At 37.4% G+C, this 72,089-nt stretch overlaps 2 protein-coding genes and 1 long non-coding RNA gene across 4 annotated transcripts; 1 reads left to right on the top strand and 2 right to left on the bottom strand.

The window, feature by feature from the left end:
* Nucleotides 1–38,602: 38,602 nt before the first annotated feature.
* On the bottom strand, nucleotides 38,603–38,953 carry LOC122316268. Its single transcript, XM_043132800.1, has one exon. The coding sequence runs from the start codon at nucleotides 38,951–38,953 to the stop codon at nucleotides 38,603–38,605; it is 351 nt and encodes a 116-aa protein (XP_042988734.1).
* Nucleotides 38,954–42,870: 3,917 nt separating this feature from the next.
* LOC122316981 (ribosome-recycling factor, chloroplastic) lies at nucleotides 42,871–51,284 on the top strand. The gene is made up of 11 exons (XM_043133855.1): nucleotides 42,871–43,129; nucleotides 43,320–43,473; nucleotides 43,837–43,906; nucleotides 44,030–44,125; nucleotides 44,903–45,000; nucleotides 45,311–45,422; nucleotides 47,628–47,669; nucleotides 48,269–48,325; nucleotides 48,450–48,500; nucleotides 49,843–49,899; nucleotides 51,097–51,284. Exons 1-11 carry the CDS (start codon nucleotides 43,042–43,044, stop codon nucleotides 51,112–51,114), a joined length of 843 nt encoding a protein of 280 aa, XP_042989789.1. The 5' UTR covers nucleotides 42,871–43,041; the 3' UTR covers nucleotides 51,115–51,284.
* Nucleotides 51,278–53,819, bottom strand: LOC122316982. Of its 2 annotated transcripts, XR_006244342.1 has the most exons (3): nucleotides 53,400–53,774; nucleotides 53,141–53,212; nucleotides 51,278–51,602 (listed from the first exon to the last, which is right to left on the bottom strand). It is a non-coding gene; the product is annotated as an uncharacterized LOC122316982 (long non-coding RNA). The 2 variants fall into 2 exon arrangements; XR_006244341.1 differs by lacking the exon at nucleotides 53,141–53,212 and having other exon boundaries at nucleotides 53,400–53,819.
* Between the last annotated feature and the right edge of the window lie 18,270 nt (nucleotides 53,820–72,089).

Genomic DNA, 72,089 nt, shown 5'->3' with positions numbered 1-72,089 from the left:
TTGCATAAACTCCGTCATCTGCCGAATTGCTTCGGCTATGGAGTCATCCCTGGAGGTATTGTCCCGTGGCTCCTGAGTATTTTTCCTTGGTCTCCCTGGCCTCCCCATATTCCTGTCACAACACCACTCTTGACCCTCCTTTAAGAAAACAAATAAAACCATCATAAAACCAACAAAAACAAAAACAGCACTACACAACAAGAAACAAAAGAAACCAGCATGCCAAAACATAACTAAATAAAATAAAAACAAGCAAACAAGCCCAAACAAATAAAACAAATAAAACAACCATACTTAACATAATTTTCAAAACACAACTTTAAAAACATTCTGGTACTACCTACGGGACATGTGGTTTTACCCAGAGCCAAATCGCTCTGATACCACCTTTGACGCCCCCAAATCCCCACGCCCGAACACGGGGAAATCGAGACGTCCGGATGGTGACAACCCGGGTCACCACCCTATCGACGGGTGCCAAGTGTGTGCAAAGGCAACAAATGTGCACGAAAGAACACGCAGCGGATAACGAAAGTCATAACTAAGTACCAGAATTTTTCTTAACGTAATACAAGCTGTTTAAAACGTACATAGATAAAATATCACAAAACACAAATACAGTTCTAAACAAATATAAAACATAGCATCAGCAACCCGGCGGAGCCGCATCCTCGGGCTCAGCCTCCTCCTCTTCGTCCTCTAACTCTGCACCAAAAGCTACGGAACCAAAAATGGTACCGCAGGTAAGTAAAACCCAAATGCTACCAGATAAAAACACATAAAACTCAAACAAGATGCATGAAACATGCCCAATGCACAAAGCCCATAAAACCCAAGTTTTCCACACACGCCCAAAAACTCATTTGGCCCAAAAACACACAACCTTTCCAACTAACACGCCAAAAGTCACATTTGGCCCAATATCTCGCCAAAAGTCTATTTGGCCCAATACCACGCCAAAAGTCCCATTTGGCCTCTCAAACCATTATCCAATTTTAACCGCGTGCACCATGACCTCCCCTAGGGATCATCCGCACACCCTGGCTCCAGTGCCACACCGCAGAGTACCACCGCGCGTGTGACACCTAACAAGCGATGCCCAGTTCCGCGCCCCGCGCGTGCATAGCCAAGCATCCTCTAGCCCTCACCAGCGAAAGGCCACGGAGTCAGTGCGTAGGGCGATGCCCGGTTCCGCGCCCGGCGCGTTCGTAGCCAAGCAACCCCTAGCCCCTGCTCCCGTCGTCTAGCGACAACTCAGGGGACATCACTCAGTTTATTCCGCTCCTGAGTGACCAGAGGAGCTCCACCGGGATAATACCCCATCCCGGCTTGGGGTCGTGATACACACGCACCCGTAAAACCACTCACGCCAAAACACAGGCTTTTCACACAATTCCACAAACACACGTGCATGCACCATGCAATGCCATAACAATGCAAAATAAAATAATCAAACAACATAAATCAATTAAACAGACAACTCCGTCCTCCATCCATCCGACCCCCGAAACTCCTCGGACTCAGTCCGGAATCAACAGCCAACAACAATAAATAAATAGTATGAGCGATATATATTTAAATCTGAAAATAGGGTTTGGAAAATACTTACAGCGCTATATGGAAATTTTAGAAAACAAGCGGCGTTGCAAACGGCGGAAAAACAGCAACGTCACAGTGAAAATTCACTGTGGCCGTGGGTTTGAAAAACCCACTTTTGAACGGGGACAAACTAGGACACGAGATTGATAAGGTATGGTCTAGGGATGGTTGTGAAGCTATTGGAAGTGATGAACGGCCGTGGGTGGCGGCGGAATCGCCGGAAAATGGCCGAAAAACCCAAATCGGAAACTAAGCTCGTAGGAGCTGTTCCGGTGGTCGTTGGAGGCCGGAAATGGGTGGGTTAGGACGGCAAGGAGTCGGTGATGAAGTGGTGGCCGGAGGTGGAGCGACGACGGCGGATCGGAGCAAAATCCGTGCGCCCTTCTTGGAGCTTTTCCGGCCAAACGGCCGGCCGGTTGGGGGTGGGCTTTGGAGGGGTGGTGCGCCGGAGGGAGGGGAAGAAAATGGGACTGATGGGGGGCCGAGTGGTGGCCGGATGGCGGTGGGCCGGTAGAGAGAAGGTGTTCGGCGTGAGGGAGAGGGAGGAGAGAGAGAGAGCTCGGGGGGGACCGATCGGGGAGAGAGAAGAGAGAAAAAAGAAAAAGAAAAAAAAGAAAAAGAAAGGAAAAAGAAAAGAAGAAGGAAAAAGAAAGAGGAAAAAGAAAAAGAAAGGAAAAAAAAGAAAAGAGATGTAGGGAAAAGAGGAGATCTAATCCTCATCCGGAAAACAAAACTAAACCGCCAAAAAGAGATTAAAAACCACAAAACAACTAAAAGAAATAAAACACAACATCAAATAAATTAAAAACTAAATTTAAAATGCAAATAAATTAAAATAAATAACTAATATATTAATTAAAATAAAAACAACCATTTAAGCGAAAATACACTTAAAAGCGGGTCATCACAAAACAACTGATAAAAGTTGGTCAGAAATATGATTGGAAACCAACGATATTGTTCCATCAGCACAACAGAAGCCATTTGGTTCATAATGAAATCTTTTTGTTCCACAATATCTATAGGATGACAAAAATGGTAAATAATTTGCCTCAATTGGTACCATCTGTAATATTTGCCTAAAATGAACGGATTGTTGTTCTTTTTTTCCTATAAGATAAAAGAAGATCAAACAACTGAAACACTATAAGAAAAGATTAACAAGTTTTACACTTTCTTAGGGTGAAGTATCCAATATAGAGTTACGAATGGATTGAAGAAGTTATGAAGTTTTACTTTACCCCAAGCAAATTCTTACTTCCTTTTAGAATTGGATTGGTCCTCATGAAGATAATTAAACTATTGAAGATATTTTTTAGTATCTATTGAATAAAAATAGGAATAAAATGTCAAAATAGCTCAATTAAGAATGTACTAATATATAGCTTAATTAAGAATTAAGAAATAATTCTTAATTAAGAATGTATTAAACATATAGCTATACATGGATATATATATGGAAATTATATAGTATATAAACAATATTACAGGCATTTATATAGAAAGAAGAAGAAAAAAAATTAAGTTGGAACAAATCCCTAGAGAATATATTAAATAAACTAATATAAGATTAAATTATTTGAAAATAAAACTTTAGATTCACATATAAAAAATATAGAATTATTATAATCACCACTTACATGTTCATATACTTTTATGAACAAAAGATGATAACATATCATTGATATAAATTAATTAGTAAGTTTAAAATTAACTGGGTTTTTTGAAATGACTTTCTTTTAATAACTGGGTTTTTTTAATTGTAAATACCTGTATTAATATTTGTTTAATAATATTACAAAATATCAATTCTCAGCAACTTTAGTAATTTGTTGTTGGTAAAAAATTTATAACAAAAATACGATACATATTTATTTTATCGATTTCTTATTATTAGAATGATCACAAATATATTGAAAGAACTAAAATAATGACAATCATAACATATAATAACATTGTTACCAAACAAATCGAATAAGAATTTTTCATATGAAAAAGAAGAAAACGTACTAGAAAGTAGAGAACAAATAAAGGAATAGTGGAATTACAAAAAATTATCAACAAGCGAAGTGAGAAAAAGTGAAACAACAACAGCAGCACCTGATAAATGAGAAATGGCTAAACCTATATGCTATTAATTAGGCCTTTGTGCTGCCAGGCCAGTGCTCTGAGCACAATCCCCTTTTAATCTAGTGCATGAATCCTGCCCAAGAAGAAGTCCCTAAATAGAAGATTTTCAGGTATGAAGTTGCATGGGGCAAAAGAGAGGAATGTCTTCAGCTTGTGCAAGTTGCATGGCAACAAGATAATTCTAAGGGATCAAAGATTACAAATACTCAAAAAGGCTTGGAAGTGTGCAGAGACAAGCTCAAGTTCTGGAGCAAGGAGGCTTTTAGGAATCAGAAGAGGCGCTTTAACCAAAAAAGAGAAAGACTAAGACAGCTCCAAGACTCTAATCTAGGCCAATATAGTAGTCAGATTAAATCCATTCAAAGAGAAGTAGATTTGCTCCTTGAAGAGAAAGAGCTGAAGTGGAGACAAAGAGCTAAACAAAGGTGGCTTAAGGATGGTGATAGAAACACCAAATTCTTCAACAAGTGTACTACTCATAGAAAACAAGTGAACTCTATCAAGAAGGTTGCTAGTGACGAAGGTGTCTTAGCCTCTAGTCAAGAAGATGTTGCCAGAACCTTCCAATCCTTTTACCAAAACCTGTTTATCACCTCAAATCCAAGGAATATACAAGCTGCATTACAGTCCTTCTAGCCTTTAGTCAGTGAAGAGATGAGTGCCTTACTATCTGGTGGTTTCCCTAAAGAAGAAGTGGTTACAACCATCAAAGACACGAATTCTCTGGGATCTCCTGGTCCAGATGGTTTCCCAGCAGTATTCTATCACCAACATTGGGCCATAATTAGTAAGGAGGTAATAGAAACAGCTCTTGAAGCACTCAATAGTAGAAAGGGACTTAGTGATCTCAATCAAACCTTTATATCTCTAATTCCCAAGAAGAAATTCCCCCAGTCTGTTACAGACTATAGACCCGTCAGCCTATGCAATGTATTATACAAGATCATTTCCAAAGCAATTGCAAATAGGTTCAAACTCATCCTGCCCAACCTTATTTCCCCAACTCAAAGTGCTTTTGTTCCAGGGAGATTAATTTCAGATAATGTGATTTTTGCATATGAACTGTTGCACTCTATGCAAACTAGATTAAAAGGGAAACTTAATGGTTTTATGACCTTAAAACTAGACATGAGTAAGGCCTATGACCGTGTGGAGTGGGACTTCTTGCAAAAAGTAATGATACAGATGGGTTTTGCTGCTACATGGGTAGATTTGATGATGGAGTGTGTTTCTACTGTTAGCTACTCACTACTAATCAATGGCATCCCTCAAGAGCCTTTCTCACCTTCTAGAGTTATCAGGCAGGGAGATCCTCTCTCTCCCTACCTCTTCATTATTTGTTCTAAATTCTTGAGTCATAGCGTTAACCAAGCTGAACTGCAGGGCCTAATTTTTGAAATCCCAGTTACTCGAGGGGGCCTACATGTGACTCGCCTATTATTTGCAAATGACAGTCTGGTTTTTTGCAAATCAAACCCAACAGAATGGAATAGATTATAGCAAGTCCTCAGCAATTATGAACAAGTTACTGGCCAAAGACTTAATCTTGACAAAACCTCTATCCTTTTTAGTAGCAATACCAAGCTAGAGGTTCAACAAACCATCCTCCAACAAGCAAGGATTAAAGCCTCTAGCCCTTTTGATAACTACTTGTGGTTACCATCCTATGTGGGAAGACAAAATCTTAAAGCTTTCAGTTCAGTGTTGGACAAAGTTAAGACTAAAATGGCAAGTTGGAAGACTAATGTATTATCTCAAGCTGGGAAAGAGACCTTGTTGAAATTTGTTCTGCAATCAATTTCCACTTATAGCATGGACATATTTAAACTTCCCAAGTCAATTCTCAAGAGTCTCAACTAGTTACTGCAGTCCTTTTGGCGGGGTCAGAAAGACAACTGATCTAAGATACATTGGCTAAGTTGGCAGGCACTTTCAAAACCCAATGATAAAGGAGGCTTAGGCTTTAGAGACTTTGAATTCTTTAATCTAGCATTATTGGCTAAACAAGGGTGGAGGATCATCCAAAATCCTTCCTCTCTTGCTGCTCAGATACTCAAGGCCAAATATTTTCTGAGCTCAAACTTCCTCTCAGTCAAACCAAGAGCTAATGACTCATTTTTATGGAGGAGCTTCCTCTCAGCAAGGCTAATACTCTTGGAGGGACTATTATGGAGAGTAGGAGATGGACAAAAAATTCAAATATGGCAGGACAAGTGGCTTTCATGCCCTTTCACTTATAGAGTGCAATCTCCTATCAACACCCTAGCTGCTGAGGCAACTGTCTCTGACCTTATCAATCGAGATACTATGCAGTGGGATCTACCCCTCATTCAAGCCATTTTTTTAGAATCTGAGGCTAGCTTAATCAGCAAGATGACACTTAGCCCCTATAGGAGTCAAGATGTTCTGACATGGAGATGCTCAGGCAATAGAATATTCTTAGTGAGAAGTGCCTATCACCTACAAGGCATCATAAAGGAAGACAAAAAGGGACAATCCTTAAGACAACACTACACTTCAAGCTTCTGGAACAAAATCTAGGTTATCCAGGCTCCCCAAGCCACTAAGTCCTTCCTATGGAGAGCAGCAAAGGAATCCCTTGCTACTAATTTGAATTTGCACAAGAGAAAGGTGGTGGAGTCCCCACTATGTCCAATTTGTTTCAGGAACCCTGAATCAGTTTCTCATGCCCTCTGGACTTGTGTAGCAGCCCAAGATGTATGGTCATGGAGCTCAAGAATGATACAGAAATTGGATATACTAAATGGTTCATTTAAAGGGATCTTAATGCCCTTTTGGAACCAACTGTCCCCCCTGGAACTCACAGAAATAGCAGTCACTGCAAAGGCAATATGGCATAGAAGGAATACTTGGATTTTTTAAAAGCATTTTCACTCCGCTTCTCAAGCGTCAAAGCAGGTCCATACAGAGTTGACAGTCATTGGCCTATGGTTAGAGAATGGAGAAAAACAGGCTAAGACCTAGGTGACACCTAGTACTCAATGGTCTACTCCTCCATCAACCTTTTTCAAAGCTAATTGGGATGTAGCCATTGATAAAGGCAACTCAAGAGTAGGTATTGGTGTGATTATCAGAGATTTGGATGGAACTGTTATAGCTTCTTTATGCTCCTCTATTCCATGGACTCCTAATCCAAAGCTAGGGGAAGCAGTAGCAGTACTAAGAGCAACTATTTTGTGTGCTAAACTGGGACTACACCACATCATATTAGAAGGAGATTCTCTTGTCGTGGTTTAGGCTGTTCAACACAAAGATGAAAATTGGAGCTCCACTGATATGGTGATTAGAGACATCAAATCTTTATTATCAAAGGTCCAGGACTGGTCTATCCAACATATCCCTAGGGAATTCAATGTAATTGCCCATGCTTTAGCAAAATATGCTCTGACTTGCTCAGATGATTGTATACTTCTAGAGGACTACCCTCCATGTATCCAGCATTTACTCTAATCGGATGCAATTGATCCTTTAAAAAAAAAAAAAAAACAATAGCAGCACCAGTTCTATTACAAAAAACACATTAAAGGAAGACAAGATAATAATTATATACTGACATTTGTAAAATAAGACCATATTAACATATTAAAAATAATAAGAGATGCAACAATTAAATTTAATATTTACATAATTCAAAATTGAAGAAAATAAAAAGCTGCAACTAATGAGAGGAACAAACCATATTACATTACAAGATGTAGATTTACCTTAAATAATGTTATTAATATCATATTTGTTATTGTACCATTAAATTTATCCAAGAATGAAAGCAATATTTACATTTTGAAATGATATATCTGAAGAAATCATTAAAAAGAGGGAAATAATATATAACTAACTCAAGATAGAAGGAAATAAAATGATGTAGAACATTATAATTTAATTTTTGAAGATTTTGTTTCTATCAGAACTTTATGAACATTTAGTATTTATTTAGAACTAAAGAAGAGAAGAATATATTGAAATTGATAAATTTGAATTCATTTTTAGCATTATTTATTTATCACACCTAAAGACCAAAGGAAGATATTTTGTTTTATCATAAATGATAATAATTTTTCATGAAGTGTGATGATTACATAGCACAAAGAAATCCAAGAAAATAAATTAATTTATTTCTTAAAAGAAGAAATTATTATTGTTAATTTTAATAATTATAATTCGATGCATATGTTGTGTATTTGTTACAGAACTTCAGGAGCCTTGGTAATTTTTGAAAATATTTTTACAACATGATTATAATTATATTTTTTCCACCATTTAATAGAAACTTAGCAGGCCAAGAACATAATTGTTTTTTAGAAATTGATGAGGTTTAATAACATATTCTCATTCCATGATCCAATTTAATTTTGTTTTAAGGAAGAAAAGAAGAAGTGGTGGACAATGTGATAGAGAAGCTGTATAATCATTTTGTAGTGTAAAAATTTGGAGACTTTCTTAGAGAGGAATGGGAAGAATGAGAGATTCAGATCCAAACTGATCCCACCATAGCATAAACCATCTTGGGACTGTTTTAATTTCTTGTAATTTGTCAAAATGAAGAAATCAGGAATGACGCAAATTTTTATTTTGTCTTGAAAGTGTTTTTGTCCATGCCTACTGGTAATCATAATAATCAAAATATGGTGGATCATATGGTTGAGAAAATCTTCTGGTCAAATAAGGGCTTTTTCCCCACTGTTTTAAAGTAAGAACTTGTTTAATAATAACTTTATGAAAAACAAGAATTGGAGATGCAGGTGGGGAATGTTAAGATTAAAGAGAACAAGGAATTTCAGAAATAATAATGGAATCTGTATGTACCAAAATAAATTCATAAAAATTTTGGATTTTTGTAATGTTTTGTGGAATATAATGTCAATCTGGTAGTAAAAAGGCATCAAGTAATTTTTGAAGATCAGTAAGGTGCTGCAATTCTGATTCAATAAGAAAGATTGAGTGTCAATAAGTTTTGAGAATAATAGGAGTTGTAAAAGGTTGAGATAATAGTGGAGGATTGATAATCTGGGAAGAAGTAGAAGAAGAAGTAGAAATAGTTTTTGAATATGTGGTTAATTTTGGAGAAGACAATGGTGAGAATGGATTATAAGATGGCTCTAAACATCAAGTTTCTATTTCCCTTAATTGGTATTCGAGGCCTACTCCACCGGATATGCAATTCAAAGAAATGGAACATATAGTAAGATCTACTTTTTTAGCAGATGTATTATATGAATGGAACATAAATGGATTATCTGAATATAAAATATTAAATCATTTCCAAGAAATAATTATGGTAGCTAATGTTTATAAATCTAGCAGAAAAACAAATCATCAAGTAGCACATATTCTGGTTACAAGATTCACTAGCCAATTAAAGGGCTGGTGGATCATTATTTTTCACTAGAACAAAGAATAAGAATATTAAACCAGTATAAACATGATGAAAATATGCAAGAAATTAAAACAGAAGATGATCAACCTATAGAAGATGTTGTTAATACTTTAATATTTATACTAACCAAACACTTTGTTAGTGATCCTATTCAATTTAAAGAAAGGACTAGTGATTTATTAATTAATTTAAGATGTTTTCAATTATCTGATTTTAGATAGTATAAAAATGTATTTCTAACTAAAGTTATGATCATAAATAATTGTCAACAACCATACTGGAAGGAAAAATTCATAACCGGACTTCCATATTATTTCACCCAAAAGGTACGCGAATCATTAGTAAAATCGAATGATACTATTGATTTTATTAATCTCACACATGGTGACATAATAACTACTATTAATAGAATTGGTCTAATTATGTGTAATGATCTAAGATTAAAAAAGCAAATGGATAAAAAAAAGAAATTTGCTAAGAAAGAGTTAGGTACCTTTTGTGAACAGTTTGGTTATACTCCATTATTAGCACCATCTAGAAGACAGAAAAGGTAAAAAGAAATTTTAAAAATTACTCAGATAGAAAATGAAAATATAAAAGACCTTATAAACATACGAAAGATAAGCAAACATATAATAAACCAATATATAATAAACCTAAAAAAACCAAAAAATATAAATGAAAAGGAAAAACAAATTGTTTGTTATAAATGTGGAAAAGTTGGACATTATTCATCAAATTGTAAAGTTAAAAAACAAATTAATGAATTAGATTTACCTAACACAGTTAAAGAAAAATTATTAAATATTTTTATAATACATTCAAGTGAAGAAGAAGAAATATATCAATTAAAAGAATCAAACCCCTCAGAACAAACAGTGAATCAGAAGAAAATGAGGCACACGTTTGTAACTGTTTAGATAAAAATAATTGTATTTGTAAAACCATTAATGTATTATCAAAACATGAAAATATTATATGAAAACTAATAGATAAAATTAGTAATCCACAAGAAAGAAAAGAATATTTAGAAAAATTAAAAGAAACTTTTACTAATCAATCCACTTTAGCACTTACCCCAACACCTTCATCATATAATTTTTCAGAAATAGTAAATAGATTTAAAACAGAAACACAAAAAAATACTTTAAAAGATTTACAACAAGAAATTAATGAAATAAAGAAAGAAATTAGAAATCTTAAAACCTCTAATACTAGATTAGAGGTTTCAAATGAACAATTAATACAAGAAATCATTTTATTAAAAATTAATAATAAAACTAGTTCTCTTAAAAAAGAACAAGGAGAAAGCTTAGCAATAGTTATTAAAGAAGGGCCAAATAATTTTATTAATATTCTTAATAAAATAAATTTTCAAAAATGGTATGTTGAAGTAACCATCTCTATTAACAAAAAATTTTGCTTTTACAGCAATTGCTTTATTAAATAAATGAGTAGATTTAAACTGTATATAAAAAGGGATAATACCGTCTAAACATTTTGAAAAAAATAAAGGAAACATTATCTCCAGCTAATGGAGCAAAATTAAACATAAATTATAAATCATCAAATGCACATATTTGTAATAATAGAATTTACTTTAAAACAACATTTATTCTAGTAAAAAAATATCAATACTAGAGTAATATTAGGAAATTTTTTCATTGCCTTACTCTATCATTTCTCTGTAACAGATGAAGGAATTTTTATAAAAATATTAGATAAAGAAGTTCAATTTAAGTTTGTATTTCCCCTAGTTTCAAAAGAAGTTTCATTAGTTAAAGAAATTAATCTTTTAACTAAGAATAAGATTAAAAGAAAAGAAAGACATAAATTTTTTAAAACAAGAACTAAAATACAAAAGAAGTGAAGAACAATTAAAAGATCCATTATTAATTCAAAAAATTAATAGTTTTAAAATTATAACTAAAAAGAAAGTAGGGGTGCTACCTAACTTAAAATTATACGGTGCGAAGTAGAACCCCCCGCCCGCCGCCCCCGCATGGGACGGATGGGGAAATTTTTTCCCATCCCCCGCCCTCAGTGTGCGGGGGCTGGGTACCCTGCCCTGCATGACGGGGTATGGATTGGGGGGCAATCCGTCCGCCTCCCTATACCCCGTTATGGGCCTTGAAGCAATTTCTAGGCCAAAAATAGCCCAAAAACCTCAGCAATGGGTCAAAAATGGCCCACAAGCTTATATTTTTTGTCCAAAAAAAGCTTGTAGGCCATTTTCAGCCCATAATATTATAAGTAAAAAAACAAATTTAAAAACCAGATTTAAAAAAAAAAAAAAAGTGTTATGAATGGTAATTGATTTTATGGCTAATAAAAGTTATTAGTCTAAGAGTCTAATATCTAATAAACTAATAATAATAACTAGGCTATTACAAAATTGAAAGTCTAAATAATTACAAAATTACAAACATAAAAATGTCCAATGGACATTGTATCAACATTACAAATCATTGAATACAAAATATGAACAAATAATTAAAAATTGAATATTCTAAAGAGGCTTGTCAGATGTGGCTTGTCTTTAACTGTGAGTCTGTGACACTTGGGGCGGCCCAGGCTTGAGCACATTTTTATATTGCATAGGTGCTAGACGTCTCATGTGTTACTACAAAAATTAATATTAAAATTAATAACGATGAAATCGAAATGAATATAAATAAATTAAAATAATAAAATAAAAAACAATTACCAGGTGGTCCAAATCCAGACTGATCACCACCCTCATCGGTCTCCTTAAATTCTAAAATATCTGGAACATGAATATCCTTTCCTTTCGTCCAACTGTGTGTGCATACCAATGCCTCTACAGTTGTAGGAGATAATGAACTACGGAAAGGATCCAATATACGATCTCCGATACTAAAGGTTGACTCTGAGGCAACGGTGCTAATAGGGATAGCCAAAATACAGCGGGCAATCTCAGAAATGATGGGGTATTTCTTTGTGGCATTCTTCCACCATCCTAATATATCGAAATTATCATTATCATCTTTGACCATATCCGCTGACAAATAGTTGTCTAACTTAGAAACCACCTCCGTAGATTGATGGACTAGTATGGGATTCTGTGCGAGAGTCTTAGTCCACAGCATTCTGCGCTTCTTTGTAGGAGGCCCGGTCACGGTATCTGTAGAAGGCGTTGGGGTAGGTGTATGTGTTTTCGATGTAGTATCACCCTTAATTACATTAAACTCATCATACAATTTTTCCAGGGTATCTCGGGCCAATTCACCAATAAGTTCAGTCCATACCTGATCGTGAACAAGTCCCAACCCATATAACAAGCTTGAAACTGTCAGACGGGGATCAAGAATAACAGCCACATATAACAAAATATTCATTCTAGTCAAATCTCCCTAATACTTGTCATATTTTAGCATCATGGTCACTGTCATCCCCCTCATCCTTTCATTGGAACCCCTATGTATATCTTCTAATTCTTCTTTTACCCTACACATTTGTTGACAAAACCTATGGGATGTAGGGTACAAAGAACCAGATATATTCAATTTGAAATTGTAAAATAATCTGAGAAAATCAACGAAAGTAGAAACTACCACCCCATCATCATCATTAGGCTTTTGTAATCCCCCGTGCTCATCAAAGTATTTGACATATTGAATGTCTTCATCATCCAATAATTGAAAGGCTGCCTTATATTCTTGGGCCGCCTTCAACATCAAGAAGGTTGAGTTTCATCTGGTAGGAACATCAGCACAAAGATCATTCTTTGATGTTATGTCCGCAGCCTTTGCAGCAATTTTGAATTTCTCCAATCTAAAAGGAGAAGACCTCACAAATTTCACAGTCATTCTAACTCGTGCAACCGAGTTATCAACATCTTTCAACCCCTCAGTCACAATTAAATTCAAAATATGTGCACATCTAACATGAAAATATTCACCACCCAAGAATGTCTTATTTGCATCTTTAAGATAATTCTTTAAATATCCCAAGGTGACATCATTAGACGACGCATTATCAATTGACACAGACAAAACCTTTTTCAACCCCCACTCCTTTATTGCAGCCTCCAAAGCCTTCTCAATCGTCTCACCCTTATGATCAGTTATTTGACAAAATTTAATAATCTTTTTGTACAAAACACAATCAGAATCAACAAAATGCACAGTCAATGGCATGTAATTCATATTTTGGATATAAGTCTAAGTATCGGTAGTGAGGCAAACTACCAAACCCACCAATTGGCCCCTCAAAACATCTTTATCACGGAAGTACATCTTCTTAATATCCTTTGCCACAGTGTGACAAGAAGGAAGTACAAATCTCGATTCTAACTCTTGGACAAATTCTTGGAACCCTTTACCCTCCACAAACTGAAAAGGCAGCTTGTCCATGACAATTATACGAGCTAACTTCCTTCTACACTCATCGGGATTATACTTGATATACCCCTTCAATGTTGGCCCCCCAGCCCTACTACTCTCATCCGCCATTTTAAAATCTAGTCTACATTAACCCTTCTTTATTAAGAATTTTAAAATTAGACTCTTCTTGCATTGTTCCTCTAAATGGACCTTCAGCTGGGATGTACCATATTTCCTATAGTGACATCCATACATTTTTTCACAGTGATTATATTTAGCTTGTGGATTGTTGGGGTCATCACCCTCTAATTTGGTAAAGTGTTGCCAAACTATGGATACAGGTTTTTTGTCCTGTGTGGGCTTCGAGGCAGGGCAAGGTGTACTCGTTATAGGGGTAGGATTAGGGTTAGGTTCTGGGATAGAAGTATTGGCTGGGGTATGCGAGCTATCACTGAAATCCAACACAATCATAAAAAACTGCATACAAATAGTAGACCCACACATCTTTTTAATTTTTTTTTTTTAGGGGTTTTATTGATTGAAACCCCAAAAGCCCTTTAGGGGTTTCAATCAATGAAACCACTCAATTAACATGCATGCATAAAATTATTAAAAATCATATATAATGTCATTCAAGTATTTAATATCATGTATAAAAGAGTATAAAATATAAAATAATAAATAAATAAATTAGGGTTGATAGTAACCATTTCATCTTAGGGGTTTCAATCAATGAAACCCAAAAAAAAAAATAATTGGGTTTCGGATTGGAACCCTAACTTAATTTGGGGTTCCAATCCGAACCCTAAATCACAACAAGAAAACACATGCACAATGATCACGAATCCACAGCACACAAGTCACAAATATTCCCATTCTCCATCTCCGATTCAACCCATCCTTCCTCAAATCTCTGATCAAAACTAAAAAATAAATAAAAAAAATAAAAAACAATGGAGAAAAAGAATTGTGTGTTCTTACCGTGTACTGTGCGGCATACCGTGTGGCGTGGCGGCGTGCGAGAGAGAGGAGAGAACGAGAGGCTGCTAGACTGCGAGAGAGAGGAGAGACTGCGAGACTGTGAGGGTGTGATTGAGAGAGAGAGAGAGAGAGAGAGAGAGAGAGAGAGAGAGAGAGAGAGCTTTCGAGAAGCTGCCGAAGGGATTCAAGGGAAGGGGGTGACGCGGAGTGGGGGGGTTAACCCCTAGGTTAGTCACTTAATGAAACGGCGCCGTTTTGTAATGGACAAAACAGTACCATTTCATTAAGTGACTTAATCAGTGAGTACTATTTTATAGATGAAACGGTGCCGTTTTGTACATAACGGGGAAAGCGGGGGAAAACCGGAGCGGGGTCGATGCCCTTTCGTCCCCCGCCTCCGCTAGGGGCGTCCGATATGGATGGGGTCCCCTGTCCCCCGCCCTTGTAGTACGGATGCCCTGCCCCGCATATGTGGGGATGGGGTGAATGGGGCAGAGCAGCAGGGTCTGAGCAACGGGATCTGGGGCCCCGCTGCCCACCCCTAAAAGAAAGTATGCTTTAATTTACCTGATGCATTTTGGAATAGAAAATAACACATAGTTGAATTACCCTATGAAAAATATTTTTCTAAAAAGAATATTTCTACTAAAGGCAGACCAATACAAATGAATAATGAATGATTAGAATTTTGTAAAAAATGGATTAATGATTTATTATTAAAATGATTAATTAGAAAAAGTAAATCACCATGGAGTTGTGCTGCTTTCTATGTTCAGAAACAAGCAGAATTAGAAAGAGGTGTTCCTAAACTAGTCATAAATTATAAACCATTAAATAAAGTATTACAATGGATAAGGTACCCTATTCTCAATAAAAAAGATTTATTATCTTGACTTTATAATAATACTATATTTTCAAAATTTGACATAAAAAGTAGATTTTGACAAATTCAAATTGTTGAAAAAGATAGATATAAAACTGTATTTACAGTCCCATTTGAACATTATGAATGAAATGTTATGCCATTTGGATTAAAAAATGCTCCTAGTGAATTTCAAAATATTATGAATGAAATATTTACCTCATTTACTCACTTTTCAATAGTTTATATAGATGATGTATTAATATTTTCTTCATCCATTGAACAACATTGAAAATTTTAAATACTTTTGTTCAAATTATTAAACAAAATGGATTAGTTGTCTCAGCTACAAAAATAAAATTATTTCAGAACAAAATTAGATTTCTTGGATATGATATCTACCAAGGAACTATTACCTCAATTAGTAGAGCAATAGAATTTGCTAATAAATTTTCTGATGATATAAAAGATAAGCGACAATTACAAAGATTTTTAGGAAATTTTAATTATGTTACAGATTTTTATCAATTTCTTAGGCTACTATGCAAGCCGTTATTTAAAAGATTAAAAAAGAATCTACCACTATGGACAGAAAAACATATAAATATTATAAAATAGATAAAAGCTCATGTTAAGAAACTACCATGCTTAGGACTTCCATCTCCTTATACTTTTAAAATTGTTAAAACAGATGCTTCTGATCTCGGTTATGGAGGAATTATGAAAACAAAAATTATCAAATAACTTAGAACAAATTATTAAATTTCATTCAGGATGTTGGAATCTTGCTCAAAAGAATTAAAAAAGAAATTTTTTCTATTATGTTATGTATTTCCAAATTTTAAGACGATTTATTGAACTAAAAGTTTTTACTTAGGATAGATTGTAAATTAGCCAATGAAGTTTTGATTAAAGATGTAAAAAACCTGGCTGCTAAGCAAATATTACCAGATGACAAGTTATTTTAAGTATTTTTTATTTTGATATTGAATATATTAAATGAGAATCTAATTTTCTTTCTGATTTTCTATCTCGAGAATTCTTACAGAAAAAATTACATCATCCTTAAAGTCTAAAATAAAGTCCAAATCTTCTTATACCAGACCATTATCTCCTTCTCCATCTTGTCCTCCTGTCACTCCAAAAAGTTACTTAGAAAATAAATATATAACATCATAATTTAAAACTTACAAACTATGGTATGAAGTTTCGAATATTTTAATAATATCATTATTAAACTAAGAAGCCGCACCTCTCCGTCTATCTCATCTCTCTCTCTCTATGTGTGTGGGTCCGTTTGTTTCTTTCAAATTTTCCGTCCGAATCGTTACAAATTTGAGCATATTTATTTGATTGCCATCATATGGTTATGAATTCCTTTCTCAATCCTCACAAATTTGAACAGATTCTGTTTATTTTTCTGCAAATCCGATTGGTAATTTTTCTAATGGTCTGAGGAAATTTGTTTATTTTCTTTAAATCTACATGAGTTAAAATTTGTTTTCAGATTTGATTTCATCTTGTCTAAATGGGTATGATTTATTTAGTGAGTTTATACAAATTTGAAGGGATTTTGTTTGGATCTGTGTTGGTTTCGTCTATGTGGGTATGAATTTTTTGCTGAAGTTGAAGAAATTCAAACACAATGTGTTGGTGTGAATTTTGTGTCATGCATATACACATGATGTACTTAATTATTCTGCAACAATGAAGACATCCTGCAATCACCGAGAGGCAAAAAAACATACCCAGCAGATGCGGAGATTTAGAAGGAAAATCAAATAGAAGCTGACCGAAAGCTTTGTGTGGAAAAATGAGTAGAAACTGAAGAGAGAAAGAAGATGAAGCAAATGGTTTGTTGGAAGTTTGAATGGAGTAAGTATAAAAGAGAGAACCATAGAAATGTAGAAACATCCAAAAGTTGGCATGAGAAAGAAGCAGTAGAAAACAAAATGGAAATATGTCATAAACCCAAGGGTAAGAAAGAAAAAAACAATTGGTCCGAGAAAGAAGCAGGAGAAAACAAAATAAAAATGTCATAAAAGCGTGCTAAGTTATAAAATATATAAATAATAAAATCTATATTTTTTGATCCGTTTAAATTTTTAGATATGTGATGATTTTACAATATATATAAATATATATATATTATTAATTCATGGATGATAGAACGACAACAAACTATTTCTGCTCATGACCTAGTGGTTCCTTCCCCATTAAGCCTAGAAAGGAAAAATTCTTCGCCTAGAAAGGGCAAAAAAAAAAAAAAAAAAAGTGCGGTTTTCTTTTTCCTCTTTTCGTTTTGTTTTGTTTTGTCCTAAATGGCTGACAAAAGAATCCTAAACAGAATCCAGAGAATCCATACGTATCAAAGCAGGACCCATATTCTGGTAGACATTTGGATTCTATCATGACGTTGAAAATCTATAGGATGTTTGTCTTCTTGCAATTCTTAAATCGTTTCATTTGTAATCACATATAAAAATTTTGTCTGTATATTTCCTTTGTACGTATATGGTATGTGAGTGTTATTTTACTTAAGCTCATTTTTTCTTGGAACTTCGTAGTTCGTACTACAAAATAAAAAACGTCGGTGTCGGCATAAAAATTTGTATGCTAAGCTCTTGATTATAACTTGATCCACCATGTCGGATCAATGATTCACATCTCGATCGGCGAGCCTACAATCTTTAATCTGTCATGCATGAATGTGAATGAACGATCTATTATGGTGATAAACATCTCGATCGCGTGGCTGATAAGTGTTGGAGATTAATCCTTTCTCTCTGATATTTAGCCAAAGTGCATGCGTAAGGATGAAACAATCCACCAGCATGAAGTTAAAGAACGAATGATGAATTGTTAGAGTTAGAAGGACATCAATGATTCGATTTGTTTGTGTCAGGTCCAAATGGAGATTTGAACTTCTATGAGCTTTGTCAGTTCATGATCATGTGGCTTTTTATCTGCTGCTGTATGTTATCATGACATCCTCGTCCAATCTCAGTTCAACATCTAGTTCGGATAGATATGAGCCACAATCAAGATAACCATCATCTGCAGCAACAACGACAGTATGAATAGAATTTTGACTGTTTTCAAACATGCAGTATTTTGATTGTATTTTAGATTAACTACAACTGCTGTAAACATATATATATATATATATATATACACGCAGCATTACTTCTCTCCTTGAATTAAGGTTGAGATAACACTTTTCATCCATATTATTTTCTGAGCTGTTTTATTATATCAAGGGCCCGTTGGGGACCTATGATGCCTCTTTTGTTCCTGATTGCTTCCTTTATTTGCTGATTTCTCACTTCGCCAATATGACACTGGCAACCAACCTTCACCATTTATTAACCACCAAGCTCACCCATGAGATTTATAATTACCTTTTTTGACGAGGTTAAGTTGTTCCCTACCTTAAGGGGCAACAGTTATTCGACGGGACTACTCCCTTTCCACGTACCCCCGACACTCTTGCAATCTGGTTCTTCTACTTTGGGATCCACCATTGTTCCAAAGTTCCAAACTCTGATTCACCCTTTGTGTCAAGGCCCAAAATTTTATTTATTTATTTATTATTATTTCTATATATGTGTGTGTGTGTACCGAGATAAAGAAATAAATAACTCGATTAATAGATTCCATTCTCGAGGTGCTTGCTCGAGCTTGGAGCATGGTTGTGGCTTTGCTTGCCGAGGGTTGAGCAGCCTTACTAATTTCATTGCTTGCCTGGAGGCGAACATTCTCACTCTTTTCTAGCGTTATCTCTTTCTTTGTAAATAAGACATAAGGGATCACATAAGGTGGTCATCCAACAACTGTGGAAATACCTCCATCATTCCTAGGGGTAAATCTTGCTTAAATACCCTTCTTTAATAGACAAATCCTCCATAGGAAAATTTGAGTACTCAGGTGGAGGGGCAGTTATTGCTGAGGTAGGAGCAACAGATAGATGATATAATTCCACTACTGAAAGGTTGGATGAAAAGCAGGAGTTTTCCCACACATCTCGCCATTGACCATTTAGTATATCCTACCTAGGACGTGTAGCCACTCAAGAATAAACTCTCATATTTCACTGTAAGAAAACTGTTTATATGCAATTATTTATTTTCAGCAAAATGACTATTTACATCTAAAATGAGTCTATTTTAATTATAATTAATCCTTTTCATTATAAAAAATTAGTCACAAATATTCATTTTTCTTATAGTGCCTCAATTTGGTAGCTGTATATGGCTATCAACAAGAATACTAAAATTTTGCCTTTTCTTGCCAAAGTATGCTCGCCTAGCACTCTCAATCTAATAACCCATTCTTATTCTTACTTACTTTCCTTTAATGTACTCTTTCTTTTCACTCATCGAAAGTAACTTTTGGTGTAACACCTCGCCTAATTAACCATTAGAATTAGTCTTTAAACATCCTTAGATTAAGCTTATAACTTAGGCTTTAAATATTTATTATTATTATATTATTATTATTTTGTTTATTTATTTTATTAAGAATATTAGATTTATTTAGACCATGACACTTAGTGTCATTAATTATTAAGCGTGAAAGATTTGTGGAGCAAGCCCATTAGCAATCCTAGTGAGGCTCTTAGAACTTTAGAATGTGAATGGGCCAAGATTAGAAGCCTTAAATTAAGTCTCTTAAGAAATGCAAGTCTTGGTAAGTTAAAGGGTTGGCCCAAGTTGAGGAAGACATAAGGCCTTTCGGACCCAACTTGGTGTAGGCTTGACCCATGACCCAATTGTGTCATGGGTTTTATAGGCTTAAAAGGTTCATAAGTGTGAGTGGAGGTTCTCAAAATCTAGAAGCAAAGGTCTCCCATCAACTCACACCCAAAGTCCATAAAACCTCCACTCATACTTATGGCCCTTTTAAGCCCAACAAGGCCCAAAGCCATATTTTGGTTCTCTTCACTCTTCAATTTGAAGCCCAAAACACCATACTATGGATTTCCTCAAGCCTATATCATATCCTAAGTGATTTTTTGAACCCAAATTAAGTTTGAAAATTTTGATTAGGACCATTAATCAACTTACCCATGATTAGTAATATTTAAATCTTGTTTTGGAGCTTAATTTTCTTTCTTAATTTTTTAGCCTTTTATTTTGAAATTTTTTTGTTTCATTATTCAATTACATCATTCTTAGATCATATTAGAACAATAGATAAACCTCTTGTGGCGCTCCCAACATGCAGGAATCATGAATACCGAGATGATGATAACACGGGTTATGTACCTCAAAATGACAAGTGCTAAGTGTGTGTGTGTGTGTGTGTGTATGCAAAAAGTGAACAGAAAAAAGCAGCAAATAATTAAAGGATAGTCAACTAAGTACCAGAATTTTAAATACAATTCACCAAAATAAAAGCATTTTTAAAAGTTATATAGTTATCTAGTAAAATTATAATAAAAACCAAAATACATAATCAAAAGTGAGAAACAAATCCCAAGACATGAAAAGCGACCCCAAGTCACTCCACTGGCAGAGATGAAATCTCAAACTCGACATCCTCATCTGTATCAAAATCTACGATTTCTTAAAACAAAACCACAGGAAAAAATACCACGTGAGATTATGAGTCTTAGTAAGTAATCGACCAAACAACCCAACAGATAAAAACACATTTAAACACCAACATGAATACATGCACAGGCTGAAACATGCATGACAAAATCCATCACTTTCTTCATAAATGACTATTTTTTCAACGCATGCCAAAAATTCCATTTGGCTCAAAACAAGCTCATTAAAGAAACAACTGCCATTTTCCTAGAAACTTTCCAAAGTACAAACTACCATTTTTCCAAAAAATGGTTCACATATTCATTTATCAAATCTGCCATTTTTCTAGAAAATAAGCCATTATCCAAATTATCCCGTATGCACCATGATCTCCCTTAGGAACCATCCGCACACTCTGACTCCCGTCGTCACATCACGGGTAACTATCCTGCGTGTGACTTCGAAAAGAGCGATACCTAGCTTCGTACCCAATGCATTTGTAACCAGGCATCTTCTAGCCCTCGCTAGTGGAGGGGCTACGAGTCGACGCAAAAGTGTTACCATCTCGTCCAATCCCGTTGTCGCCCAACGACAACTCAAGAGACGTCACTCAGTTGTATCCACTCCCAAGTGACTAGAGGAGCTCCACCTAGATAATGCCTCATCTCGGTTTGGGTTCGTGCTACGCACGCACCAAAAAATCATTTTCAACATAAAACCCCAATTTTCATTCATGTGATATGCGAATGCATGCAACAATGTAATGAATGCCATGACATAATACTCAACAGATAAAGAATACCCAATCACAGCCCAACTCCACAATATATACCCATCCTCCAATCCGACCCAAAAACCAAACTCCTCGGGCCCAAGGCCCGGCACAACCAAACAGACTGCAGCAAAATATGTTAGGATAAAAATGTATTTAAATCTCATTAAATTCTTTGAAAAATTACTTACAATGGTGAAAAGGCAAAATTCTAGAAGATCGAAGCGCATAAGCACTAGATTAATGCCAAAAGTGAACCTGAAATAAAATCATCAACAAGCACGATTTTTTGGACTGAAAATGAGACTTGAAAAAAAGAAATTTGAAGTGAAATTTTGTGGAAGAAAAGGGTTGATTTACAAAATAAAACTAGAAGATAAAGGCTAGACAATGGGGTTCACAGCAGAGAAAATAACCAAGAAAAAATATCATATCAAAGCCCACAGTTTGGGATTAAAACAGGGAGGTTTGAGGCCAAAAACAGAGTAAGGTTCATGGGTTTGGGGGAGAAAATAGGGCACAGGTAAGGCAAAAAAACAACTAAAAATGAAAGGGTTTCACAACATAAATTTGAAATGCTAATGGATGATAGAAAGAGAGAAGGAGACGGGCATGGAGCACACAGACAGACTGCAAATGAAGAGAAAAATAGAAGAAAAAATAAATGCAAGGAGAAAGAGAAAAGCACAGTTTTAGAACAAAGGAGAAATTGGAAACAAAGGGGATTAAAATGGGATGTACTAGACAAAAAGAAATGGAGGAGCTGTGGCACAACACCAATTAGCAGATAACAAAAAGAAGAAAAAGAAATGGGAAGAAGTAGCAGCATGCAGCACAACAGAGGAGAAAAAGAAGAAACTGGAAGAAAGAAGAAGAAGAAGAAGAGTAGCAGCATTCTAAATGCAGAAGAACAAAGAGATGAAACCAAAAGAAGAAGGAAAAAAAAACTGGAAATGAGAAGAAGCGGCAGTGCATGGGCAGAGAAGAAGAAAGGAAGAAGAAGGAAAAGAAACAAAGTCATAATCACTGGCCAAAAAGGGCACCGTTCAAGATGAAGGGGGCTAAAATCCAACAAGTGGGTTGGGCTTCAAGAAGTTGAATGGGCTGGGCCCAAAACAGAAATTAAAATACACTAAACAAGTCCAATCCAAAAAATAAAGGCCCAATAAAATAAAAATGGTACAATAAAATAGATAAAAGACAAATAAAAACATTACAGCTAAATATTAATAAAAATAAACAATAAACTAAATTAAAATAGAGAGCAATTTAAATAATAAACAATAATTAATATCAAGAAAAACACATTAAAATAAATTTCACAATTTAGAAATCATGAAATGAAACAACGCTAATCGTATCAATTTTTTTTTTTTAAAAAGAACCAATACTAATAATAAATAAAATAATTATTATTTAAAACACATGAAACTACGGGATATCACACCTCCACATATGTCATTAAGAGAAATGACATATCAAATCCCAAACTACACTAATGGGCACATGTGTGCCCTTTGTGTGCAATGGACTTTTTTCCTTAAGTCCAATCTTTTTGTGCCTTTTTCTCAAGGGTAATATGGTCTTTCAACACCTCATAAGATCCACTTGGACCCATGTAATGCCAGTCCTTGTGGTGGGACTTTTAGAAAATGATTTTATGAAAAAAGACGGGAATTACCGTTCGTTTTGAAATTTATTTTCCTTCCATGCCAGGATACGAAAGACTCCATGCTTTTGAATAAAAAATATTTCTTAATTTAAAAGATTACAACGGAAAACATGAAGTTTTATAATTAAAATCTCTCATGCAAAATGTTTTGCCTAGACTTCCGTGCTCTTCTTTTTGGGCTGTATCCGTCCTGATGCATCATGCTCATCTTGTCCCTAGGAGGGCATATATAAAAACTAAAATGAATCGATGACTCATAAACATTACTTCATACAGTTAAAATATAAAAACATAGATATTCAGTCATGCATTCATCATTCCATGTATATCATACATAGACATTCATTTCATTTTAAAAAGTTGCGAGGTGTGGTTTTTCTTTAAAAAAATTTCTTCTCATAAAACAGTTCCTCACACCTCGCTGCCTTCATTTCTTAAAGAGTTTTATCATGCATACACCCTTTCTTAACATGTATATATTCTTTCTTATCGCTTTCATTAGTCGTTGCACACTGTTACACCCCGTGTGTGAAGTCTTTTGGACCTTGATTCCACCCATGACCACAGGTTATGAATCCATTCCGTCAGGGTGCAACACTAGGTGCACTACTAGTGCTACTTACCTGTTATTACAATCTGTCCAGTCCAGTCCTTTGGTACCTTTATCCATTCATTCATGTGACTGTTATGTATTTTCATACATTAAAGCATTCAATCCTTTCATTCATTTCAGTCCTTTCTAGTTCTTTCATTCCTTCAGTCCACTCATTCGTAAAAGTTAGTTAAAAAATATGAGCTTAAACATCATTTTTCATGGCATCCTTTAAAATATCAGTTCATACATCCTTTAAAACATCAGTTTGTAGGGACATTTAAAACTCTTTATTCGCGTCACTTAAAGCATAAGGCCTAAGTCTCACATTTCATTTCATGAAAATACATCTAGTACTTACTATGTATAACATCCATTCATATGCATACACTTACATACTTGGAATGTGTAAAAAATGGCTACCAAGGAGGGCTGTTTCATACTTATACTTGAAAACTTATACTTAACGTTTTTTTGTAAAATGTAGTCTGTGTCGTTTTGTAAAGCATCGTAAAGGAAAAGCATTTTATTTCATTTTCATTTATTTGGAAAATTCTAGAAGAGTATGAACATAATACTTACCTAGACTCCATGTATACTCATTTCATGCAGTTCATTCATGTGTGTGTCGGATGACAACCTACATGCATACACATAACCTTAACGTCATTCTCTATCTAGTACATAAGAATCTATATTAGAAATAGAACTACACTTCATTGGAACAATCTCCATCCATCCTTGTGTTCTTACGTGTTATTTACTATGCTAAAACTTTTGGGATTTATTTACCATCACTACCTCCATCTTCTATGTCTTCCTCATCACGTTTCCTCTTTCTGGGACCCAATCTAGCGTTCTACTTTGAGATTTTATCTTTTAAAGTGAACCTTCGTGATTCACCTTAGAGTTAAGACACTAATACTTTCATCTTACTCTCCTATAACCCTATTTGATGCATGACTCAGACTAGTTAAGTCACGTATTTCGATCCTAGACAACATACCCATTATTACCTTCATGCATCCTAGCCCATACTAAATCCATATTCTCATCCATACATGCCACATGACTTTAAGCCAACTCTAAGACTTAAACATCGTGTAGCTATGCTTAGGACAGATTATCCATTATATATGATAAATCCGTCCGGTACATGTGTCTCACCAGATACACATGTACCTTACCCTTTATCACCTAAGATCAACTTATAGTCTGACGAACGTTCGCTTGTATAAACAAGCTCCATACTTTGATACCAATTACCAACTTCTGCTCAAACCCGGTCAGTAGGACCTTCCTACTTCCCGGCCCTTTACAAGTTCATCCCAACAATTGACATGATAGGGCTTCATTCACAACATCTATATCACATCATGTAGCTCGAGATTACTCCCAAGTTATATCGTGACACCCGTCACTATGACAAGGTCACATCACAACTACTTCGAGGCACCGTTTCATAGTTCTTGACACTATACCGTACACTCTATGCTCCTCAACTACGACATCCAAACCTTTGTGACACGTCGTTATGTGTATCACGACACTGCATAGAATACACTTCACGTGAACTCTCCTCTATCCACACTAGGCCACATGTCACTACGACGCATGCCACATGGTGCTTTGCCGCATTACATGGTGTGTACTCCCTTCACAACACTACACCGCATCACAACTATGGCACACACCTCATACCCATACTTCACAGCATAGTCCACAACACTACGCAGCACACTACATAATTATGCCCAACACTTCACTACACAGCGAATTCTACAATACTAACAGCACAGTTCATAACCTATCAACTAAAATTTATCATGAATAACGAGGGATAGAGAATTATACCATCGATGGGATAACTCGTATGTTGCTTGTTTCCCATCATGGTCAAAGGCTTCAGAAGAGTCGTACAGGCGGTTAAACTGCCTACAGTGGTGATTGGCCACTTATAGTGGTTGTCCACTGTGCATGGTGGCTGTTTGAGCATGTGGGTTGGTGGAATTGGAAGGGGTGGCCATGGGAAGGCTCATGGTGGTCTCGGAATGGTGGTGAGGGGTGGAGCACTGTGGTATCTCACTATGAACAGTGCACCATGATGTTGAGGGAGGCTATAGGATTTCGTTGGGAGCTAGGGAGAGGAAGAGGGAGGCTAGTGGTGGTGCTTGGTGGGGCCAGTGAAGGAAATCGTGGGTTTCATGTGTGTGTGCGTGAGGTGGTGCAACGGAGAGGGAGAGAGTTGGGGGAAAAGGAGACCATGGAGGTGGAGCCGGTGAGGTTGTGGTGCCGGTGGAGGTACTTGGAGGCCCAGTTGGGCACGTACGGCAATTTAAGTTCGGAGAGCTGCGTGGAACTCACCAGTGGGAGAAGGGACTCGCTAGCGAGGAAGGGAGCTGCCGGTGGTGGAGGTGAGGTTGGGCGACGCATGGCCGCGCCGGCTGGGCTGAAGAAGCACGGTGGAAAGAAGAGAAAGCTTTCCATTGGAGAGAGAGAGAGAGAGAGAGAGAGAGAGAGAGAGAGAGAGAGAGAGAGAGAGAGAAGAAGAAGAAGAAGAAGAAGAAGAAGAAGAAGAAGAAGAAGAAAGGAAAAGTGAAGGGAAAAAGCTAGGGCTTGAGTATTTAATTCAGGCCATTCACCTTGGGATCTACAAATTACTCTAATGGTGAGTTTAAATACTGATTTGAAAATGTTTAAGCATTTATTTAATTTAAAACACTAAAAGGAATTAAGATAGAATATTATTTTATCAACTAAAGTTCATAAAATAGTATTCCTTCATCATTAATTAAAATGATAAAGTCTTGTTAATTATTTAAAGAGAATAAATCCATTTAAATTAATTTAGAGTTTTCAACATAATTTAAATCTTGTAATATTTTTTAAATGACTAAAATCATTTAAATTAAATATTTTTTCACAATTATAATATTTTTGGAGCTCTTCAAAAATATTATAATTGTCTTATTTAAAATTAAGTTTAGTCCAATGATATTGAAAATATCACATATAATTATTTCCAGGACATTTAAAATATTCATAAGCTTTAAAATACTAGACTTGCTTTAAAAATCTGCTTGGTATCTTTTAAAAAATACGCCATTGAGGTTCGACACGTAGAACGAGGTTCATAACTATAAAAGAATGAAGTAGTGGGTTGTTATAACCCATACCAAGCCTTGGATGAATTTGGTTTAAAAAACCAAACCAAAACCTCAAACGGATTTCACCCTAAGTACTAGTTGGATGGAAACCAAATGAGTTGAGTTTCAACCTCCCTTCTGCCCATGGCTGAGCCACCACCCCACGCCATCTCCATCACCACCCAATCCCCAAGAGGCCCTCATGGTCATCATGAGCATTTGACCACTTCCCTTCACTCCTTTCATTTGAGTTGTCACTTCATGATCACTTAGCAGCCAACCATGAACCCTTCCCTCACTTGAAAAGCCTTTCAAGAATAGCTCACGACTTGCACAAAATAGCCATGAAGAAAGAACAAGAGGAGGAGTTAAAGCCATGATCAAAACTGCCCAAGAAACCACCCATGAACCCAGTCAGCTTCATGCTTGTTTTTCTTCTCTTCCTTCTGCACCACAACCTAATAAGCTCCCTTAGGATCAATGTAAAGTTATGGTGATTTTAGGGTACTATTCACCCTGCACAAGTGACACAAGATGATGGAAGGTAAGTTGAAGTTTCAGCTCCTCACACCACCGCCCACATCACCCAATCCCCAAGTGCTTAGGCTAGCATCTCCTCCCCCTTTGCAGCCTATAAAAAGAACTTCCACCCCCCTCATTTTCTCCACACCTCATCTCCAAGCTCCTCTTGAGCATTGAGAGCCATCTTTCCCCTTAGTTCTTGAGAGAAACTAAAAGGAAGAGTGTTCTTGAAGTTCTTTGTATTCTTGTGTTGGAAGCTTGACTGAGCCACTAAATTTGTAAGTTTTCTTACCCTAGATCTTATTTTACATTTCAAGTCTTGTTTTCAAGTATTGTAATACATTTTGGTTAAGTTTAGATAAGGATACCATGCTTAATTCAAAATTGGGTTCATTAAGAATAATTCAAGAGTTTAAATTATTTTAAGTGAAAATTTTGGTTATGGCAAGTCTTAGTATATTATGATATGATTTATTAATGTATTAGAATGATCCTTGAAGGTTTGATTTTGAAATTAGAAACATGACATGATAAGTTTTGATTCTAGCTTGTGTTGATCATCAAGCATGCTTGGTTTTTTTATTAAGATATAATTAAGGCATGAAGTTTTGATCTATTCTATGGTTGATCCATGAGCACTTAGAAAGCCTTGTAATTGGGATAAGAATGAAAATACATGTTTTGGATGAATTTTGAAAGCATGCCTTTATGATTAATGGAGGATTAATAAAAATTAAGGTTTTTGGTCATGATTAAGTGTTGGGATGAACTTGCTCACCCAAGAGTTTGCTTCAATCATGTCATTAAGGACTATAGGGATGATTTGAGATTTAAGAAAATGCATAAGCATGCATTCATAGGGATCAATTATTGAAAACACACTTAAGCATCAACTAGAGTGTATGCCATGGGTTGGGTATGTTTGAGCTAGTTCCACTTTGAATTTTACAATTTTAAGAGTATAGATGCTTTTAGAATATGAAAACTATAAGGTCCATAAAATTTGGTTAAATTTGAGATTCGTTTGCAAATAGAGAAAAATTTAGGATCTTAGTGGCAATTTTTGAGAGTTTAGAGATATTTTAGTAAATACCCATTTTTTAAACCTTTTGATTATGAACACTGTGATACCCTATTTTTACATGTATTTTCACTGAAGGAGTTTTTTTAATTTAATTTATATATTAGCTCTTTTATTTTAAATTATTGTATTTTAATTGGTTTTATTTTAGTTTGATGTGTTGTTTAATTTATTTTAGTCATTTTATGGTTTTTAAAATCGTTTTTGTCGGATCAGTTTTTAGATTCCGGAGGTGAGGATTGGACCTCATTTCTTTTCCCTCATCTTTTCTTTTTCTTTTCTCTTTTTCTTTTTCCCTTTTTCTTTTTTCTTTCTTTTTTCTTTCTTTTCTTCTTCTTCTTTTTCCTTCTCCTCTCCCGCTCTCCCTCTCTTCGCGTCGCCATCCAGTTGAGCCACCCAGACCCACCGCCGCCAGCCGACGTGGCCGACACAACCACCACCGTTTGACTCCCCTTCGGACGGCGCACCACCCCACCAATTTCTAGCCCCATCCGAGCCGTCGTTAACCCCCTACAACCCATCTAAACGGCTTTGAGCCATTTCCGGTGTCGTCGCTCCACCTCCGGCCACCATCTTTTTACCACTTCATTGCCTACCTCTTGTCATCCTAACCCACCCATTTCAAGTCCCAATCCATTGCCGGAGCAGCTCCCACGAGCTCAACTCCGATCTGCCACTTTTTGCACTTCCACCGCCATTTCCACAGCCACCCATGGCCAAAACTCATTTCCAATAGCTTCATAAACATCTCTAAGCCATTCCCCATCAATTTCGTGTCTTGGTTTGTCCCCGTACGAAAGTGGGCAATTTACAACCCACGGCCACAGTGTAAAATACACTGTTACGTTACTTTTTCTCCGCCGTTTGCAACGTTGTGATCCTTTGAAAAATACCTTATAGCGCTGTAAGTATTTTCCAAACTCTATTTTAGATTTAAATATATTTTTACTCTTACAATAAATTATTTGACTGGTTGGTTGATTCCGGACTGAGTCCGAGGAGTTCGGGGGTCGGATGGATTGAGGATGGAGTTGTTTGGTTTATTGATTTGTGATTGGTTGGATGATTTGTATTTTGAGGCGTGCATTGCATGACGCATTCATGTGCAGTTTATTTAATTGAGAAAATCCAGTTTTATTTGTGTAAAATAGATTTTCGGGTGCGTGTGTATCATGACCCCAAGCCGAGATGGGGTATTATCTCGGTGGAGCTCATTTGATCACTCGAGAGTGTAGTATACTGAGTGACGTCCCCTGGGTTGTCGCTGGGCGACAACGGGAGCGGGCAGGATGGTAACGCTCTCGTACCAACTCCGTAGCCTTTCACTGGCCAGGGCTAGAGGATGCTTGGCTACGTACGTGCGGGGCGCGAAACTGGGCATCACTCATTAAGAAGTTACAAGCATGGTCGCTACTCGTGATGTGACGATGGGAGCCAGGGTGTGCGGATGACCCCTAGGGGAGGTCATGGTGCATTCAAATTAATTGGTTATTGAATTGAGTTGGATTTGGGCCAAATGAGACTTTTGGCTTGAGTTGGAAAGTAATACGTTTTTGGGGCCAAATGGGATTTTTGGGGTGCGTGGAAAAATGCGGTTTACGGGTCATGTGCATTTGCATTCTTTCATGCATATTGTTCGAGTTTAATATGTTTTTATCTAGTGGCATTTGGATCTTTACTTACCTACGGCACCATTTTTGGTACCGTAGATTTTGATACAGAGGTCGAGAAGGAGAAGGAGGTTGAGCCCAAGGAGGCGGCTCTGCCAGAGTATTGAGTTGAAATTTATGCCTTGTTGTTAGGTTTGAAACGATAATTGTGGCTTGGGGGCGTCACAAACACATTCCCGTATTGGTATAAATCCTAATTTAGTATGAATTTGATTTCAGCCGCTACGACATTTCAAACTCAGTAAGTTTATAAGTTGGCCTCTAACTTACACCTTGATGAGTTATTTATGATTTATTGATAAATGTCATATTTGTGTTATAATTGTCATTTTAAGCATAAAATATCATGTTATATAATACATTGAGTGCATACTTACATGGCGTGATATTTTTACCATTTTTAGCATATTGTATATAAATGTCATTTTCACATGAAAGCTTGCTACATATGCACATGTCATGAAATACATTTTTCAAGCATAGTATGAGAATAATTTTTGTCATAACCCCAAAAGATAGGATGAAAAATTATCCTAGTGGAACTCCTCTATCCACCCTGAAGTGTTAAGAATTGAGTGATAACCCTGAGTTGACGAAGAACAGTCAATGGGCTTTGAATAGGTTCTTTTTAAAGAATGCCGGACCGAAGTCAAATGTTATGACACCTAAGACTGGTGGGTGTACATGTTATGATGTTATGTTATGTTATCAATGCATTGAGAATCAGTCTGCAGATAACGTAGATTCAACGTGAGTTGTACTATAGTCACCATTAGGTACTCACAGTGCATATGGGGAACTGTGACGATACCACATGATATGATGTTACGATTAAGTAGGAATTGCTAAAAATGATGAAATGTATGTTGTTTTGCCAATAAAGTGAAAAATATTCTCTATAAGAAAATATGTCTCTTAGTTTTTCTAAAAATATTGAAGAATCTGGATGGGAGGTATACACTACTTTTTCCACATTACATGCATTTCATATTTATCATTCACCATGCATAATTTATCTTTGTGTACATTAGTTGTTTAACTTATTGATATTTTAAGTAAATCTTACCCCTTTTGGACCCACTATCATAAAATGATAGAAGTTGTGTTAGGGTTCGAGGGGGACAGACTGTATGGAACGATAGATCCAACTGATTGAGGAGGAGCTAAACCTTGAGAAAAGATTGGACCTTATCCTGATGTTCATAGCACTAACCCTTCATGCTGTAGAGTGCATGAAATAGTTGATCTAGTTTTGGAGATTTTTTTATGATGATTAGTTATAATAAGATTATGCTACTATTTGGTTTGAACTTATGATGATTATTAATGAGTTGTGATGTTTTTAATTATTCTAGTATAAGTTTTGTTTTGTCACCCTTAATCTACTAGTTGCACTTATAGGATGTATTGCATGTTAACTGTCATGTACGAGGGTATGCAATCTTGTGTTGTATGTCTCAATATTCTAAATTTATGTTCCATCCCAAGCAGAGGTTGGGGGCGTCACATTTGGTCTCCTCCTCCTCTTTATAGCAACAAAGTCCTTAAAGTTGAAGTAATGATTGCAATCATTTAAAACCCATATTACCCCTACTATGACATCCTAGGTCTATGGAATGTCGATGCTGAAATCAATCACCACGTGGTCAGCTACAACATTAACCTTATCTTTTAGAGCAAGTTGCTCTCTAAGGCATTTCTGAGCAAGTTGCTAGGATGCTCAGCACTCCCATGCAAGCGTGTATAGCACTATGGTCAGCCATCTTGAGCACTGATGTCGAGTGAGAATTCCGAGCAACACACCAAGCAAGCTTTCTAAGCACTACAGTGAACAACACACTGAACAATACAACGATCAGCCTTCTGAGCAATATGCTTGGTATTCTAAATAATTGTGTCAAGCAACATGCTCAACTATTTCGAGCAATATACTCGGTCAGTTTGAGCAATTGTACCAAGCACATGCTTGGTCATTTCAATCAGTTGTGTTGAGCAACATGCTCAATCATTTTAAGCAAGTGTGTTCAAATGCTCCTTAAATCTTATTGTTTGGTTTTGGCTCAATGCTCATAAGTTTCTTACCTTATTCTAAGTCTGGGATCCAACTTTTGACATGGCGTGTTATGCATATAAAACAAAAATACTAATTTACAGAATTTAAAATTAATAGAGTAATTATTATATACCTTATCTTCAAAACTAGAATTAATTTAGTAATTAATATGTCGAGTATTATAGCTCCCACACCCTTATAAAAATTTCATCCTCGGAATTCAACTTAATGAATATAAAATAGTGGCATTACTTGGCTATTTAAATAAGTGTGGATAATTCTTTCTTATTTCACTTTCTAGCTCCTAGGATGCCTCCTCAGGTGCATGATTTCTCCACAAAAATTTGACAATCAAGATTTTCCTAGTTCTTAATTGATGCTCTTTGAAATCCAATATTTCCACCTAAATTTCTATAAAGACCAATTTCTCTCGTATTTTCAAAGGTTGGTACTCAATGATATGTGTGGGGTCATTGACGTACTTTCTCAAACTGGATATGTGGAACATGTTACGGACTTTGGAAAATTTTGGTGGTAATATTTGGTAGGCTAATTTCCCTACCTTTTCCAATATTTTGAATGGCGCTATGAATGTTGGGATTAGCTTTTCCTTTATTCCAAACTGTGTAATGCCTTTCATTGGTGCTATCTTGACAAATACTCTTTCTTTGATGTAAAATTCTAGATCTGGTTTTCTATTGTCCGCATAGCTTTATTGGTTTGTTGGATGATCTCTGGTCCAAGAATACTTCGCTCGCCTACTTCATCTTAATAAAGAGGTGTGCAACACTTTTTCCCATACTCTATGGAGCCATGCCTATGTCGGAATGGAAGTGATTATTATAGGTAGACTCCACTAATGGTAGATAAGTGTCCAATTTTACTTTAGATCTAGGGTGCAAGCTCTTATCATATCTTCCAATATTTGGAATTTCATTATGATTGGCTGTCTATTTTTGGATTAAATGTTGTACTAAAATTCAATCTGGTCTCGATGGCCTCCTGCATGCTTCTCTAGAATTTTGAGCTAGAACAAGGATATGATGGATATCGGAACTCCATGAAGATGAATAATTTCTTAGATATATTGCTCTACCAGCTTGTTTATTGAACTTTTGAATTAATTTGGTAAAAAGTGGGCTGAATTGGTTAATTGGTCCACTACCCAGCTTGTTTATTGTCCTGTTGATGTTCTGGATCCTGTTACGAAATCCATAATAATTTAGTCCCACTTCCATTACGGGATTTTCAATAGTTGCAAGAGTTTTGCGGGTTTCTAGTGTTCTACTTTGATTTGTTGGCAAGTCAAGCACCTTGCTACAAATTGTGCAATCTCTATTTCCATTTTATTCCACCATAAGCTCAATTTTAAGTCTCGGTACTCTTTTGTACTTTCCAGAATGTGCTAAATAAATGGATCAGTGGACTTCATACAGGATGACCTTCTTGATTTCATTGTCACTAGGGACGCAAACCCTCTCTTGGTATTTCAAGATTCCCTTTTTTGAGAGTTGGAAATCTTCATTTGAACTATCTGAAGGTCCAAAAAGGTACGATAAGAAATTTTTAGTGTTCATATCAAGTTATGAATTCAATTTTGGAGATGTCTTCTTCCTCAATTTTGAGCTGATGGTATCCTGACTTTAAATCTATCTTTGAAAATATGCTTGCACATTGAAGTTGATTGAATAGATCATCACTTCTGGTTAGTGGTTACCAATTATTGATTGTTACCTTGCTTAACTCATGGTAGTCAATGCACATTCTCATGGTTTTCTTCTTCTTTTTGATGAAGAGTAATGGTACTCCCTAACATGATACACTTGGTCGGATAAATCATTTGCTTATGAGTTCTTCGAGTTCTGCTTTAATGAAGAACTTGTTGATATGGATTCAATTTTTCCTGCTATTGTGATACATAATGAACATGGGGGAGATGTACTGAAAGAAAAAGTTAATATTTTTTAAAGTGGTGAACCAGAAACTGATGATATGAGACTAGAACAACAAGCAGAATAACCTCTTTCAGAACCACCTGTAGAAAATCAATTAAGAAGATCAACTAAAGAGCTGAGTGTGCTTTGCATGTAGATGGTGGGAGAGATAGAATGTTTTCAAGAGGCTATATAGCAGGTCAAGAAAATAAGTGTTTAAGAGCCATGCAAGAAGAGATGAAATCTCTACATAAGAACCATACCTATAAGTTGGTAGAACTACCAAAGGGTAAAAAAGCACAGGAAAATAAATGGGGTTTCATATTGAAGATTGAGCCAAATAGCTCACAACCAAGGTACTAGGCACAATTGGTTGTGAAGAGGTTTAGTCATAAGGAAGGCATTGATTTTTGAAAAAAAGAAAAAATTGCCTATGGTAAAATTATCTTCTATAACAGTTGTCTTGGGTTTGGCTACTAGTATGAATTTTGAAATTAAACAGCCTAATGTGAAGATTGGTTTCCTCAATGGTGACTTGGATGAGAAAGAAAATATATATGGAGCAGCTAGAGGCATTTACAACAAAGGAAAAAAATATCATCTTGTGTGTTGGATGAAATAGAGTTTATATGGACTAACCTAGACAGTGGTACAAAAATCTTGATTCCTTTATGGTTGAGCACAAGTATAATAAAACTACTTTTGATCATTATGTATTTATTAACAAGTTCTCTAATGATTACCTTATTATTCCCTTGCTATATGTGGATGATATGTTGATAGTTGGTCGTGAATCTGAAAAACTTGACAAATTGAAAAGAGAATTGAGTAAGTCTTTTGCTATGAAAGACTTGGGACTCGAAAAATAGTTTCTTGGTATGAAAGTCTCTCGTTAAAAAAGAATGTAAAGTTGTGGCTATCTCAAAAAGGTTTATCAAGAATGTACTAAACTTGTCCAATATGGGCAAGGCAAAACAAGTGAGTTCTTCATGTGTAGGTCATTTGAAGCTAAGTTCAAAGTAGAGTCCTATAAGTTAAAAATGAGAAGGAAGAGATGTAAAGTGTGCCTTATACATCAACTATGAGTAGCTTAATGTATGCCTAGTATGCACAAGACCTGATATCGCTTATGCTATTGGAGTTTTTAGTCAATTCCTCTCTAATATTGGTAAAGAACATTAGGAAGCTATGAAATGGATTCTCAGGTATCTCAGAAGTACTTACAGGGTGTGTTTGGGAAATAGTAAGCCTATGTTTGATGGGTTTACATATGCAAATATGGTTGTTGACATTGACAAAATCATTGTCTATACAAAGATTTGAAGTATGTAGAGGAAAAGCAGGTTTGGTGAAGCCCCTCCCATAGTCAGGAGGGGGAGGTTTGTTAGGTGGGTCCCTTTATATGAGGGAAGCCCATGTGAGCCACTTAGTGATAATTTGGTAATTTATAAAAAGGTAGGGTTTTGTTTCAATGGTGATATGACATGTGCCTTAGTGAGTGAGAGGAAAGAGAAAGTAGAAAAGAAAGAGAGGGGCGTGCGGCACGGTACATGTAAAGATTGAGAATGTTTCTTTTCTTACACTTCCATAAGAGTTTTGAAGGATCATCTGTAGTCCAATTTGGATAAAATTTCAGTATGTTATTTCTAATGGTGAGTGCTTTGTTTTAACTATTGCTGATTGTTGAAATTCCTTTTTGTTCGTTTACTAAAAATACTCACTTGATGATATCTTTCTTATTGCTCTGGTTGATATCCACTTGTATGGTGATGATTATGTATTGAACCAAGAATATAGATATTCTTGGTATATTAGTAGCCTCTAGAGATTACTCTAGAGAAAACAATATATAAATCTATAATTGTTGGTGGTGGAAATTTTAACTAGACTAGGTCCCTTGGTTTTCCCTTCGCATTGGAGGGTTTTCCATGTAAGAATCTTTTGTGTCTTGGTGATTGCTTGATTTTCTTTATTCTATTTATGAGTTTATTTTTACTAGATTGCTAGTTTAATTTACACAAATAATGATAGAAAATATTTCGATGTATTTTTGGTGTTCACCCTAGCATGGTGCCACTCATCACATGACTCTAGAGTTCCAAAATCTTACTCTCCATGTTGATGAATATAGTGGACAGGATCACATTCATGTTGTAATGGCCAAGGTCTTTCCATTTCCCATGTTGGGCTCCCTTTTCTATCATTTTAATCTTGTATCTTTCATTTGCTTAACCTCCTACATGTTCCACTTTTTTTTTTCTTTCCAACCCAACAATATATAATACTAAAAGATAATATAGAGTTATTATAGAGCAAAAAGAAAAACTATGGGGGATCAAATCAAGTGTGGGACCAATAAAGAGAGTCATGCATAATAGGATCAAATCCTACATGTTCCACTTATTCAAAAGAATCTTCTTTTAGTTTCTAAATTTACAAAGATAATGGTGTTTTACTTGAATTTCATCATTGCTTGTTTTGCTTTTGCTAAGGACTACCCCATAGGGAATGTTCTACTCAAAGGCTAGAGTAAGGATGGCTTGTAACTGTGGCCGACAACTGCAACTCAGGCTCCTCTACTACTTTTGTTGGTGAATGGGCTTCTTTAGACCATCGGCATGATCGTTTGGGTCACCCCACTCTTTGTATTGTTCATCAAGTCCTTTGCTGTTTTCAACTTCCTCTTTTGAAAAATAAGGGTCAACCCATTTGCTCCTCTTGCCAGTAAGGTGAGAGACACCGTCTCCTTTAAAATTATTATTTGTGAACGTTTGGGGTCCTTCCCACGTATAATCAAATAATAGCAATCGCTATTATATTTCCTTTCTCTATGCTTGTCCTCAATATACTTGATTATTTTCCATGAAACTAAAGTTTGATGTAACCACTGTTTTTATCTTATTTTAAAAGCAAGTAGAACATTTTTTGGGTGCAAAAATTAAATCCATTCAAAGTGATTGAGGTGAATTTCGTAATTTACATAATATTCTTGTTTCCAATAGAATTCTTCACCAAATTTATTGTCGTTACACTCATTATCAAAATGATACGGTTGAAAGAAAGCATTGTCATCGTGTCGAAATTGGTCTCTCTCCTTGCTCACGCCTCTCTCCCTTTTAGATTCTGGGATGATGCTTTTCAATCATCCTGCTTTCTTACTAATCAATTACCCTGACTAATACTGGCCAAAAAAAGTCCCTATGAAATCCTTTTAAAAAAACACCTGATTATTCTTTTTTAAAAGTTTATGTATGTGTCTACTGACCTCTTTTTGTTTCTTTAGTACTTCTAAATTAGACTTCCATTCCAAGCCATGTGTTTTTATAGACTACTCTCCCATACAAGTTGGATACAAATGTCAAGAACCCATATCTGGTCTTATTTACATTGCAAGGCTTCACTCACCCATCCTATCCGTATGTATATAAGTTGAAAAAGGATCTATATGGTCTGAACTAGGCTCCCCAAGCATGGTATTTTTTGCTAAGTTCAAGATTGGTTAAGTTAGGCTTCACAATTTACAAGTCTTACTTTCACTATTTCCTTTACATTAATGTGTTAAGTTTCATGTTCTAGTCTATGTTGATGACATTTTAATCATTGGCACCTCCACTCATGCTAATCTCAGCCTCATTTCTCATCTTAAAGTCTTTTTTGCAGTAAAAGATCTTTGGAACCTTAGCTAGGGGTAGGCAACGAGGGCTTGCCCCTAGCTACCTCGCCTCCGTCTGCATGGAAGACCCATAGTTGGGGCAGGGGGTAGGTTGATCCCAACGGGGCACCGTCCTGCCCCCCGCTTTGCACCATTTCCCTATTTAATATAAAAAAAAATCTTTTTAATATTTATATAAATAATTTAAATAAATATATTGTATATAGATATATACAATTTGTTAAAAACTTGAAATTGAATTCAAGTTAATGGATTGCTTTGGCCTCCTAGGCCAACCTTTATATAGGAGACCAAGGTAATCCAATAGTCATACTTAAATAATGTGGTGCTTACTTCTAAAATAAATTCTACTGAGTTTATATTCTTTTTGAATGTATAAATTTTAATTTATAATTTAAATTATGTTATAATCTGAGTCTAAAAAAAACATTTAGACCCAAAAGTAATTTATAGACCCCATGGGTCATTGGGTTGAGTGAGGGTAGGGCGGGGTGCGATTTCAACCCACCTCCGCCTAGCGGGGCAGGGTACCCTGACCCTAGGATGTGGGGGCTGGGATAAAAACCCCACTCCCACTCTATGCGAGGTGGGGTACAGGGATTGGGCTACCCCGCACCGTATGATGCCGGTAGAACCCTTACTAAAATCGCACTAGTTCCTTGGTATAGGTTATATTCTCCTTGATCTGAAGTGGTTCATAATCAATAATGTGAATGGGGTCAATGATGTACTTCCTCAACATAGAAAGGTGAAATACATTATGCACCCCCGAAAGTATCAGTGGTAATGCCAGTCTATAAGCCATTGGTCCAATTTGATCAAGAATCTCGAATGATCCGATATACCTAGGGCTCAACTTGCCCTTCTTTCCAAATCTCATAATTCCTTTCATCGGTAAAATCCTCAGGAACACATTTTCTCCAATCTCAAACTCTAATTGGCAATGTCGATTATCTGCATAACTCTTTTGCTGACTCTGAGCTGCTTTCATTCTTGCCCTATTGAGCTCCACTTTCTCTATGGTTTTCTGAATGATTTCTAGCCCAAAGATTTGTCTTTCACCCACCTTGCCCAATATATAGGGGACTTACACCTTCTATCATACAATGCTTCATAGGGTGCCATTTTAATACTTGCCTGATAACTATTATTGTAAGTGAACTTGACTGATGGTAAATGTCGTATCCAGGTCCCCTTGAAATCCATAACACATGCCCTTAACATGTCTTCCAGAATTTGAATGGTCCTTTCTGACTGTCCATCTATCTAGGGGTGAAATGTAGTACTGAAATTCAACCAAGTACCCATGACCTCCTATAGGCTTCACCAAAACTTTGAAGTGAAATGTAGATCTCTATTCGACATGATGGATACCGGTACCCCATGCAATCTCACTATTTCCTATACATACAGGTCGTCTAGTTTTTGAATTTTATAAGAAACTTTAATGGACACGAAGCAAGCAGTCTTTGTCAAGCGATCCATGATCACCCATATTGCATCCTGTCCACTCAATGTCCTTGGTAGGCTTCTCACAAAGTCCATGAGGACATGCTCCCACTTCCATTTAGGAAGATGAAGTGGTTGCAATAATCCCGTTGGTCTTTGATGTTCAGCTTTCACTTACTGGCATGTTAGGCATTGTTCTACAAACTTGGAGACTTCTCTTTTCGTACAGTTCCACCAAAAAAGCTCTCTCAAATCCCTATATATTTTGGTGTCCTTGGATGGACTGTGTAAAATGAACGGTGTGCTTCCTCGAGAATTACCATTTTTAGTTCATCATTAGCTGGCACACACAATCTACCTTTGAACCTTAACACTCTATCATCTAAAATGCTCAACTCATCAGCTTTATTACCTTTGTCGATTCCTTCTACCAACTTCACTAACCCCAAATCTTCTTTCTAGGTGGCTCTAATTCTGTCTACCAAAGCTAGTTGAACCATCAAACTGGCTACAAAAGTTTACTGATCACTGGTGATAACCTAAATTCCTATTCTTTCTAATTCCATTAATAGCTGGTGTTGAGTTGTAATAGTTGCAACTATTGGTCCTCTTGACTTCCTACTTAGTGCATCGGTTACAACATTAGCTTTGCTTGGGTGATAATTAATGGTGCAATAATAATCCTTGATCAATTCCAACCATCTCCTTTGCCTCAAGTTTAGTTCCTTTTGGGTGAAAAAATACTTTAAACTCTTATGGTCCGTATAAATTTTGCACTTTTCCCCATACAAATAATATCTCCAAATCTTCAGTGTAAAAATGACTGCTGCCAACTCTAGATCATGTGTGGGGTAATTTTGTTCGTATGACTTCAGTTGTCATGAAGCATATGCTATGACTTTCCCATATTGCATTAATACACACCCCAAACCAAACCTCGATGCATCATTGTAAACCACAAATCCTCCACTAGCAATGAGAACTGTTAAAACTGAAGCCGTCACTAACCTTTATTTCAATGCTTGGAAGCTTTCCTCTCATTTTGGTGTCCACTCAAACTTGTTATTCTTCCTGGTGAGGGCAATGAGAGGGACTACTATCCTAGAGAATCCATCAATGAATCAACGGTAGTATCCCGCCAATCCTAAGAAGCTTCTAACCTCATGGACATTCTTCAACACCGACCAATTAATTACCGCTTCCACCTTCCCCAGGTCCACTAAAATGCCATCTTTTGAAACTAAATGTCCCAGAAATGCTATTGACTCTAGCTAGAATTCACACTTCTTCAACTTAGCAAATAACTTTTTATTTCTGAGTGTTCCAAGTACCAATTTCAAATGTTCTTCATGTTCAGCCTTGCTCTTAGAGTATATCATGATGTCATCAATAAAAACAACCACAAATTTATCCAAGAAGTCATGGATTACTCTGTTCATCAAATCTATGAATACCATTTGGGCATTAGTCAAGCCAAAAGGCATGACCAGAAACTTATAGTGAATCAGCATGGATGTTGAAATCTAGTTATGAAATCTAGCATAGGAATCGAGAGTATTTGGGGAGAGGATGAGATGTATGGATGTTGAAATCTGGTTTTGAAATCAGTTGGGTTTCACTTAAGGAGGTTTGGGAGGGTTGAAGATAGTGTTGTTTTCATCTTTGGGGTTAAAGTTGTTGAAGAAGCTTCTCCCAAGTTCTGGGTCTTCTCTTGGGTTTCCATTTAGTAGCTGGAAAATTGTCGAAGAAGAAGTTGTTTTCTCTTGGGTTTTCTCTCTAGTATTGGGATCACTTCTTTGATTTTTTTTTTTTTTTTAATGGAAAGAAAAATTTGGAATCTTTGACTCTGATTGGTAAATTTCATGAGGGATATTAGAGATCTAGAGCATCCATACTCCTTGGAACATCTCTGTGTTCTTTCGGAGGAATCGATCACCATCAATGCAAAGCTCGGTCGAATTTTGTAAGCATTTCTATAACTTTCAATTTTAATGGCAGAAGAGTCAACCCAGAACCATCATCAAATTTGGCCAAAAACAAGTATCGGGTATTACTCGATTAAACATCAAATGGGTTTCAGTTATGATCGATTCTACTTTTCATCTAAATGGGTTGGGCTTTTTCGGGTCGATTTGGATTAACAGCTTTTTTCTACAGCCCTACTCTTTCGACCCAATCACTTTTGATATTCCTCCTAGGTTTGAGTGCTTTTGGTTGCACTTTGTGGGATGAGCACTTTTAGGAGAACTTTGCTCTTCCTCCTAAGTGGGAGAATTTTTGCTCGTACACTATAGGTTGCGAACTTATTCTCATCGTTGCACTTTTACTCTCCCTTTGTAGACTGAGCACCTTAGCTTAGGGGTGTCAAATCGTGTTAACGGGTCGTATTTGTGTTGTATCAAAATATGTATATTATACTATATAGGTCAACCTTAACCCGACCTGTTAAACTTATCATGTCAAAATCTTAAACTCTAACACGACCCGTTAGCAGGTCGTGTTGTGTCAATCTATTTTGACCCATTAGTAAATATTATGAAATAGGTTAATACAACACAATATGAACTGTTTTAAAACTGTTTATATAAATGGGTTGAATATGCCCGAAATTAACTTGTTTGATTTGATTAAGTTTAGCAGAATTTTATATAAATGTTAAAATCACAATATCTATAAAAATAAAACTAACTACAAGTCTAAAATTACAATCTAAATAATAAAAACATCGAAATTAAAATTCTAACAATTTTACTTTTAGGTATAAGGATATAATTTTAATTTTAACCTTTCTTAACGTGTTATAATGGATCAAAATGGATTGACTCGTTATCAACCTATTAAGTAATCATGTCTTAATGGGTTAATCTATTTTGACTCAAATCCGTTTAAACTAAACTCTAACCTGCTATTATCGTGTCGTATTCGTGTTGAATTAACACGTTGTGTAACATATTGCCACTTCTACTTTTTAACTCATCTTAAGATTGAGGCAAACACTTTGCAAGCCCTTGGGGGGACGAGCACTCTAATCGAGGCGCTCCGTAGGTGGAGAATTTTTGCTCACCTTCTTGGGGTTCCTGGTACTTTGATTGCCTTCGAATAAGCACTTGGTTAAACTTTTTATCTAAATACAACTTATACAGTTAAAAAAAAAGGTCAAAGATATTTTTGTCTATTTAAAACAAAAATATATTTTTATTTATAAGGATATATTAACATAAATACAACTGAAAAGGTAAGTTGGGAAGAAATCAATCCAGATTGTCGTGTATATCTTGATTCCCTTAGCCTAAAGTCTTTTTTTTTTTTTTTTTTGAGAAAAAATACATCCAAATGAAAGTATATTTTTAGGCTTGAAAAAAAAGGACAGATATCTTATTTGTTACGCCGGTGCAGGACATTGTCTAGCTCTGGTCGGGGTCTTCTAGTATAGGAAGCCAAACAAGCCCAAAAGGAAGCGCCATGAAAATTCTATCCACAAAACCAAGTGTACAGACTGCCAGCACCTCTTCGTCTTTCCAACTTCTTGACGGAGGCTGACCAAAGTTCTATTAACATTTTCGACTCCGTTCCTCACAAACACACTGACTGTGACTGTAACGGTAACGCTTTGCTAAGGTCTGAACCTTCATGGCAGCGCCGTTTTCTCAAACGACCCCTGTACGGTCCATCCTTCAACCCTCCCAAAACCCTCCCAAAATCCTCTTCTTTCTTCGAGGTACGTAACCCTTAAACCCTTAACAATGTCCCCCACATTATATGTTGACTTTATTTGTGGGTCTGTGACCCGATTGGAGTTTGAGTCTCAACCTTCGTTTGAGTTGTGGGTCCGACTTTCAACTTTGTTTTTGCTTAATGGCTATTGATATTGTTGGTGAACAGTTATATATGACTGAGCTTTTTTACAGATTCGTATCGTGGAGGACCGGACTGTGTGAAATGCCAGTCGAGCAGGGGTAGTTTGTATTCGTGGAGCTTGGCTCTAAACAATGTGAGACTTCGGAATGGGGTAGTGGGATTTTCTGGGAATCGCAATGTTGTGAAGCAGTTGTTGCAAAGGAGGCAAGCTAATTGGCAAAAAATAACTGAATTCCTTTTTTCCCTACAATTATGCTTCTGATTAATTCCATGAGTGCGCCATTTTTTCATTTTTATATTCGAGAAATACATACTCCGAGATGTAGCGCGACTCAGTTATGTAATTTATGGAATTTAGAGCATAGAATGGTAAATTGGTTTTACATTTGTGGACTTTGTTGGGATGGGCAGTTGGGATTGTAGCATTGCTATTCCGGTTAATTCAATTGGTATTAGTAGCGGTTGGATGGTGTGTTATTTGGTGACCTATTTATGTTCCGGTTGATTCACTTGGTTGGTCTGTGTTAATGGTTGGGTGACCCTTTGTTGTTATTGTGAATTGTTCAGAAGGGGACTTGTGAGGGCTGCAACTACTGAAGAAATTGAAGCAGAGAAATCTTTGATTGAGAAAGATGCTGTAAGTTTGTATCAGATGATTTATTATCAGGATTATTTTGTTTTTGGGTTCTATGATTCAAATCAGCAGATTATTGTAGTATCGAAAAGAAGTGTATCATTGGTGTTGTTGGCTGTGTTTCAGAAAGGAAGGATGGAAAAGACTCTTGAAACAGTTCGAACCAATTTCAATTCCATAAGGACAGGGAGAGCAAATCCAGCCATGCTAGATAAAATCGTGGTATGAATCTAAATGCAGGTTTTCATCCTTTGCCATTCAGTGTTTTTGTACATCATCTTCTGAAGGATGTCCGCCCAAGTTTTGTTAAGGACACAGATACCATATTGTGAGTACTATTGATACAAAGCTTAGTTTGTATATGGCATTCAATTTTATGCTGGTGTGGGGCAATATGAAGATTGAAGATTTACCCTCTTCATTCTAATTGATGGATAGGATTTTTTTTCACCATTAATGCTGTCATAAACAATCTATATGAAGCATAACCCAATAATACAATCCCTGCTAATTTTTATTTAGCATAATTTTCTTACAAGTGCTAACCAGTGGGGGCATTGAGTCAGCATTCTAACAAAAAAAGCATTGGGAACTGCCTCATCCATTGATAGTAATAGTGACATGATATTTTGGCAACATATGTTGCAAAAGTGCTATTATAAAATCATCATCGATAATTATTAATATTTATCTTAACCCCTAGTGGTTGGCTCAAGTGGTAAACGCCTTGGGCTTGGGGGGGTATGCTCCCCCCAAGTCTAAGGTTCAAATCCCCTTGGTTGCAAACAATCTTTAGGGGCCGTCGGACTGGGAGATTTTCCCATTGAATTACCCGAGGTGCACTTACGGGAAACTTCTTGCTGAGGGCTTGTGCACCCCTGGGATTAGTTGGGACGCTGTTCCCAGACACCCGGTGCCAATAAAAAAAATTGTTTATATTGATCTTTGGTTAATGTGTTATCCTTTCTCTTAGTTAGCTATAACCCATTGCATTTATAGGTGGAATATTACGGAAGTCCAGTTAGCTTGAAGAGCATAGCTCAAATCAGTACTCCTGATGCAAGCTCTCTCCTAGTTCAGCCATATGACAAATCCAGGTATTCTATTTACCAAATGACATGAAATTAACTGTGGAGGACCAGTAAACTTACTTCCTTTACTCTTCTGCAATGAATATACATGTATTGAAATAAGAACTAAAATTTTATTATGTTCTTACAAAAGAAAAAAAAAAAAAAAACTATATATGGCAGTGATTCTTCGCTGACATTTTGGAACACCAATGAAGATTTAACCCTGCAATTCCTTTAGCAAAAAATTTTAATATTTTGTACTTGCAGGAGTGGGCTCTGAATGTACTTATTCTTTTGAAATCATTTTAACTTTTTGACATATCATGTTTCTCAGCTTAAAGTCTATAGAAAAAGCCATAGTGGGTTCTGATCTTGGCATGACTCCAAACAATGATGGAGAGGTGATTAGATTAACCCTCCCTCAACTTACATCAGAAAGGAGGAAGGTATAGTCCCTTTTCTTTATTCTATTGGCACATAAATACTGAGATTCTTACGACTTTTGAGCTCCTCTTCACTTTCAATTATTTTGTTTACCGATCTCCATGCAGTATGTAACAGTAACTTAACATGAAAAGCAATCCTATATTTTTTCTATACCATTTTCTATATTCAATTGATTAGAAATCTCAGTCAGAATATTACATTACCTATGTTGTGGGTTTTCCTGGATGTTGGGTGCAAGGCTGCAGCTAATTCATTCTTTGCCTTATTTTCCTCCTTGGAGGCCAATATCCTTATGGCGTACCCTGTATTGTATGCTTTTGCATCTTATAATAATTGCTCTCCCCCTATCTCTAGTTTACACCTTTTGAAGTTTCATGGCTTGAAGAGCATCACATTAGATTACATATACATATTATGTACCTTTTCATAATTAGCTTCAGTCACCAACAAATAAAGAAAAATGTGTTAAGCTTCATTTTGATAGTTTGGCTTTGATCATGCAAGCCCTGCTTTAAGGGTTCAATGCTTCTAAAATCTCGGTTTGGTTCTTTTGTGATTTTTTTTTTTAATATCCTTCATGTCAAGTCTTTTATTCATAAGTAATGCTAGATACAAGATTAGGGCGTGCAAGCTCTGTCTAGTCCATTTGGAAAAAAGTGGACCCCACCACAAAAAGGTTCTAAAAAAGTAACTTTTTATAGTGGGGTCCACTATTTTCAAGGGACTGCACTGGGTTTGCATGCCCTAGGCCTGCCCAAATAATTTTCCTTTATTTAAAATGGATTTTTGCTTGGTTTTGTAGGGATTTTATATTGCTCTCAAGTCCACTTACATGAATTTCATTTTTTCAAATTCCATTCTTGGAAGAGAATCACAATTGCATATAGATTTTATGTACCTTTTCATAGTTAGCTTCACTCACTGACGGTTGCAGAATCAGATTTTTTTTTTTGGGGGCGGGGGGGAAATCAGAATTAAAAAATTTATATATTTTCATACTACAGCATATATAAATAAAAAAAATATTATAAATTTAATTGATATATAAAAGCATTATCAATATATCTATCAATTAAGGGTTATATGTGGAGCAAATTTATGGTAATTAAAGATAGATAAGATTTTTTCCTTCTTAAAAAAAAAAAAAAGAAAAAGAAATTTAATGTATTTATCATTAACTAGAAAGAAAAATGATTGAAAAAAATGTAAAGAGATAAATAAAAGTCATGCGCAAAAGGATAGTATAAGAAAACAACAAAAAGAAGCTTGAGGGGACTCAAAGAATGATAAAAAAAGATTAGACATTATGAGTTACTTTAATAAATAGCTTTCAATTTATTGGGGCCATCGGACTAGGGGAATTTTGCCTTGAATTACCTGAGGTACACTTGTGGAAAACTCCTTACCGAGGGCTCGTGCAGTCCTAGTATTAGTCGGGACCTTTTTCTCGGACACTTGCTGCCAAAAAAAAAACCAAAAACAAAAAAAGAAGCTTGAAGGGACTCTAAAGAATGATAGAAAAAGATTACACATTATGAGTTACTTTAATATATAGCTTTTTTTATTTTTAAAAACTTTTAGAGTTACCTATCAAAAAAAATGAGTCAAAATTTTAAGATTTTAAGAAACATTCAAGTTCTATAAGATTTGGGGTTATATTTTGAATTTCAAAATTTAATGAAGTTTTATAAATTTTAAGCTTCACTTAATTGTTTGGATTTGATCATGCATGTCCTGCTTTACTTTATGCTTTAAGGGTTCAATGCTCCTAAAATCTCATTTTGGTATTTTTGTGATTATTTTTTCGATATCCTTCTCATCAAGTCTTTTCTTTTCTTTTTTTTTTTAAATGGCTCTGTTTGGTTTCATAGAGATTTTATAATTGCTCTTAAGTCTACGTACATGAAAAACTAATGGTATTCTAGGTAATTGAGGTTTTGAGTGTAGTTCAAGGGCACAATAGAAACAATGCTTTATAATCTTGACAAGAGTAGTGGCATCCTAGAAATTCTTCTACCATGTATAATTGTATTGACTTTCAAGTGTACTGATTTTTTAAGAAGTACCATAACCACTTATCAATAGTAGATACCCTAACCAGTGAAACTCCATAAATCAAGCTTACAAAAAATTCATTCAGCTTATTTTGTGTTTGTCTTTTTTTATTTATTTTTTTATTTTTTCATTGTTTTTTACTATTGCAGGACTTGTCAAAAGTGGTAGCAAGACTGGCTGAAGAAGGGAAGGTACGATAAATTTCTCGAGCTTTTCAACCCACTCGTTGTACCCCAAGTGGTAAAGGCGAATTTGTGTGCATGATTCCGATGTCACAGGTTTGATTTCCCTTGGGATCAAACTGCGATTTAAGTGGGAGGCCATGGCAGTGGGTTGCTATGCGAGTCTCCCCGAGGGTTTAGGTTCCATGGATGAGTCCTAAGGGCTCTGCCGTGGGCTCCCCCATCATAAAAAAATATATATATATATATTCTCGGGCTTTTCAAGTTCTTGGGTAGATACGCACAGGGTAGGCAGACCAAACCAGATTTCCAGAAAGGGCTATAACTTGCAATTTTTTTATCGTTCTCCTTTGTCCTCCTCATCTTCTCTTTAGTTGTCTGAAACTATGATTTAGATTTGAAAAGTCTGACATCAATGGGTTGAAACTTTTTTACAACACAGGAAATGTCATTCATGATGTGGCTAGTCATTCCAGTACACTTACCTAGGTGCTTACTTTCCAAAAAATATATGTTTAGTAATCTTTGGTTAGAGATGAACAAATGTGCTAGATTAAAGTCACTGAACCAGTTCTCTTCAATAACTCTTCTTCCTCAACTCTTTATAGGTGGCACTGAGAAATGTAAGAAGAGATACTTTAAAAGCCTATGAGAAACTTGAGAAGGTTTGAATGAACCTCTAACTCTCCTTGCTTCCCTTTTTCATTGTCCAGTAGTTGCTTCTTTGATAAGATCCAAACTCTCTCTCTATCGTTTAATAGTCTTTATTGTTCTTTACTTTTCATACAGGAGAAAAAGCTCTCCGAGGATATTGTGAAGGGCTTCTCAAATGATTTGCAGGTATCTTGAAGATTTTGCATACTCCATTATTAGATGCTTCCAGACCTGTGACCAAAATTATGGATATTATAAGTTTTCTCCACATCTTGCCTGGTCATCGTGTAACTGGATTACTGATAATTGTTTGGTCATCACTAGTGGATTAATCTCTGGAGAGAACTGGTTCCTAGTTCTACTTATAAAAATAAACGAGAAAAAAAATTCAGAAATGTGTATCATTCAGCAAGGGATAAATAGGGTAATGTGAAAAGTATATAGCATACTATAAATATCATTCCAAACACCATGAACTTCAAGTTTCTGAAAGCTGTGGGCTTGTCCCATGTTAATGCTATCCTTAATTCTTGTGCTTATAAATGGGATTAGGTTGTAGGACAAGATTCCCAAAATACAATAAGAGGACAACCTAATCATTCAAGTAATAGCCTATATAAAACGTAGGTCAAATGGTCAATATGATTTTTGTCCCTAAACTATGCTTTGGTTCTAATTCTGTTCTCTGAACTATCAATATTTAATTTTGTTTTTGATCTTTTCAAAAAGTCTTGATTTACTCGTATCACACTTTACCATCAACAAGCGAATGGCAATCATTATGTGGCAGACGTTTTGTTTTGTTTTGTTTTCCTACATTTGTTTTTGTGAGGTTGAGGTGATACATTAAGCTACAGTTTTGTTTCACAAATAAGAATATACATGTACATGAAGATTTAAGATTTAAAAGTTCTAAAATAAATTAAGAGAAATACTCTTAAAAATTAAGAGAAGTGATTGGTTCACAAAAATAAAGTTTGCAAACTGATGACTTATTGTGATGCATCAGATTGTAACTATATATTTATATATATATATATATATATTGTAAAGAAGATCTAAGGTATCACATCTACACATATCAATTTGTGAAATTTACTTTTGTGAGATTTCTTTGTGAATCATTTCTCATAAATAAAACTATTTATGGTTCCGAGCATTCATCTTACTTGCCTCCATATATTTTAATTTTGTGAGACTGGTATGTAAAATAATGTGTCGTGCTAGTATTGTGAAGACGTGTATAAATAACAGCAACCACATTATCAATTGTCATTCACATTGGGTACATTATGATGGGGCAACGGCAATATGGAGGCTTTTAAATAGATTTGAAGCAATATTTTTTTTCCCTTTTTAACAAGTAGATCTGAGACAATCAGTGATTAAGTGAAATGGATTCATGAAATGTAACTCAGAGGCCAAAATCATATCTTGACCATCTTATATTATTAGGCAGTTGGGATTCTTCCTTAGAATTGCTTCAATACTGTGTATTTTTTTCTCTCATTTCATTCTCCAAATGTAGAAACTGACAGATGAGTATATGAAGAAGCTCGATGCCATCTACAAACAGAAAGAGAAGGTATGTCCCTATAAAAAGGAAAAATAAAAAATAAAAATAAAAAATAAAAAAAATGATGCTATAGGAGAGAATATATGGTAATTTGAAACTGGAATTTAGTTAATCCTTCTAGTATACTTTTACATTCGTTAATTTGGGATGGAAGATATTTGGTATATGTCACTCTTAATCTGGATCTGAAGCGTTTAGTCTTTACTGTATATCAACCATTGTTAGGAATGCGCTGCATGTGGTAGCATTTAGTTCAGGGTTATTAAAATTGAGTGCAAGTGTCTGATCACTATATCAACTACTGTTAGTGATGGGCTGCATTTGGTAGTATTTAATTCATGTTATTTAAATTGAGCTGCATTATATTCATCCCACTTATCGAGTTTGTGGATAAAAACTTGTAGCATTAAATTGAGTTGTGGATATTTATTGGTTTAATCACAGATCGAATTTTCTTTTGAAAAGGAGATTATTCTTGTAGTTCTTCTGTTTTGAGGGAAGGAGATAAGAGGGTTGTAAGAAGTAGACTGCTACACTGGGTGTGATTCCACTTAAATTAGGGCATGCTTATGCTTATGACTCTTTTGTGGTGATTCAGATTCCTATTTTCTGACATGAGAAATGCTACTATGCCACCCCAGTTATAACATTAACTTTGCCCCATTGATGTGACATTACCACTTGGTGCCACGCGGTTTATTAAAAACAAAAAAAAAAATATATATTCAAAGAAAAATGGCACCCAAAACACAAAAAGATGACTAAAACCCTTGATTCCTTCTATCCCTTTTATGTTTCTGTTTTTAATTTTTTTAAAAAAGCTAAGTGGCACCATTGTCAGGTCAATGGGGCAAAGTGAGCGGTATAATTTGGGCGGCATGGTAGAATTACTCTTTCTGACATACATGTGGATTACGTGGCTTGTGGGTAATAAGTACAATTAGTTTTGGGCAAGTAGAAAAGGTCAATATTTACCCCCATCTCCCTGGCCCCTAAACAATAAACAAAAACAAAAACAAAAGCGAAGATTTGTTTCTCAATCCGGGGGGTAGGTTAAGGGTAGTGCATGCATTCACATTTAGGTACACAACAACCCTATACTGAAAACTTGTGTAGAGAATCTACACCTATCCCTAAGAATGTTACATTTTTTCATATTTCCAAACATGTCATCTGGATGTATAACATGTATTTTTCGTGTTCCAGGAGTTGCTGAAGGTTTAGGGATTGCTTTATATTTGCAGATGGGAGTAAGCGTGAGCTTTCTCATCAGTGAACCTGAGAATTGGTCCCTTATTTTGTATGCCAAAACGTAGTATGTAATGTCTCGTTCCTTGGAGGTTTGGAGAGTTAACTCTTATAACCTAATAAACACTTCAATAATTTCTATCGTATCTTTCATATCTAAAATATATTTGCAAAAACTCCAAAATCAAACATAAATTCCTCTGATATAATTAATTGCACATATCAATTCATCAATTCCTTAATACAATAATCTAAATAAAATAAATTAATTTCTCCACGTCTCTATTAACATAACGAACTGAAATAATATTCAAGTCTTCGTAATAATCTAAATATATTAAAATCAAATTACTTAATAATTAGATCGTCCAACAGCACTAGTACTCCCAGGTATTCAACAATCACTGTCAATTATTCTTGCCACATACTCTATTATTGATCTTTAGCTGTATCTTCAAAGTCATCTGAAAAATGTTATGGAAATAAGGGGGTGAGTTATCAATAACTCAGTAAGTAAAGAAACTATAATAGCATTTAAACATAAACATTTATAAAGTTTGGAATGCATAACAAAAGCTTTTTCTTTCAAAATATAGAGTTAGAAACAATTTGCTTTCAGAATACATAAACAAACATACTACAAAATTAACAGAGCGAAGTTTTCAATAAAGCTTTCATATTCCAAAAATAAACCCATTGACATTTTATAAATTGAAACATCATCTTTATATTGCATCGGAGTATCATATCGGGATAGATACCATGATTAACTCTCGTGGTAGAGTTATAAATTACCATTATACCTGTGGTTTGGTCGTATACAATGTTTCACCCCGTGGTAGGGTTATAAACCACCATTATATCTTTGGTTGGGCTGTATTCCATGTTTCATCCCTATAGTAGGTTTGTGCCAATTTATACCCGCGATGAGACTATATGCCACTATTATATTCATGGCAGGGCCTTATGCCACTATTATACCCATGACAGGGCCTTAATAGAATTAGGACAAAAATGTCATCGGACACAGATCATATTCATATGCAAAATCAGAAACTCATGTCGAAGTTTTTAAGCTTACACATCATATCAAAACAAAATATTGAGAAGTTTCAGGTCATTTCATATATTCAACAAAATCAAGCCAAGTATTTTTGTCTTAACTATAACAAAACTTTAAAAATCTCATTTTCACTCTTTAGAAAGTTCATAAACAATATGCAAAAATAAGTTCATGTTTACACCATTCATGACAATAGTATTTTATCTTTCATACAGGGTTCATGAGTAGTGTTAGAACAAATAATTGAGGTTATTTTTCATATTTCTTTTAAAAAACAAACATGCATATTTTCAAAAGTCAACCTCATTTCATTTTCTTTTTATGCAAAATCTAATATAGAAACCTCACTTTTGCAGGGCGTTAACTTAGTCTTGTATCTGGCTTTTTATAGTATCACAACCTAATTAATAAACATTTCTCAAATTAATTAATAACCCAAACCCATATGCCACAAGCCTATTTTATTAAACCTCAAACAGCCCCTTATTAACCCAATGTCCAACATAAAGTATAGCTAAGTAGTCATCTCTTCAAACGATCAACAGTTAAAACCCCATATAGCCAAGTAATCTCCACCCAACACCTACCTATCAACTCGTACAGTTTTTTTTTTTTTTAAAAAAAAAGAAAAAAAAACTATACTCCACAATAATGCACAAAAAACAGTCATGAAGTAGCTCAAACAACCAACTATTTTCACCCAGTCAGCAACAATACAAGAAAACAACTCCTTTATAGATTCTACTATTTAAACATAACCCAAATAAAACTTTCCAGCAACTTCAAACCACAACAATTCCAAATCCATCCAACATCCCCACCAAAGTTTCATGTAATACTAATTTATTCAAGATTTCCAAAATAACACAAAACTTCCACTCAACATGTAAAACAGAAATTTCTAAGATTTATGTAACAATAGAGAGCAAGAACACCTACCTTGGTTCACTAGAGAAAACAGGAGAAAATAATGGCAACGAGAATATTTGCAACAATGAGGATGTCGTATGGCTATGCAAAAATCAGCAAAGATGAAAAAAAAAAGATAAAAAAAAAAAATGAAATAAGAGGTGATTACATTTAAAATTGAAAACTAAAAAAAAATATTTCTTGTGGCTAGGAGAATGAACACCAAGAAATAAAAATAAGAAATTTTAGATTTAGAGAGAAAGAAAAAGATAGGGTATGAGAAGCTTACCATAGAGGGAAGAGATTAATTTGCAAGGCCCGAAATAGAAGAGGTGCACGGTGTAGAGGGGCATAAATATCTAGAATTTCATCTAAGAGAAGTCAAGGGTTTGCTACAGGTGAGATAAACAAAAAGGAAGTTAACACCAAAAAAGTTTTGAGAAGAGGTAACTGCTAAAACATAAAGGTGAAAGAAAGTTATTGAGGAGAGAAACTCGAGAGGAGGAAGAAAGAAATGGGGTAGGGAGAAAACTAAAATTGAAAGGGGAAAACAAAACACTTACCTACACGAAGTCATATAGCCTTCAAGGGCTGGACCACTTCTGATTTTGGCCTAGGCCGAGTATTACACAGTGGCATTTTGTTTATACATGCCTTACAAAAATATTTGAATTAAAAAAGAGATTTTGTTTTTCACAGAAATTTTTTCTCTCTTTTATCTACCTGGGATTTCTTTTCCCTAAAAAATGGATGCTAGTGACTTTCTCTACATTAGTTGGGAAATAGGAGGGGAAAAAAAAAATTAGAGTTAATTTCAAAAGCAGTGTTTTCACATTTTTATAATTCGAGCAATCAGTTTTCAATTTTAACAAAATTAAAATATTAAAAAACTCGCTATTAAGTATGTAACGTAGCGTTAGTATGTAACGAGTCATTTTTCGATTTATTGACAAAGGATATTGATGTCATATGTTAGCCAATCAAAAACTGACATATGATTTTCTCTTAGCTTTCTAGCGGGAAATTAACGAAAATATTTAATTGTGAATATTTTAAAATTGAGGTATTAATTTTGGTCATTTTTTAAATTAATCCCTACTTTTTATTTGAACTCTTTTTAATATGGGTATTTTTAAGCCTTTGTCACAAATGCTTGCTTAGAAAAAACATTTGTTAGTATTTGAGTCTCCAAATTTTCTTACCAATTGAAACACTCTCGAACGACTTAGAGTATTAGTAGTGGACTCAACAAAACTAAAATCTTACCAACATTTGACTAGGAAGCATGAAAAGGGGTTGTAGACTGTAGTGGACTCAACTAAGCTACAATAATTTTAGATTTCATCAATTCCACTAGCCAAATCTATTAAATACTATCTGCTGGCCAAAATATTATTTTGGCATAAAAAATTCCTTTTATGGCATCTACTCATTTTGCACACACTCGAAGCACAATTTCATTTCTTCTCAAGAGCAAAATCACGATTTTACCTTCTTCAGAAGCAAAATCGTGATTCCACAAACCATCAACGCCACACCAAAAATCATTGGGAAACCCGAGAGATAGATTTCCAGAAGTAAATGTAGAGATAAAATTGGTCCATTTCATCTTCTTCGCGCGTTCCACTTATGAGATTTTCTTTTGTATATAGGTAAACATATCACTCTTTGCCATAGAGGGGTTGAAGTGTGTAACGCCTGACCTTGTGGTGAGTTCTTTTGAAAACAAATTTGATAAAAATCGACGAGAATTACGGTTCCTCTTCAATTTCTTTTTATTTTATGCTAGGATATAAAAAACTCCATATTATAAATAAAATTCATTTTCTTAATTAAAAAATTACAGTGAAAAACATTAAATTTTTATAATTAAAGTTTCTCTTACAAAATATCTTGTCTAGGCATTCGTGCTCTTCCCCTTAGGCTATGCCTGTCCTGACCTATCATGCTCATTTTGTTCCTGGGATGGCACACATAAAAATTAAAATGAGTCGATGACTCGTAAGCAGTACTTCATAAAGTCAAAATATAATAACATAGGTTTTCAATCAATACATTTATTACTCTATACATACATATCATGCTTATCATGCATAGACATTCTTTTCATTTTAAAACGTTGCAAGGTGGAGTTTTTCTTTAAAAACGTGTTTTCTTCTTTAAAGTAGTTTCCCACCCATCGCTGCCTTCATTTCTTAAAGAATCTGTTCATGCATACTTCTTTTCTTACATACGTTCATGTATACATACATTCATCCATACATACATACATTCATTCTTTCTTAACATGCATCTATTCTTTCTTTTCACTTTTATTGGCCATGTAGCACACTGTTACGTTCCGTGTGCTGGGGTTAGTGATCTTTTGAACCTGATTCCGCCCGTGGCCACGAGTTGTGAATCCATTCCGTCAAGGTGCAGCACTGGGTGCACTACCAGTACTACTTATCCGGCATTGCAATCTGTCCAGTCCAGTCCATTCATTTGGTACCATTTCCATTCCATTCATGTGGCCGTTACGTATTTTCATACATCATGCATTTCAGTCCATTCATTCCTTTTCAATCCATTCAGTCATTTACAATTCTTATGGTTCTTCAGTTTGTTTCTTTCATAAAAAGTCATTTTAAAATAAAATAGTTTTCTTTATTTTCATAAAAGTCATTTTAAAATAAGTTTCTCTTTTCGTAAAAGTCTTTTTAAAAAAAATTCATCTTTCATTGCATCATTTAGAATATCAATTCATGCATAATTTAAAGCATCGTCTTTCATAGGGACATTTTAAAACGGTTTCTTTGCGTCGTTTAAAGCATATGGCCAAGACCTCACTTTCATAGGGACATTTTAAAATACTTTTTTCGCATCATTTAAAGCATAGGGCCAAGGCCTCACTTTTCATTTTGTAAAAATACATACAATACATATCACGTATAGCATCCATCCACATGCATACACTTACATACTTTGGGTGCGTGAAAAGAGGCTGCCAAGGAAGGCCGTTACGTACTTATACTTGAAAATTTAAGTTTTGTTTTCTTTTAAGTAAAGCGTGTCTCATTGAGAAAAGTTCCATTTTCCTTTTTTTGAGAAAAGCTTTCGTTTTCTTCTTCATTTGTATAAGAAAACTCTAGAAGAGTATGAACGCAATACTTACCTAGACTTCATGCCATACTCAATCCATGCAGTTCATTCGTGTGTCAGACGGTAACCTACATGCATACACATAACCTTATGTCATCATCTATCTAACGCATAAGGAATTATTCTAAAAATAGAACTATGCCTCACTTGGGATACTCTTCATCCATTCCTGGGCTCTTTTGTGCCATTTACTATGCTAAAAATTTCGGAATCTTATTCCTTAAAATGAATCCTCGTGATTCACCTTAGGACTAAGACACTAAGACCTCCGTCTCAACCTTCTATTTCCACATTCCAATGCATGATTCCGACTGACAAAGTCATGCGTTCCAACCTTAGACTACTTACCCATTACTATCTTCAGTATCCTAACCCGTACTAAATCCTCATTTCCAACCAGTCAAGCTACATGAATTCAAGCAAACTCTAGGGCTAAAACACCATGTAACTATGCTCAGGACATATTACCCATTACAAATGGTAAACCTATCTGGTATATGTGTCCCACTAGAGATACCTGTATCTTATCCCCTCTTATCACCTAAGAATAACTTATAATTCTAATGAATGCCTGCTTGTATAAACAAGTTCCATACTTTAATATCAACTTGCTCAGGTCTGGTCGATAGGACTCTTCCTACTTTCCAACCCTATACAAGTTCATCCCAACACTTGAAAGGAGAGGACTACATCCACAAATGCACCTCTGTTACGTCACGTAGCTCAAGACTAATCCTGAGTCACGTCACGACACCCATCATGCTTCCGCTGCACTCTCTAATACCTTTCCACCATTTCCATATACTTTTAGCCATAAGTCAATCACAAGGTGACACCCATCACCTCGAACTGTAGGCTACATCACCACTGCTTCGGGATACTGTTACACAGTTCCTGCCATTTAACAAGAGGACTACATCCATAAATGCACCTCTGTCAAGTCACGCAGCTCGAGACAAATCCTGAGTCACGTCACGACGCCCATCATGCTTCTATTGCACTTACTGATACTTTTCCACCACTTCACATTTACTTCCAACCACAAGTCAATCACAAGGTGACACCCGTCATCTTGGACTGCAAGCCATATCACACTGCTTCGGTACACTATTCTACAGTTTCCTACGCTACACCATACACTCCATGCTTTTCCGCAACGCCATCCAACCCTTCGTGATAAGTTGTCTGGTGTATCACGACATAGCACAGAATACACTCACGTGAACTCTCTTCCATCCACACTACGACACACACTGCTATGATGCACGCCTCAGGATGCATCGCTACACAACAGTGAGTACGTATCATGCGTACTTCTTTCACTACATCACTTATTATCACGACGCATCACATGGTGCATCGCTATACAATACAGAGCACACGCCATGTGTACTCCATTCACTCTACGCCACACATCACTACAGCGCACGTCACACAGTGCGTAACTGCACTACACGGAGTACGCTCCACACTCCCTTTACAACAGTATGCCGCATCACTACTACGACATCCATCCCACACCCATACTCATAGCACAATCCACAATACTACATAGTCAAGCCCAACACTTCACAACTACACTTCACTTCACAACTACGCATCAAACTCTACAATTACTAACTACACAGTCTATAGTCCAATCAACCAACCAATATAAACATAAATAATTAGAGATAGAGGGTTATACCATCGACGGGATAACCCGTGCGTGTCGGAGGAGTCATACGTGACAGTTAACACCACGTACAATGGCTATCCACAATGTAAAGTGGCAGTTTGGGCTTGAGAATAGCTAGGCATGGTCTTGGAAAGGCTCAAGGTGGCCTCGTGGTGGTCAAAGGTGGAAAAGTACAGCGGCATCATGCTGTGAACCGTGCATCCAAAATGGAGGGAAGTTGCTTGAGGTGGAAGAAGGCCATAGAACTTCATGAGAAGCTAGGGAAAGATAGAGGAAGATGTGGTGGAGCTGTGGTGGTGAGGTGGTGACCGGGCGATGGCTCACGGTTGCGGATTGGCCACTAGAAGTGCAATTCGTGCCTTGGAGAGTGAGGGAGAGTGAGAGCTGTACAAAACTCGGTTGGGCATGAAAATTGTTGGGGAAGGCCATGGTGATGAGAGGAACAAGTCGGTGGTGGTGAGACGCCGTGGGTAGCCATGTATAGTGGTGCACGGCGGTGCAACCGAACCTATGGTTGTGGAGACCCATTGGAGAAAGAGAGAGAGGTAGAGAAAAAGGAGGACATGGGGAGGAAGCCCATGATGTGGTGGTGCTGGTGGAAGTACTTGTTGGCCATTTAATTTGGCTGTGTACGGCTGCGCGAGGTGAAGGAAATGGGTGTAAAACACATTTTGAAGATGATGCCATGGAGGGAGTAGGAGGGCACGTGGGGGCTCGCCGGTGGGAGGGAATGTTGGCTGGATGGTGGTGGTCAGTTGGTGATCGGTGGTGAGACCGTAACTACCATGTACGATGGCGTGGAGGTGGATAATGGGTTTTTATGCATTTCAGTCAAAGAGGCCGTGGGAGGAGAGAGAGAGAGCATGGGAGCTTGCCAACGGGAGGGAGTGGTGGCCGACATGGGAGGAGTGGTCGGTGGGTGGAGGTGAGGCCAACGGTGGCCGGTGGTGGCTGGGTTGTGAAGATGAAGCTCACGCACGGTAAGGAAGAGTAGGGGCACGTCGGCTTCTCATGCACGTTGGGGAGAAGAGAGAAGAGAGGAGAAGAAAAGGAAAAAGAGAAAAAGTGAGGAAGAAAGGCTAGGGGCTTGGGTATTTAATCCAAGTCATTCGTTTCGGGATTCTCAAAATGATTTAACGATGAGTTTAAATACTGATTTGAAAATACGTAAATGTTTTATTTAAAATAAAACACTGAGAGGAATTAAGATAGAATATTATTTTATAAACCAAAGTTTATAAAATAAGATTTCTTCATTGTTATTTAAAATGATAAAGTATCGTTAATTACTCAAAGAGAATAAAATCATTTAAAATAATTTAGAGTGTTCAACGTAAAGTCAAATTTCGTAATATTTTAAAATAACTAAAATATTTAATTTAAATAATTATCCACAATTATAATATTTTTAGAGCTCATTAAAATATTATAATTGTGTTACTCTAATAGTACTAGAAATATTTCATATAAATATTTCTAAAATATTTAAAATATCCTAAACTTTAAAATATCTATACTACTTTGAAATCTGTTGAATAGCTTTCGAAACACGCCATCGAGATACAGTGTGATGACCCGCTTTTAAGTGTATTTTTGCTGAAATAATTGTTTTTATTTTAATTAATATATCAGATATTTTATTTTATTTTAACTGCGGTTTTAAAGTCGGTTTTTAATTTATTTTAATTTATTTGAGGTTGTGTTTTATTTCTTTTAGTTGTTTTTGTGGTTTTAATCTTTTTGGCGGTTTGTTTCTTTTCCCGGAGTGAGGACTGGACCTCATTTCTTTTCACATTTTTTTTTTCTTTTTCTCTTTTTCCTTTTTTTTCTTTTTCCCTTCTTTTCTTTTTTCTTCTTTTTCTTTTTTTCTCTTTCTTTTCTCTCTCCTCTCTCCCCCGACTCGGACCCCCCCCGTGCACTCTCTCTCTTCTCTCTCTCTCCCTCACGCCGGCGTCAACCTTCCCCAGCCCCTACCGCCGCCGTCCGGCCACCGTTCGGCCTCCCACCGGTCCCATTCTCTTCCTCTCCTTCCGGTCTACCTTCCCTCCAAAACCCACCCCCAACCGGCCGGCCATTTGGCCGGAAAAAGCCCAACAAGCACCCACGGTTTTCACTCCGATCCGCCGCCGTCGCTCCACCTCCGGCCACCATTTCTTCACCACTTCATCACCGGTCCCTTGCCGTCCTAACCCACCCATTTCCGGCCTCCATCGACCACCGGAGCAGCTCCCACGAGCTTGTTTTCCGATTTGCCATTTTCGGCCATTTCCGGCCATTCCGCCGCCACCCACGGCCGTCCGTCACTTCCTATAGCTTCACAACCACCTCTAGACCATTCCCTATCAATCCCGTGTCCTAGTTTGTCCCCGTTCAAAAGTGGATTTTTCGGACCCACGGCCACAGTGAATTTTCACTGTGACGTTGCTGTTTTTCCGCCGCTTGCAACGCCGCTTGTTTTCTAAAATTGCCGTATAGCGCTGTAAGTATTTTCCAAACCCTATTTTCAGATTTTAATATATATTGCTCATTCAATTATTTACTGTTGTTGGTTGTTGATTCCGGACTGAGTCCGAGGAGTTTCGGGGGTCGGATGGATGGAGGACGGAGTTACTTGTTTTATTGATTTATGATTGTTGGTTTATTTTAATATGCATTGTTGTGGCATTACATGGTGCATGCACGTGTGTTGTGGAGTTATGTGAAAAGCCTGTGTATTGGTGTGACTGGTTTTACGGGTGCGTGTGTATCACGAGCCCAAGCCGGGATGGGTTATTATCTCGGTGGAGCTCCTCTGGTCACTCGGGAGCGGAATAAACTGAGTGATGTCCCCTGAGTTATCGAGAGAGATGACGGGAGCGGGACTAGGGGATGCTTGGCTACGAACGTGCCGGGCATGGAACCGGGCATCGCCCTACTCACCGACTCCGTGGCCCTTCGCTGGCGAGGGCTAGAGGATTCTTGGCTACGCACGCGCGGGGCGCGGAACTGGGCATCGCTTGTTAGGTGTCACATGCGTGGTGGTACTCTGCGGTGTGACACTGGAGCCAGGGTGTGCGGATGACTCCTAGGGGAGGTCATGGTGCATACGGTTAAAATTGGATAATGGTTTATGAGGCCAAATGTGACTTTTGGCGTGGGCCAGATGGACTTCTGGTGAGATATTGGGCCGGATGGACTTCCGGCGAGATATTGGGCCAAATGTGACTTTTGGCATGTTTTTCGGAAAGGATATGTTTTTGGGTCATATGGGTTTTTGGCGTGTGTGGAAAACTGGTGATTTTGGGCTTTGTGCATTGGGCATGTTTCATGCATCTTGTTTGAGTTATATGTGTTTTTATCTGGTAGTGTTTGGGGTTTTACTTACCTGCGGAACCATTTGTGGTTCCGTAGCTTTTGGTGCAGGAGTTGAGGAGGAGGAGGAAGAGGCTGAGCCCGAGGATGCGGCTCCGCCGGGTTGCTGATGTTATCTTTTTATTTGTTTAAAACTGCATTTGTGTTTTGTAATATTTTATCTATGTATGTTTTAAACAGCTTGTATTACGTTAAGAAAAATTCTGGTACTTAGTTATGACTTTCTTATCCGCTGCGTGTCTCTCTGTACACAATTGCTGCCTTGCACACACTCGGCACCCGTCGATGGGATGGTGACCCGGGGTGTCACCATCCGGACGTCTCAATTTCCCCGTGTTCGGGCGTGGGGATCTTGGGGGCGTCACAGGTGGTATCAGAGCGGTTTGGCTCTGGGTAAAACCACAAGTCCCGTAGGTAGTACCAGAATGTTTTTAAAGTTGTGTTTTAAAATTATGTTAAGTATAGTTGTTTTATTTGTTTTATTTGTTTATGTTTGTTTGCTTGTTTTATTTAGTTATGTTTTGGCATGCGGGTTTCTTTTGTTTCTTGTTGCGTGGTGCTGTTTTGTTTTGTTGGTTTTATGATGGTTTTATTTGTTTTCTTAAAGGAGGGTCAAGAGTGGTATTGGGACAGGAATATGGAGAGACCAGGTAGACCAAGGAAAAATACTCAGGAACCGCAAGACAATACATCCAGGGAGGACTCCATAGCCGAAGCAATTCGGCAGATGACGGAGTTCATGCAACAGAATATTAGGCCACAACAGGCAGGGCCTTGGCCACCACAAGGACCTTGGCCACCACAAGGGGGTCCTTGGCCACCATCAGGAGGGCCCTATCCACCGTCAGGAGAGCCTTGTCCGCCACAGGGAGTGTATTGGCCACAACCAGGAGGTCCCTGGCCATATCAGGGAGGACCTTGGATGTATCCAGGAGGGTCCAGTAGCATGGTGCAAGCCGGATGCACCTATGAGCGCTTCTTGGCGCATAGGACTCCACACTTCAATGGGAATGAGGATCCACTTCAGGCTGGGAAATGGATCAAAGATCTGGAGAAGACTTTTGAGGTGTGTGGGTGTACTGAAGCACAACAAGTACTCTATGCCAGCTACCTCTTACAAGGTATCGCTTCTGATTGGTGGGATACCAGGAGGGTGATGTTGGAAGCTGAACTGGGATCTTTCGCTGCGGTGACCTGGCAGCGTTTCAAGAAAGAATTCAATGACCGCTTCTTTCCCGCATCGGTAAGGAAGCAAAAGGCAAGAGAATTCTCTAATCTGGTCCAAGGGGGCGCAACAGTGGAACAATACGCCCGGAGGTTCATAGAACTTGAGCGGTTTGCTCCTCATCTTGTTGCCACAGAGGAGCTGCGAGCTGAGCGTTTTCAGGAGGGACTACGCCCTGATATACGCCGTTTGGTGGTCAGCCATCGAATATCCACTTTTCAGGAGTTAGTGGATGTGGCCACCCTTATAGAGAGGGAAAATAATCTGAGTTTGGGCTCCCCTTCAGGGCAAAAGAGGCGAAGTTTTTCTGGTGAAGGAAGCAGCTCGGGTTCGCCTCAGAAGTTTGTTCAGTGAACTGGAACCCGATCTCAAGCATCCTCCAGTGTTCGCATGGGAGGACGTATGCCTGTTTGTGGAGTTTGTAATAGAGCTCATGAGGGCGAGTGTCGGACGAGTAGCGGACCCCAGTGTTATCGGTGCGGCCAAGTGGGGCATATTGCTCGGGATTGCCCCGTTAGAGCTCAAGGAAGCCGTGGAGGTAGACACGGTGGAAGAACCAACCCGAGACAAGCAGTGCAAGCCCGGGTTTATGCTGTCACGCCCGGAGAGGTGGACGATGAGGCACCAGCGACCCATGATGCTGGAGTAATCACAGGTATGGATTAATTTAATCTTTTAAGTTGGATTTATTTTTGGTGTATTTGGTTTCTTCGTTGTTTTTTTTGGATTTCATGGGTTGTGTGTTTGGTTCAGGAAGAGTCCGGTTGTATGAGTTTTATGCTTGTACTTTGTTTAATTCTGGTGCTTCACGATCGTTTGTGTCTTCCACATTTGCTCGGGTGTGTAACTTGGTCACGGAACCGTTGCCGAAGGCTATGGTAGTGGCGCTACCCGACGGCGAGATGGTGTGGTGTTCCAAGGTTGCTTTGGGATGCCCGTTAAATTTTGAGGGAAGGTTTTTGGACGCTGATCTGGTGGTATTCAAGCTGTTGGGTTTCGATATCATCCTCGGGATGGATTGGCTATACCGATATTCTGCGACTATTAATTGCAGAAGTCGGACAATTAGCTTTCAGCTTCCGGATGGTGATTGTCTGGAATTTGCGGGGAGTAGATTAAAAGAAAAGCCGATGATTATATCGGCGATACAGGCAAGAAGAGAGATTGCATGGGGAGCGGATGCATTCTTGGTCCAGATGGTGTCCACGCCGTCTGAGAAGAAGTCCTTGGCAGACATTCCAGTTGTGGAGGAGTTCCCCGATGTGTTTGTGGATGACTTGCCCGGACTACCCCCCGTGCGAGAGATGGAGTTTGTTATAGACTTGGAACCTGGAGCGGCTCCTGTGCATAAGGCTCCTTACCGCATGGCACCGGCTGAATTGAAAGAGTTGAAGACTCAGTTGCAAGAATTAGTAGAGAAGGGGTTTATTCAGCCTAGTACGTCGCCGTGGGGTGCTCCAGTTTTATTTGTTAAAAAGAAAGATGGAACCCTTCGTATGTGCATTGACTATAGGGAGTTGAACAAGGTGACCATCAAAAATAAATATCCTCTCCCGCGGATAGATGATTTATTTGACCAACTTCAGGGGGCAGCGGTGTTCTCTAAAATTGATCTGAGGTCGGGATACTACCAGCTGAGAATCAGAGAGCAGGATGTGCCGAAAACTGCCTTCAGGTCGAGGTATGGACACTATGAATTTAAGGTGATGCCGTTTGGGCTAGCTAATGCTCCTGCCGCTTTCATGGATTTGATGAATCGGGTGTTCCAACCTTATCTGGATTCCTTCGTGGTAGTATTTATTGATGATATACTGATTTATTCCCGAGATATTGAAGAGCATGTGTATCATCTTAGTCTGGTACTTGAGAAATTGAGAGAGCACCAGTTGTACGCCAAGCTCAGCAAGTGTGAGTTCTGGTTGGAAGAAGTTAAATTTCTTGGGCATGTAATTTCCCAGGGTGGGGTGGCAGTTGATCCCAGTAAGGTAGAAGCCATTTTGTCATGGCCACGCCCAACTACAGTACGCGAGATCAGGAGTTTCTTGGGGCTCGCCGGTTACTACCGAAGGTTTGTAGAGGGTTTTGCTCGCTTATCCGGACCTCTCACAGCTTTGACTCGGAAGAATACAGAATTTGTTTGGTCAGAGAAATGTGAGAGAAGCTTCCAGGAATTGAAGAACAGGTTGACGACAGCACCAGTGTTAGCACTCCCAGAACCGCATAAGCCGTTTGTAGTCTTCAGTGATGCGTCTAAGTTCGGTTTGGGTTGTGTCCTTATGCAGGAAGGACGGGTTGTAGCCTATGCATCTCGTCAGCTTAAGGACCATGAGAAGAATTATCCGACGCATGATCTAGAGTTGGCTGCGATTGTTTTTGCACTCAAGATCTGGCGGCATTTCTTGTATGGGGAAGCTTGTGAGGTATTTACTGATCATAAGAGCTTGAAGCATTTGTTTTCCCAGAAAAATTTGAATATGAGGCAGAGGCGTTGGCTAGAGCTAATCAGTGACTATCAGTGTGAGATCAAGTACCACCCGGGGAAGGCTAACATAGTTGCTGATGCTTTGAGCCGGAAGTCTCATTTGGAGGATGAAGCCGAACCGTCAGAAATGGATTCGTTACTTTATGGGATGAGAAGGCTCCTTATAGAGAGTTCGCAGCAAGTAGAGATTTTGTCTTCGGTTCTGGACATTCGGGTAATAGATTTTGAAGAATTGAAAGCTCTCCAAAGAAAGGATCAGAAGCTGCTGAACATCAGGAAAAGAGTCCGAAAATCTCGAGGGCCGTTGCACTATAGCATGGATAGTGATGGAATACTTCGGTTCCGAGATCGCAGAGTGATCCCAAAGGACTCAGATTTCAAGGAACGGATCATGGCGGAAGCTCATGCGGCCCCGTATTCAGTTCATCCCGGCAGTACAAAGATGTATCGAGACTTGAAGAAAATTTACTGGTGGGATGGAATGAAGAAGGACGTTGCCTTATATGTGGAGAAATGCCACACGTGTCGTCAGGTAAAGGCCGAGCATCAGAGACCTGCAGGTATGCTCCAACCCCTCCCTATTCCTGAGTGGAAGTGGGATGACATCACGATGGATTTCGTAGTGGGTTTGCCGAGAACACCTAGTGGGAAGAACTCTGTTTGGGTGATCGTGGACCGGTTAACGAAGAGTGCTCATTTTCTGCCTGTTAACAACACCGACTCTTTGGGTAAGTTGACCCGTTTGTATGTTAAGGAGATAGTGAGGCTACACGGCATACCAAAGAGTATAGTGTCGGATCGGGACCTGAGGTTCACATCGCAGTTCTGGAAGAGTCTGCAGGCAGCTTTGGGTACTAAGTTGAAGTTCAGCACTGCTTATCACCCGCAGACAGACGGCCAGTCAGAGCGCACCATACAGACCCTGGAAGACATGTTGCGAGCATGTGCCCTGGAATTCCAAGGGAGTTGGGAAAATCATTTGCCGCTCATTGAGTTTGCCTACAATAACAGCTACCATGCGACTATTCAGATGGCTCCCTATGAAGCTCTTTATGGAAGAAAGTGTAGGTCGCCCTTATGTTGGGATGAAGTTGGGGAGAGTAGAATTATTGGACCCGAAATAATTCAAGAAATGCAAAGCCAAGTCCGGATCATTAGAGATATAATGGCGGCAGCTCAGAGTCGCCAGAAAAGCTACGCTGATACCAGGAGGAGAGAATTGTCATTTGAAGTTGGTGATTGGGTTTATCTTAAAGTCTCTCCCATGAGAGGTGTTAAGCGTTTTGGTAAGAAAAGGAAACTAGATCCGAGGTACGTCGGCCCTTTTCAGATTCTGGAGAGAGTAGGGTCCGTTGCCTATAGAGTTGCTTTGCCGGATTATTTTGGGGATGTTCATGATGTCTTCCACGTATCATCCCTGAAGAAGAGCTTTGGACAGCAAGAGCCACGCTTCGTCGACCCAACGAGTATTCAGTTGCAACCGGATCTCACTTACGAGGTTGTTCCATCGCAGATTTTGGATTGGAAGGAGCAACAATTGAGGTCCAAAACGATACCGTTGGTTAAAGTGGCTTGGGGAGATCCGTTAGCTCAAGACTTCTCTTGGGAGCGAGCAGCGGACATGAGGGAGCAGTACCCGTATCTGTTCGAATGATGAAGGTATGCATTTTAATCTTGATCTCTGTTAGTTTGTGAGCGTTTATGTGGCTTGCTTTAAGTTGGTAGTTGATTTGCAATTTCGAGGACGAAATTGTTTTTAAGGAGGGGAGGATGTGATGACCCGCTTTTAAGTGTATTTTCGCTGAAATAATTGTTTTTATTTTAATTAATATATCAGATATTTTATTTTATTTTAACTGCGGTTTTAAAGTCGGTTTTTAATTTATTTTAATTTATTTGAGGTTGTGTTTTATTTCTTTTAGTTGTTTTTGTGGTTTTAATCTTTTTGGCGGTTTGTTTCTTTTCCCGGAGTGAGGACTGGACCTCATTTCTTTTCACATTTTTTTTTTCTTTTTCTCTTTTTCCTTTTTTTTCTTTTTCCCTTCTTTTCTTTTTTCTTCTTTTTCTTTTTTTCTCTTTCTTTTCTCTCTCCTCTCTCCCCCGACTCGGACCCCTCCCCCGTGCACTCTCTCTTTTCTCTCTCTCTCCCTCACGCCGGCGTCAACCTTCCCCAGCCCCTACCGCCGCCGTCCGGCCACCGTTCGGCCTCCCACCGGTCCCATTCTCTTCCTCTCCTTCCGGTCTACCTTCCCTCCAAAACCCACCCCCAACCGGCCGGCCATTTGGCCGGAAAAAGCCCAACAAGCACCCACGGTTTTCACTCCGATCCGCCGCCGTCGCTCCACCTCCGGCCACCATTTCTTCACCACTTCATCACCGGTCCCTTGCCGTCCTAACCCACCCATTTCCGGCCTCCATCGACCACCGGAGCAGCTCCCACGAGCTTGTTTTCCGATTTGCCATTTTCGGCCATTTCCGGCCATTCCGCCGCCACCCACGGCCGTCCGTCACTTCCTATAGCTTCACAACCACCTCTAGACCATTCCCTATCAATCCCGTGTCCTAGTTTGTCCCCGTTCAAAAGTGGGTTTTTCGGACCCACGGCCACAGTGAATTTTCACTGTGACGTTGCTGTTTTTCCGCCGCTTGCAACGCCGCTTGTTTTCTAAAATTGCCGTATAGCGCTGTAAGTATTTTCCAAACCCTATTTTCAGATTTTAATATATATTGCTCATTCAATTATTTACTGTTGTTGGTTGTTGATTCCGGACTGAGTCCGAGGAGTTTCGGGGGTCGGATGGATGGAGGACGGAGTTACTTGTTTTATTGATTTATGATTGTTGGTTTATTTTAATATGCATTGTTGTGGCATTACATGGTGCATGCACGTGTGTTGTGGAGTTATGTGAAAAGCCTGTGTATTGGTGTGACTGGTTTTACGGGTGCGTGTGTATCACGAGCCCAAGCCGGGATGGGTTATTATCTCGGTGGAGCTCCTCTGGTCACTCGGGAGCTGAATAAACTGAGTGATGTCCCCTGAGTTATCGAGAGAGATGACGGGAGCGGGACTAGGGGATGCTTGGCTACGAACGTGCCGGGCATGGAACCGGGCATCGCCCTACTCACCGACTCCGTGGCCCTTCGCTGGCGAGGGCTAGAGGATGCTTGGCTACGCACGCGCGGGGCGCGGAACTGGGCATCGCTTGTTAGGTGTCACATGCGTGGTGGTACTCTGCGGTGTGACACTGGAGCCAGGGTGTGCGGATGACTCCTAGGGGAGGTCATGGTGCATACGGTTAAAATTGGATAATGGTTTATGAGGCCAAATGTGACTTTTGGCGTGGGCCAGATGGACTTCTGGTGAGATATTGGGCCGGATGGACTTCCGGCGAGATATTGGGCCAAATGTGACTTTTGGCATGTTTTACGGAAAGGATATGTTTTTGGGTCATATGGGTTTTTGGCGTGTGTGGAAAACTGGTGATTTTGGGCTTTGTGCATTGGGCATGTTTCATGCATCTTGTTTGAGTTATATGTGTTTTTATCTGGTAGTGTTTGGGGTTTTACTTACCTGCGGAACCATTTGTGGTTCCGTAGCTTTTGGTGTAGGAGTTGAGGAGGAGGAGGAAGAGGCTGAGCCCGAGGATGCGGCTCCGCCGGGTTGCTGATGTTATCTTTTTATTTGTTTAAAACTGCATTTGTGTTTTGTAATATTTTATCTATGTATGTTTTAAACAGCTTGTATTACGTTAAGAAAAATTCTGGTACTTAGTTATGACTTTCTTATCCGCTGCGTGTCTCTCTGTACACAATTGCTGCCTTGCACACACTCGGCACCCGTCGATGGGATGGTGACCCGGGGTGTCACCATCCGGACGTCTCAATTTCCCCGTGTTCGGGCGTGGGGATCTTGGGGGCGTCACATACAGCACGTAGGATAAGGCTCAGCACGTAAATCGAAACTCAGCACGTAGATTGATGCTCAACACCTAGACCGAAGCTCGGCATATAGAACGAGGCTCATAATTAAAGGAGCGGATATCACAAAGTGCAAGTGTTTTGTTTAATTAGTAGCTAGAATCCCAAAATCTCACGCTGTCATCTCTGATTTCATCTTTTAGTAAGCATTCTATATATTGATTGTGTTGTGGATTTGGCTCAATTTTTAACCCTATGTTGGCTTAGATGCCAGGCTAACACTAGTAAAGATTCACACTTGTGGTTAGAAGCCATTGTTTGAAGGTCTTAGGTTGGGCTTAAAAAAGTTTGTTTTACTTGGGTTATATTTTGACATTTGATAACCTTTTAATAAACATCCTTTTATTGTCATTTTCATGCCCTTTTATCCAGGCTGAATTTCAAAATGTGATTGAGTAAGTCTTTACATTCAGCAAAGTTGTGTGCTTATCTGCATCTATTTCTTAGAATCCAAAAGGAGGAGAAAGCTAGGAATCAAGTTTCGTTTTGGGTTTCAATTCAGATACACCACAACTTAATTCCTCCAAGGTATACTTTGCACTTTCCACTTATTCATTTCATGTGCTTTGTGTATGATTAATTCGTAGACACAACTTTTTCAGCTCTTAACATTATGCTCGAAACATCTTACTTGATTATCTTCGATTGTACATATCAAACTTAAATTATAGTTGAAGCCTTACTCACTGAGTCACTGGCGATATTTTTAACTTTGATATTTTAGTAGTTGTGACAATGCAATGATTTTATCATCCCATCAACATAGCAACAGGAGTAGGTTTTTCTTTTGCTTCTAGTATGATTTTGGTATAACATTGTAACTTGACTCCCACTCCATCCCTCCACCCTCCCCCAAGAAAAAGCAAAAGCATTTTTGGCATTAGGTTCAAGAAGACTAAAGTGCACTTCGGTTTCAATTTTCAAGAGATACATCACAAAATCAACTAGGCATTTATTAATTGAAATTATGTGGAATATTAGTGTCTAAAGTGGATGAATTGTCGATGTTACTTTGATTGTGAATCACAATTTGATTGGAATATTAGGCTTCTTTTTCTACCTTTGATCCATTGAGCAAATTTGAATTCAGTGTTAGTTGTTAAGGATCCTACCCACTAACTCATACTTTTAATGAGCATTCTTGTAAATAGCTTCCACCTTTAGATTTCAAACCGTTCATTTAAAATTCTCGCATCTCTTGTGAGGAATGGATCCATCCACTCACCGTGATACTTCACAAATCTTTTGAATAATGATGACTTTTTGATGGGTGCCACAAATGAGTTTAATGAAGAGCAACTCTCTCCACCCTGAGTTGAGGTTATTGAGGTTGAACCGAGTGGGCAAAAAACACTACAAGGTAATAATTTTAGTAACGAGAAAGATTTAATACTTGTGAAGGGATGTCTTGAAGTTTCCTTAGATGCGGTGCAAAGAAAAGATCAAAAGCACACGATGTCATGTTCCTAGAGCTAGAGAAGAAAACTTTTAACTTTGATCATTGTTAGTGGGTGATACGGATCCAATATGGTAATAAATCGAGGGAATCAAGGAAGTTGAAAATAAGGGATTTCAAGAATCAAGCAAATTTTCCTTTCTAGTTGCAATTTTCCTTTCTAAATTGTAGTCATTTAATTTTCCATTGCAAGAAGGTTTCCTATAAAAAGGAACCAAATGATTTGCAAAAATAAGAATGAATCTAGTATTTTCTCTCTCAGGAAACTTGGCTACCTCGAATCAGTCAATATAATCTCTTTTTCCTGCTTGTGTCGTCCTCACCATAGGTCCCAAGGCCCCTCAAACCACTAGGTCCATATCAAAGTGGTACCAGAGCCTCGGAATGGAGGATAGAGTGCAACAATTGGAAACCACCCAACAACAAATGATGGAAAGACTCATGAAATTTTTCAGCTCATGAACACACAAAATCGACAGTCAACAGAACAAGTCGAATCCTCCCAATGCCCACCCACTTCTCATGAAGATAATTCAAACCGCAATTCATTTCATCGTTCCCTTCGACTGGACTTTCGATGTTATAATGGTGTAGATGACCCCACTAGTTAGGTTTGTTAAGCAAAAGTTGGTGTTCCAATTGCCTCTTTTCATTTAGAGGACAATGCATGATTAAGTGAAAATAATGTAGTTAGTGAGTATTTAAATTAAGGCTTTTTGAACTAAGTTTCTGTACAAATACTCACTTAATCACCATTTTTGTATAAGGGAAATTCTACAGTCAAGGAAAAGAATAAAAGGGCAAATCAGACCTTATACTCTTAAAACACCTTCACACCAACACTTAGAACATTTCAGTTTCCCCCAATGCTCGAAATCTTATCCCTCGCTTTGTGCTTACAGATCCTACACTCTAGAAAGAACTAGATGGAATTGGAGAGGAATCGGTTGGATGCAAAGCAAAGGATGGAAAGAGAGAAGATAAAAGGAGGAAGCACGAGGAGAGGGGAGTTTTTACGGAATGCAGAGAAAGATTCTAGGGTTTTTGCTGTTTCTAGTTATTCCTTTCATTTTTGATGGAGGGAAGGATTTTTTCGGTTTTATTTTTATATAGGAATCCTGAGATGAAGGGAGAGTAATTTTCTAAACCCTAAGTTGAAAGACACCAATGAGCAGTGTTTATTTTTCAAGGGTTTCGGTTTTCAGGTTGTGTTTGTTTGCATTTCTTTGAGTTTCTTCATCCCTGTATCCAATGAAGTTAATGGTTTTGTTTCACTCTTTTTGATCTATTGTAGATTGACAGAACATTAGATGTTTGAAGTGTGAAAAAGTCCATTGCTCTGAAATTGTTAGTTGAAGTTGGGTTGATAGGAAATTTACTGAATTTATCTTTTCAATTTCTTGGTTGGGCGTATATGAGATTTATCATCCAAATGTTCTAACCTAAACTGGTATAACATTTGATGTAAATCCTAAGATAAGGAAACTTGTAGATTATTCACTGCAAGAAGGTTGCCCAAGACTTAGGTTTATTTACATTTTATTTAGCAATTCACCTTATTAATCAGTATTGAATCTGTGAGGGTCTGTTCTAGTATAATTTGTTTTGGTCTCTTTAGCAACTTGTATTGATTTGTCAAATTCTATTGAAGTTTTAGAATCAGAGGAA

This window comes from Carya illinoinensis, chromosome 7 (genome assembly GCF_018687715.1).
Source record: "Carya illinoinensis cultivar Pawnee chromosome 7, C.illinoinensisPawnee_v1, whole genome shotgun sequence".
Taxonomy (NCBI): Eukaryota; Viridiplantae; Streptophyta; class Magnoliopsida; order Fagales; family Juglandaceae; genus Carya; species Carya illinoinensis.
This window is presented reverse-complemented; position numbering and strand designations above follow the sequence as displayed.

What these genes read in the sequence shown, in the direction of transcription:
- LOC122316268 (XM_043132800.1), bottom strand. Translation starts at nt 38,953, where the DNA reads ATGAAAGCAGCTCAGAGTCAGCAAAAGAGTTATGCAGATAATCGACAT.
- LOC122316981 (XM_043133855.1), top strand. Translation starts at nt 43,042, where the DNA reads ATGGCAGCGCCGTTTTCTCAAACGACCCCTGTACGGTCCATCCTTCAA. An exon ending in CCATGCTAGATAAAATCGTG is followed by an intron (nt 44,126 to 44,902) that starts GTATGAATCTAA and finishes TTGCATTTATAG; the next exon opens with GTGGAATATTACGGAAGTCC. An exon ending in CAGCCATATGACAAATCCAG is followed by an intron (nt 45,001 to 45,310) that starts GTATTCTATTTA and finishes CATGTTTCTCAG; the next exon opens with CTTAAAGTCTATAGAAAAAG.